Genomic DNA, 72089 nt, shown 5'->3' on the forward strand with positions numbered 1-72089 from the left:
GATCGGGAAAAGAGGAAGCTCTGGTTAAACCAGAGGAAGTATGTCGAGACAATATTGCATAGATTTAATATGTATGATATTAAACCGGTGAAGGTTCCTATTCCTGTAGGTGTAAATTTATCTGCTGAACAGTGTCCCGAGACATAAGAAGGGGAAGAGGACATGTCCCGTGTTCCTTATGCAAGTGCAGTCGGTAGCCTGATGTATGCAATGGTATGTACTAGACCAGACATTGCACATGTAGTGGGAGTATTGAGCAGGTTTATGTGAAAACCAGGAAAGGAGCATTGGACAACAATGAAGCAGGTTTTCAGGTATTTGTGTGGCACTAGTGATTATGGTTTGTGCTACCAAGGAAGACCAAGATTGGACAGAGTGTTGGATTTTCATGGCTTTGTTGATGCAATCTGGGCTAGAGATCTAGATCAGAGAAGATATACAAGTGGGTATGTGTTTAACCTATTTGGAGGTGCAGTCAGTTGGATGAGTAAGAAACAATCTGTAGTGGCACTGTCAATGACAAAGGTAGAACACATGGCAGCCACTCATGCAAGCAAGGAAGCAGTTTGGTTGCAGAGATTGTGTTCAAGGATGGGGTTAGTACAGGGAGCTATAAGGATAGATTGTGATAGCCAAAGTGCAATTTTCTTGGAAAACAACCCTGCATATCATTCAAAAACAAAGCACATTAATGTTCAGTATCACTTTGTCAGGGATATGATAGAAGACAAAAAGGTGTTGCTGGTAAAGGTGGACACTTTGAAGAATACTGCAGATGCATTGACAAAATCTATGAGCTCTGAGAAGTTTTCTTGGTGTAGAGAAACAATGGGTGTTGCAGGTTTGGATAAATTACTAAGCTCTCTTGTGGCCCCTTGTGGAAAGAAAACAACAAGTGGGAGAATGTTTGGTTGTGTTATATTCTTTCCACGACTAGCCCAGGTAATTAATCGAGGGGTTAGAGGGGGGGGGGGGGGGCGGAGCCCCCTCTTCATTGCACCGATTGTGTAGTGGGGGCATCACAGGGGATTTGAGGGGTGCAGATAACCCCACTTTATGGGGTCCGGGGCAACGCCGTGGAAAATTTTGGTTTTGGAACCTATGTTAGGTTGGGTGGACCCACCCATGGTTTCGTGCATGATTTTTGCACATGGTTTTTGGATGCAATGGTTTTCGGTCCATGGTATTGGACGCTATGGTTTTCGGTCTATGGTATTGGATGCTTCGGCATGTATAAATGTATTATAACATTGAAAGGAACATAATGAAAAATGAAGCTGGTAGTCCCGGTTTTGGGATCCAGGGGAAAATATCTGTGTATATGTGTTTTATGTGTTATGCTCTCGCATTGTTTATTTTCTGTGTTTTACAATTCGTATGCAAGTAATTTCTATACAACGTTAAAGCCTACAGCCAAACCTCATCGATTGTGATTTGCAATACAGCCGACAGGTTATGGCCCACAGCGTGGCCAAATTCTTGCTCAGCTAATGGATTTTGGAGCGAATTTGTTGGATTATGTCAGTTTTGGAGCAATTTGTGGAACAAATGGTGGGAGAACTAGGAGAAGTCATAACTTCTTCAGTTCTTATCCAAATTGGATGCAAAAAGAGGCTAGATAGCCATTTTTTAGTATTCTGAACTCATTGAGACAGGTTACAAAGGAATTTGCACATTGTAAATACACTTTTGTTGTAATTTTGAGCATAATAGAGAGGCCCAAGCATTGGAAGTTGGACCAAGGAGACGTAGACCGGGAGGGGTAAACTCCTCATCAAATATTTGTGTTGTGTGTCGTATTTTGATGTTCTTTGCTATTATTTTGTTGTTGTTCAACATATGTTTTATGTTAAATTATTTATAACATTTACATAAGAAACACTCATGGGAATTAGTTAATTAAGAAAACACGGTGAATCCTTAAGCACTTTATAAGAAAATGATAAGCATCTTGGGTTTTATTATGAATGGAGAATTAGCACAACGTTACTAGTATGCTCCATTTCAAATCAAGTTGGTATCAGATCACTGGTTTTTGTTTACTATATTTCCTTTGTGAAAGAAGGATTTAATTTTTTACAATTTTATTTCATGCTAACAAGGTTAAAACTCAAAAGAGGAGAAGGGAAGATGGTTGAAAGGCCTATAGTTGGATCAAGGGAAAGAAGAGCAAGGTTTCCAAAGTCCTCTACACCGTTATATCCTCAAGCTGTAGAAGTTCCAGTTGATTCTTCAGAGACCATGTCTCATGAAGGAGAAACTATCATGACAGAAGATGAGAAGACCTTCAGAAAGCCTTTCTTTGATATGACAGATATGGTGAAGGTCCTCTATGAAGAGAGGAATAGCATATTGCAAGGAGAAAGTTCCAAACCTCCCAAAGGAGAAGGCTCTTTAGGAGGAGGTAATGGAAAAGGAGGTAATGAGAATGGAGACAAGCCTCCACCCTCTCCACCATCTTGTTCATATTCTTCTTCACAATAATCTTCACTCTTCTACTAATAAAACCCTTACTCATACTCATCATCATTCTACAAAAGGTACCGGTAAATCACCTTTTCTAAAGCTTGATGTTAAATTTGAGTTGCCTATGTACAATGGAGAAGTTAACACAGAAAAGCTGGATAGCTGGATTCATCAGTTGGATATGTATTATAGAATTCATAACCTTCAAGAGGATGATATCAAAATTCAGTTGGCTTCATTGAGAATGGAGGGTGTAGCACTCATTTGGTGGGAATCAAGGACTCAATATGAGATCCAAAAACATGGTAAGGTCTCTATTACTTGGTCTAATTTCATTTCTGCTATAAAAAGACAATTCTACCCTTTAGCCTATATGAAAAAAGATATCATGAATTGGAAAAATTTCAGACAATTAAAAGGTCAAAATGTGCAAGAGTATACTCAAGAGTTTAGGAGAACAACTCTTATGCTAGGAGTAGACTTGTAGTCACAAGATACTTTGCTAGAATATATAGGAGGTTTGCATAGTTATCTTCAACATACCATTCTTTTGTTTAATCCCATGAACCTTTATGAGGTATGTGTTGAAGCTACACACCTCAAAGCAAGAGGGAAAAATGTAGAAGAAGAAGGTAAGAAGAAGCCATTCCAGAGTGGTGCAAAAGGAAAGACTTTCAAAGGAAAGCACAAGAAAAAATATTCTATTAATAAAGAAGGGGAGAAAACCATGTACAAGAATTGTTCCAAAGAGGGTCATGATGAAGCGCATTAATAGAAGCTTCATATTGAATTAAGACTGAAGAAATCTAACAATAAAGGGAAACATAAGACAAACATTGTTGTCCAACAATACTTGGGTTCTGACTCAGGTGATGAATCAAAGATTGCAGCCACAATCAGTAAGGGAAAAGTCGTGGAAAAAGAAAGCAAAGAGGAAGTTGTGGCAAGCACTAATTTAGTTGTTCCATATCCGAGTTATTTCCAAACACACCAAGATTGATACGTTGTTTGACAGTGGATCGTAGGAAAATTTTATTTCTACAGACTTGATCAAGAAATTGAATCTGGTAACCGTACCTCATCATAAACCGTATCCGTTGGGTTGGATAACCAAGGATGCAAATCTTGAGGTCACAAGGAAATATGTTTCCAAGTTTGCTATTATTGCCAATTTCGTTGATGAAGTCAAATTATATGTAGTGTCATTGGATACTTATGAAATTGTGTTGGGAGGCCTGTATCTCTATGACCGGAAAGTTGTTTTTCCATAGACTTGACAACAAATATCATTTGTTCAAAGAAGAAGTGGGGTATATTGTGAGAGCCCATCACAAAACGCTTAATCTATCTTTGGCAAGCGCAGGGCAAATGAAACGACTAGTTAATTCCAGCAAGAGTCTAGTGCTCCTTATGATCGAGCAGAAGAATGACAAGGAGCATGAATCCTTTGCAGATTGTGATGTGAAGTTGAAAGCTGAATTGGTTGATGTGTTCAATCAAGAAGGAGATATGTTTCAAGAACAAAAAGGATAATTCAGCACGAAATTAAGCTACAACAAGATTTTCCACTCCCAAACATCAATATGCATCGAATGTCAATTCTAGAAAGTTTAGAAATTAAGAAACAAGTCCAGGAATTATTAGATAAAGGTGTATTTTGTCCCTCTACTTTGCCATGTGGTTCGCCAATTGTTTTGGTACCCTAGAAAGATGGAACCTGGCGCATGTGTGTAGATTATCGAGCTTTGAATAAAATTACCATAAAGAATCGATACCCACTTCCCATAATAGATGATTTGCTAAATCAGTTGAAGAATGTAAAATATTTCACTAAATTAGACTTGAGAAGTGGATATCATCAAGTTAGAATAGCTTAGGAGGATATTTGTAAGACTAATTTTTAAACCAAACAGGGATTGTTTGAGTGGTTGGTTATGCCTTTCGATCTTTGCAACACTCCAACTACACTCATGAGAGTTATGAATGATGTTGTAGGATCCTTTCTTGATGAGTTTGTAATTTTATATTTAGATGATATTTTGATATTTATCAAATCAAAAGAAGAGCTTATGAAGATGTCTAAATTTTAATTCGTGGAAACTTCCTTAGTTTATTTGGGCCACATAGTTGGAGGAGGTGAGCTGAAGATTGACCCTCTAAAGTGTCGGTCATTGTGAATTGGCCAATACCCAAATCAGTCACAGAAGTAAGGAGTTTTCTAGGAGTAACGCAGTATTGGAGGAAGTTCATTGCCAATTTCTCTTCCATGGCATCTCCACTACATGCTTTGACCAGAGTGAAGGTTGTCTTCAAGTGGGAAGGCAAATAGAAAAAATCATTTGATGCTTTAAAACAAAAGATCAGTTCAGCCCCAATTTTAGCATTACTAGATCTAAAACAACCATTTGAAATACAAATAGATGCAAGTGACTACACCATGGGTGCAGTTCTTTTACAGCATGGTAAGCCCATTTCATTTCATTTGGAAATTTTTAATGGTGTTGTTATTAATTATCCTACATATGATAAAGAGATTTACGCGTTAGTGCAAAGTGTGAAGAAATGGAAGCATTACTTGATGGGTAAAGAAACCACTATTTACACCGATCGTCAACTTTTGCAATATCTGCAATCTCAAACAAAATTACAACAATCAAGGCACTTTCGTTGGATGGGATTCTTATAAAAATTCCACTTGGTAATCAAGTACAATAAAGGTATTTATAATAGAGTTGCTGATATGCTTTCTAGACTAGTTGTTAATGTAGCCATTTTACTCAAGAATAATTCTATTTTACTTTAAAGTTATGTTGAACAATACGCACATGATACTAACTTTCAAGAGGTATATTCAAAATTGAGTCAAGGATACCAAGTTGAGGAATTAGACTACCATGTACATATATGTTGTATCATTTGGGAAAAAATTGTGTTCCACAGGGAGAGAGAGTAAATGTCAAAAGGGAAATGCACACTTCTCTTATCATTGGACACTTCGGTGTAAATAAAATAGTGGAAAATATTCAGAGGTATTTTTACTGGCCTCGTATACTTGAAAGTGTGTTATGTTTTATCAGAGGTTGTTCATTGTGTGCAGTCATTAAGCCTAGTAATAGGAAAATAGGATTGTACACACCACTTCCAATGCCTTCACATACATGGGAAAGTGTTTCTATGGATTTTGTAGGAGGTCTTCCTTTATCAAGAAAAGGTCATGATTATTTTTACGTAGTTGTGGATAGGTTCAGCCAGATGTGCATATTAATGCCTTGTAAAAAAAAAATACATCTAAACAAATAGCTCAACTTTTATTTCAAAATGTATGGGTTCATTTTGGATTACCTACTTCTATTGTATGCAATCGTGATTCCCAATTTGTTGGGAATTTTTGGTCAACTTTATGGAACTTGATGGACACCAAATTCAATAAAAGTACAACCTTCCATCTGCAAACAAATGGTCAAACTAAAGTGGTTAACAAGACAGTTATTCATTTGCGAATAGGATATTGCATAAAACATCCTAAGTAGTGGGATGAACAATTTCATTATATTCAACATTCTTACAACCGAGCAAAACACTCTTCTACTCTAACTTCACCTTTTGAGGCATGTCTTGGTTATTTGCCTAAATCGCCTTTGGATTTCGTCTTTGAGAAAGACATAGTTGTAGATGGACATAGTGACATAGACAGAGCAAAGAAATTCATTGAGAAAATTTAGTTGATTCACCAAATAGTTCAAGAACAACTAGAAAAGAGTCAAGGAAAGTATAAGGCAAGGCATGACAAGAATCGTGTGGATCATAAGTTTCAATTAGGTGATGAAGTTTGGCTATACATTATCAAGGAAAGGATTCAACGTGAAGGTAAGAAGCTGAAATCAATCCTCTATGTTCGATTTAAAATTATTGAAAAGATTGGTAATAATGCTTTCAAGCTTGATTTGCCTTCATATATGCAAAGTTATTCCATTGTTAATGTTGAAAATTTGAGATTGTATGAGCCTCCTTTCATTGAATATCAAGGAGAAAGTATACAAATTCCATCAACTGAAGATTTTCTCCAGAATTTCTTGACGAGCTTTAGCAAGACACCATACTTGACAGAAGAACGAGGTCATCAAAAAGGGGAAATCTTGATTATCTTCGATTGGGTCTCAAAGGTACAAAACCATCAAATGCCAAATGGATTGAAGAGGGGAAGGTGAGGGAAAATTACCCCTCATCTGTTCAATAACTGAATATAATATTTTGGGGTCCAAAAGGCTTCTAGTGGGGAGGAGTGATTAGGTGCTCAAGTTTATGCTCAAAAATAAAAGTGCTAGAATCTTGTTAAACTCAGCTTCGGATCAAAGAGCTCGTCATTCTGAATCCAACAGTATGAAAGACACTCAAATCTGAGCTCGTATGCAAAGGTTGCAACAAGTCAATGTTTAGCTTTGACTTGTCTACATGGCAGGATTAGATGATGTCACAAAGGTCCCAAAAAATGAGGAGGCATCAAGTGGCAGGGTGCCATTGGCCCTCACATATCACATGTCATAGGTTGCAGGTGGATCGGGTTAACAATCGGCCCCCAGGTAGTGCTGACTACGATTTGTGATATCATATATTATAATCGCAAGAAAGGAGGAGTTATAGAATCGACCCCCGATATAGTCAAGGTTGTGATTTGATATATCGCAATCGCATATCACACACAGTACCCGCCGATATATATATGATATAGGGATTATCCATCAATAGCGAAATGCAATGAATTCGTATAGCGATAAGACCCCGGATGCGATACGTTTATGTGTTGTAGTTTAAAAGACGTTGGGTCCGCTGATACCTCTGATTATGTTCCCATGCCGATTACCGATTGCGATGAGCGATATACTGCCCGAATGCGAGATGTTATGAATTCCAGTTTATATCCCCGTCGGGTTCGCGATATCGCTATCACAACATTCTGTCATTTTAACAAGACCTTTAGCCCACCAAACCTTGTCGATTGCAATTTTTGATATAGCTGACAGGTTATGGCCCGTAGCGCAGCCAAATTCTTGCTCAGTTAGCAGATTTTGGAGCGAATTTGTGGGATTATGTCGATTTTTTAGCAATTTGTGGAACAAATAGCAGGAGAACTAGAAGAAGTCATAACTTCTTCATTTCTGATCCAAATTTCATCCAAAAAGAGGCTAGATAGCCATTTTTTAGTATTCTGAACTCATTGAGACAAGTTTGAAAGAGTTTGAGCATTGTAAACACACTTTTGTTGTAATTTTGAGCATAATAGAGAGGCCCAAGCATTAGAAGCTAGATTAAGGAGACGTAGCCCACGAGGGGTGAACTCCTCATCAAATCTCTGTGTTGTGTGTTATATTTTGATGTTTTTCGTTGTTATTTTGTTGTTGTTCAACATATGTTTTATGTTAAATTGTTTATAACATTTACATAAGAAACTCTCATGAGAATTAGTTAATTAAGCAAACATGATGAATCCTTAAGTACTTTATAAGAAAATGATAAGCATCTTGGATTTTATTTTGAATGGGGAATTAGCACAACATTACTAATTTTCTCCATTTCAGATAAAAAAAAGTAAAAAGATTAAAAAAATAAAAAATAAAAAACTACATTTTCAACTTATCTCCCAACAATTTTACTCAAATTTTGAGCAAGTGCACTCGTTGGATGTAAAATGTAATTTGTCATCGAAGGATTACCCATGTTTCATACTTTCGATGGACCTTCCTACACGAAAAATGAGAAACGCATGAAAAACGTTATTACAATCACATTTTTTCATGTATTTCTCATTTTTCGTGTAGCAAGATCCATTGAAAGTATGCAACATGGGTACTCCTTGGATGAGAAATTAAATTATGCATCCAACAAGTGCTCCTACTCAAAATTTGAGTAAAACCATAGGGAGATAATTTGAAAATATGAGTTGAAAAAATAGTTTTTCTTTTTCCCTCTAAAATTTGATGATGTAATCTCATCTTATTTTATTATTTCCAATATTATTTTATAATATTCTTTAGGAGGCCATTTTATACCTCAAAATTTCTCTAATGGAATGCATGTTTTTTTATATATAAAGAATGAAGAATAATAAGGATTCTAACTAAAGATGAAATAACTAGTTTAAAATAATAACAATTCCCCATGTTAAAGTGAAGATGAAAAAACCCATAGCAATGTAAGCCCTTAGCTTCTATAAACAAAGTCAGATCAAACTAGATTTGCTTATATATTGATATATCAAGAAATGTGTTCATATGCAACTACTGTTAGTTATAGCCTAAGATAAGGAGAACTACAATAACCTCTAAAGTTTAAAATGTATTTGACTAATTTACTCATGAATCAAATCATTGAATAAACCATGAAATGAGATAACACATCAGAAATAATTATACTTTAATTTTCAATTCAATTTAAAGAAAATGACATTCTTTACAATCAAAATCTTGGAATCAAATCACAAAGACTTTAATTGAAGTAATACCGAAAATCAATATCTGTCTTAGGATTAAAACCACTAAAGAATGATACAATTGATATGAACCATTAAAATTGAATTAAAAATATCCAAAGTAAATGTGAAGCTGCCTACTATATGTCCATGGAATCAAATCACTGAACAAATGTAAGCAACCTTTGAGAAAATTTCTGAGATAAAACTACAAAAAGCTTAAAGAAGACAGTATTAAAATTACCATGGAAGAAAAATTTATAATTTTATATTAATCAAATAAAATTAAAATAACATTTGCTTACAAAGAATCTCAATGGTCATTACATATGAATCATTTCCTTTCTCCTCATGGGTGCACCCTTAAACTAAAGATTGATCCCCGTTCCTATTCTGCCAATTACATATTTGTGCCCTATACTACCACTACCAACCCTCCCCCCTCTATTTTGTCTTTTATAAGCTTGGGAGAGTTTGTCTTCATTCTTTAGATTTGATTTGCCTTCATATCTTCACGATCTCAAATCTCCCATTTTTTTACCTACCATCAAAACCACAAGACATTATTAGACTATATATCATTTAGAAGATTTTTTTTAACTACAAATAAAACCAAAATATAATCTAAAACTTAAAATAAAACATAATATAAAACTTAAAACAAAACAACACAATGAATTCTAGAATTGCAACCAAAAGATAACTATATTAAAATTAAATAAAACCTAAAAAGGAAATAATCTATATTATATTATATTAAAATAAAACAAATATTAACAAATAAAAATAGTTTGTTAAAAAATAAACAAAACTATTTTAATTATATTATTAAATAAAATTATTTTATTTGAAATGAATAAAAGTTGATGAATTTCTTGTAACAAATTCTGAACCGAAAATTTAAAATAGAATCGTGTAGGTCAAAAAAATGGCTCCTGAATGACTGAGGAGATCTCCCAAACAGTGCATCAGATCGAAAAAAAATTCGTGTGTAGTCTTATTGGGTCCATTTTGAAAAAAAAACATGTTCTGGATTCTTCATATTCACCCTTTTTTAATTAGAAGCTAAGCTAGATGTTTATGTATTGTTTCAAATTTCTTTTTTTAGTTCATGGTCAATTCATGCTACAAAAACAATGAAATTTCTATTAAAAACTATACCATCACTAAAAATTCATTGAAATGAAACGATAAAACTAACATACAACTAAATCAGATGATACAAATGGTCTGGATCATCCTTCTCTGGTAGGGACGTGTTCTGTAATAGCAAAGGTTTCGTTGAACAAAATCACAAAATAGATGTATCTCATTACAATGCCAATTTCAGAAGACAATTAAATATCCATCCAATTTGTTCATTCAATTGACTGAGATTAATATAATGTGATAATAGTGGATCAGGATCGAAAATATCATGAAGAAAGGATGGTTTTGGTGTTCTAAGCATCACTCAAAGGGAAACCTGCATAAAAACTAACCAAAGTGAACAAGATAACTTGTTATAAGACCTCTTGTCTTTTGGTTTTTCAACTAAAATCCATTGCCCTCGCTTGGTGACTAGTGGCGGTAATGTCACTCTCATTAGGACCCATAATCATGGTAGTTCGGCTCGTACTAAGACCTCTTATCCCTCAATTAATTTTTGTATGTTAAAATAAACTCTGATTAATACCAACCCTTAATGGATTACTTAATAGACGGGGAGGAAATTTTTCTCCTTAAGAGGAAGGGATGGTGTAAAACATTTTAAATGACTAATATTTACTGGTAAGCCTTGCTACCTTAAAAACACATTTTTTTAAGGAAACCATCATGTCTCATCTTTTAAACAATGGTGGAAAGATTAGTACAAACATTAAGTATGGTCCAATGATAAGCTTAGGAAACCAAAAAAATTGCTTACTAGGCAATGTTGAGTGACAACATAAGAAACACATCTTCGGAATAAATATTTCCTCAAAGATAAGGTTTCATTTATGTATATATCAGAGGATGAATCGATTTCCCAATAATCGTGCCAAGGGAAACCCTCATTTAAACCATGGAAATAAGGACCAGAAAAAACCTACAAATGTGAAATCAAAGCAAAGCAAAGTAAACAAAAACATGAAAATAGGCAAAAGAAAAAAAAAAAAAACAAGTGAAAATCCAACAATGTATTAGTCAAAGTGCAAGCCAAAAATGAGTGAAAAGGATGATGGTATAGGGACAATATGAAATTTTGCAAGCTCGTATCATTTTATTCTCTTTAATATTTTATCATTTTCATAAATATTCATTTGGTTTTAAAAAAATAGACATTGTGTGATATATTTTTATGATTTTACCTTTTATTAAAGAAATCACAAAAAGAAACACTAAATACAAATGTGAAAGTATGACGTTAATCTCAAAACTAAAGAAAGACATTAAAACTAAAGAGAAGCTTTTGAATTATGATTTCACTAGATGTATTCTTGTTTGTTAACCTTGGGATAAAAATCTCATTATACATAGTGAACGAGAATACAAAAAGTGAAAGAATCATGGTTAAGCAAACTCCCCTAACAATGTCGTGATGATGGTTCATCTCCAGTTTATGTTGTTTACACCTCCAATTATTCAACTAGGAAAAATAAAAATCAAACAAAAGCTACTCTACTCCTAAATCTACCCTATGCTACTCTGAAAATCAAAAAGCTAAGTGAAATGATATTTCTAGTGTAGCCATTCAAGAAACTCCAATCCTGTAATGATAAAGAGATCTCCAATTAGTAAAAGGAATTGGAGCATAATGAAATTAGAAGTAAATAAATCATGCTTACTTGGAAAATATTCATTGAGAAACAAGGCGAGTATAATCTTACCATTTTGTGGGAACTTTTCTCAATAAGTCTTCGCAAGCCAATTTCCAATCATATCATGATAAGCGCAAACATAAAATTGTTTGAAAATTTTTAGAGATACAATAGGTCCTTAAACATGATGAATAGAATCTTGTAAAATAATTTTGTTATTATAATTAGGGTCCATTTTATAGATTACATCAAGAGAATGAGGAAGTGTGATAATTCTAAGTTGAAAAAGTGTCCCATTTTCTTAATTTTTCTCATTGAACACACATCTTTTGAAACAAACAACTTGAGATGAAGTGATATTATTACCTGATACAAAAATATTGTGATTAATATCATGATGAGAACCAATAATTAATTGATTATGATTTTCAATATCAAGTAATTGCTTACAATAAAAATAATATTCTTTTGTTAAACACAACTTAATCAATAGAAGAGATACTTTGAGACAAATTTGAATCATTAGTTAATCTCCCTATTGAAAAAGAATAAATAAGTCTCGGGGATGAAATATCATCACTAAAGGAACATAAAATTGAGATTTTAGACTTATATTTAAGAAGTTGTGTGTCATCATCTAACAAATTATCATCATAATCATCATAATGAACTTCCCTCTCCTGCAAATCATGAAAAAAATTAGACTCATCATTATGGACAAATTGATATGCAAGAGATTCATTTAGGGAAAATTTTAAGGATGGAAGTTTATATTAAAGTTTCGAAACCTTGGCGAATCTTACTAGTCCCTAATATCTAAATTTTAAAATGTTTGGTGATGATTTTATAAAACTATTTAGATTTCTAATAATATTGGCAATTTTTAAGGTAAAATAATTTTATACTATAAAAGTTGGGCAAATTATTTTTTAGGAAAATGGAAATGGGCAAATCTATTTTGTAAAAAGTATGGAATATTAGCCCACCTATGAATATTAGCCCCTAAAATTTTCCCTGGATTCATTACTATGTTGATTGTTTTCTATCTCAATTTCATGAACATGATCTAGTGAAACATCATCAAGATCATTGTGTTGATTTGCATAATTTTCCTCTTCAATTAAATCTAAACCAATTAAAATAAAAGTTTGTGGAAGAAGATTAGATGAATCATTATTGCACAAATCAAGATTAGAAAATAGATTAGAATACATGAAATAATGACTACCAGAGTACATGTGATTTTCATAAAGTGAAACATCTTTGATAGTATTATCAATTAGACTTTAGCTAATACACAAATATTCTCCTATAATAGTAGGGACTAGTTCTATATTATCATCTAAGGAATAAGCATCATAAACATGATCAGTGGTTGAATCCATATTTTCTACAAGATTAAACTTTGTTGAGATTTTCTCTTTACAATCTACCTCCAAAGAGATTCCATAAATAGTTTTCAATTGAGATTCAAAATCTAAATTAATTTTAGATTGTTTAGGATGTGGAAAATCAATTCTTGTTATAAGTGATTGTGAAGGGATTTGGGATTCACCAGTTGACACTAAAGATTCCAAAACAATACTAGTATTAACCATTGGCTCATCATATATGTTCTTTTCATTATTTTGTTTCTTACTAGAAAGACCAAAATTAAAAAACCACAAGGTTAGTTTTTGCCTAGAAGGTAAATATTTTAAATGAAACTTCCAGCAAAGCGCAAGAAATCTAGAAGAAAAATCTTGTAATGATTCACTTTCATACATAGATAAACTATTAATTTCTGAACATAATGAATCATAATCATAAACTTGATGAGCACTAAAAAATATTTCAATAAATTGGTTCCATGAATGGATAGTCTTATGTGGCAATGCTTTGAACCAATTTCTGATTCTCCCCTAAAACATAAGAGTAAACAACACGCATAACTCATCATTTCTAGAATCTCCAAAAGATTTACATTTAAACCAAAAATGATGAAGATGTACAAGAGCATAAATAGAATCATCCCCACTACTAAATCTTACCTTTGACAAATGGTTAATTGTCCTTTTGGAAATGCTCTTAGTAGGTTATCATGAACTAAAAGCCTGCTCCAAAATAGAAGTTGGGAAATAAGCCATAAGTGGATAAAAACATTTGAAAACTAAGATTGCGTGAGGACACTTATCAATCAAGTTTTTTTACAATGACACTAAAAGGAAGAAAAATAAATCTGGAATAATAGAGGCTAAGGTTTTAATGATATACTCAATTAAATTTTCCTTAGGCCCTCCTTCTAGTGCAATTCTATTGACCTGAGTTTTATACACCCTAATCAACATGGAGGAAGTGACCAGGACTGAGGCATTTCACACAACCCAAGTCGTTTGGTGTAGTCACCCCTGATGGGTTTTAGAATCTATTAGCCTTTTGCCTCTTCCTCTCATGAAAGAAAATGACAAGGGAAATTAAACAATTATCCTAAAACTATCATATATAAATGCAATAATATATAAACAATGAAATGCAAATCTAAGTAAACACTACATGTTGCTACTACAACAAATGTATATGTACATTATATACAAAGAATAAGATGGCCAGAAACTCATGTAACTAGAAAATCTATGAATACATGTTTTGTTTTATATAAAGAATGAAGAATAATAAGGATTCTAACTAAAGATGTAATAACTAGTTTAAAATGATAACAATTCCCAATGTTAAAGTGAAGATGAAAAAAACCACAACAATGCAAGCCTTCAACTTCTATAAATGAAATCAGATCAAACTAGATTTGTTTATATATTGATACATCAAGAAATGTCATCATATGCAACTACTGTTAGTTTTAGCCTAAGATAAGGAGAACTACAATAAGCTTTGAAGTTTAAAAGATATTTCATTGATCTACTCATGAATCAAATCAATCAATAAACCATGAAACGAGATAACACATCTGAAATAATTACAATTTAATTATTTATTCAATTTAAATAAAATGACATTATTTACAATCAAAATCCCATAATCAAATCACAAAGACTTTAACTGAAGTAATGCCCAAAATCAATATCTTTCTTAGGATTAAAACCACTAAAGAATGATACAATTGATATGAACCATTAAAATTAAATTAATAATATCCAAAGGAATTGTAAAATTGCCTACTATATGTCCACAAAATGAAATCATAGAACAAATGTAAGGAGTCTTCCAGAAACTTTCAGAGATAAAACTACGAAAAGCTTAAAGAAGACAACAATAAAATGACCATGGAAACAAAAGTTATAAACTTATATTAATCGAATAAAATCATAATAACTCTTGCTTACAAACAATATACACATTCATTACATATGCAACATTCCCTTTCTCCTTACAGGTGCACACCCTAAACTAAAGATTGATCCTCCTTCCTATTCTACCAATTACATATGTGTTTCCTCTACTACCACTACCAACCCTCCCCCTCTAGTTTATGTCTTTTATAAGCTTGGGAGACTTTGTATTCATTCCTTGGATTTGATTTTCCTATGTATCTCTAATAAATTCCAGAATTGCAATAGAAAGATAACTATATTAAAATTAACTAAAAACTAAAATAAAAAAAGTATATAAAAATAATATATAATATATTATATTAAAATAAAACAAATTATAACACATGAAAATAATTTTATTTAAAAACTAAACAAAACTATATTAATTCAATTATTAAAGAAAAATTGTTTTATTTAATACAAATAAAAATTATTTTATTTAAAACAAATAAAAGTTAATGAATTTCTCGTAACAAATTCTATACCGAGGATTTAAAATAGGGTCGTGTAGGTCAAACAAATGGCTCCAGAAGGACCGAGCAGATATCCCAAACGACGCATCATACTGTGAAAAATTTTATGTGTGAATTAATTGGGCCCTTTCTGAGAAAAACCCATGTTCCATATTCTATAGATTTTCCCTGGTTTGATCATAAAGCGAGCCAGAATTTCATGTATCATTTCAGAATTTGGCCTTGCATTCTTTATCAGTCCCTGCAACAAAAACAACAAAATGTCTACTAAAAACCAGACCATGACTAAAAATTCACTGATATCAAATGATAAAACTATCATACAACTGAATCAGATGAGAAAAATGGCTTGGTTCATCCTTTTTTGGTAGGGGTGGGTTCTGCAATAGCGGAGGTTTTGTTGAACAAAATGACAAAAATAGATGTATTTATTACATTACCAAATTCGGAAGAAAATCAAATATCCATCAGATTTGTTAATTTAATTGAATAAGATCATGATAATGTGATAATAGTGGATCAAGATCGAACAAATCTCATGAAGAAAGGGTGGTTTTCGTGTTCTGGGTGTCACTGAAAAATGACATGCAGAAAAATCAAGATTTTCTCCCAAACCACTCATCAATTTGAAAAAATCTCCTGAGGAAAGATAATTGGGGTCACTCTAATTAAAAACTCTGTTTCATATTTCTCATATTTGTCGCCAATCAGCCTAAAACAGCGCTGTATCAGTTCTAATTAAGTTTTTTGTTAAAAAAAAAAATCCATGTTAGGGACAAAATCCCCACATTCAACAGGTGGAAACGTTTTATGATGTTTTTATATGCCAACAATTTCATGGCTACTTGATGTGTGGTGCATCCATATTGTAGCTTGGACCTTGGTGCGCTGGGCTTTGGCTTTAGCAAAGTGGTTAGCTTTGAAGTGGACTTTGTAGTTTGATGCTATGTTGGTGAAATGGCTTTAGCAAAGTGGTTAGCTTCGAAGTGGACTTTGTAGTTTGATGCTATGTTGGTGAAATGTAGGCCAAGGCTTCTCTTAACTTTGGTGGAAAAGTGGTTAGCTTCGAAGTGGAATTTGTAGTTTGATGCTATGTTGGTGAAATGTAGGCCAAGGCTTCTCTTAACTTTGGTGGTCTGGGCTTTAGGTTTAACTTCGGTGAAATGTAGAGCGCTTTAGTTTAACTTCAGTGAAATGTAGAGCTTTAGTTTGATGCTAGTTGGTGAAAGCCTTAGGATGAAATGATGAAATGTGGGTGAGCTTTAGTTTAACTTCGGTGAAATACGTTGGTGAAAGCCTTAGGATGAAATGTGGGTGAGCTTTAGTTTAACTTCGGTGAAATGTAGAGCTTTAGTTTAACTTCGGTGAAATGTAGAGCTTTAGTTTGATGCTACATTGGTGAAAGCCTTAGGCTGAAATGTGGGTGAAAAGCCAAAGTGGTTAGCTTCGAATTTAGTTTAACTTCGATGAAATGTAGAGCTTTAGTTTGATGCTACGTTGGTGAAAGCCTTAGGTTGAAATGTGGGTGAAAAGCCAAAGTGGTTAGCTTCGAAGTGGACTTTGTAGTCTGATGCTACGTTGGTGAAATGACTTCAGTGACATGGGCCTTAGGCTGAATCTTCAGTGAAATGTAGGGCTTTATGTTTAACTTCGGTGAAATGTAGGCCTCGCCTTAAGGCTTAACTTTGGTGGCCTAGGCTTTAGGTTTAACTTCGGTGAAATGGGCCTTAGGCTGAAATGTGGATGAAAAGCCAAAGTTGTTAGCTTCGAAGTGGACTTTGACTTCGGTGAAATGGGCCTTACGCTGAAATGTGGGCGAAAAGCCAAAGTGGTTAGCTTCGAAGTGGACTTTGTTGTTTGATGCTACGTTGCTAAAATGGCTTTGGTGACATGGGCCTTATGCTAAAATGTGGGTGAAAAGCCAAAGTGGTTAGCTTCGAAGTGGACTTTGTAGTCTGATGCTACGTTGGTGAAATGTAGGCTTGGGTGAGGCTTGGGTGAAATGTAGGTCTGGCTTCGAAGTGGACTTTGTAGTTGGATGCTACGTTAACTTCAGTGGCCTGGGCTTTAGGCTTAGCATCGATGAAATGGGCCTTAGGCTGAAATGTGGGTGAAAAGCCAAAGTGGTTAGCTTCGAAGTGGACTTTGTAGTTTGATGCTACGTTGGTGAAATGTAGGCCTGGGCTTTAGGCTTAACTTCGGTGGCCCGGGTTTTAGGCTTATCTTCGGTGAAATGGGCTTTAGGCAGAAATGTGGGTGAAATGTAGGCCTAGACTTACTTCGGTGAAATACTTTGTAGTTTGATGCTATGTTGGTGAAATGTGGACCTGGGCTTTAGGCTTAATTTCGGTGTGGCCTGGGCTTTAGGCTTAATTTGGGTGAAATGTAGGCCTCGGCTTAAATGGGCTTTAGGCTGAAATGTGGGTGAAATGTAGGCCTAGAATTACTTTGGTGAAATACTTAGTAGTTTGATGCTATGTTGGTGAAATGTAGGCTTGGGCTTTAGGCTTAACTTTGGTGTGGCCTGGGCTTTAGGCTTAATTTGGGTGAAATGTAGGCTTCGGATTAAATGGGCTTTAGGCTAAAATGTGGGTGAAATGTAGGCCTAGACTTACTTCGGTAAAATACTTTGTAGTTTGATGCTATGTTGGTGAAATGTAGGCCTGGGCTTTAGGCTTAACTTCGGTGTGGCCTTGGCTTTAGGCTTAATTTGGGTGAGATGTAGGCCTTGGCTTTAGGCTTAAGTTCGGTGAAATGGGCTTTAGGCTGAAATGTGGGTGAAATGTAGGCTTAGGCTTTAGGCTGAACTTGGGGTTTGAAAATATTTTTAATGTATATTTTATATACTATAAATATATGAAATTAAAATAACTATATTATATATAAACAATATTTTATATAACTTGGGGTTGGGCTTTAGGTTTAACTTGGGTGAAATGTAGGCGTGGGCTTTAGGGTGAAATGTAGGCCTAGGCTTTAGGTTTAACTTGAGGTTTGAAAATATTTTTAATGTATATTTTATGTACTATAAATATATGAAATTAAAATAACTATATTATATATAAACTAACTTCGGTGAAATGGGCTTTAGGCTGAAATGTGGGTGAAATGTAGGCTTAGGCTTTAGGCTTAACTCGGGGTTTGAAAATATTTTTAATGTATATTTTATATACTATAAATATATGAAATTAAAATAACTATATTTTATATAAACTATATTTTATATAACTTGGGGTTGGGCTTCAGGTTTAACTTGGGTGAAATGTAGGCCTAGGCTTTAGGCTTAACTTGGGTGAAATGTGGGTCTAGGCTTAACTTGGATGAAATGTGGGTGAAATGTAGGCCTAGGCTTTAGGCTTAACTTGGGGTTTGAAAATATTCTTAATGTATATTTTATATACTATAAATATATGAAATTAAAATAGCTATATTATATATAAACTATATTTTATATAACTTGGGGTTTGAGGTTTGAAAATATTTTTAATGTACATTTTTTTTTTCACATCAATGGTTATGGATTATATTAATGAAGCGGTCTGAATACCCGATTTTTTATTACAATAGGGGTGGGCCCGATCCAAATGGAGTCGACCTTCTGATATATTATGAAGCATGTATTCCCCTTCCAACTCCTTTTGGGATCAGAAATTGAGCTTATTTCTGAGATTTTCCCGAGCTTGAATATACACACAAACTGCTTTAGAATCAAACAAAAAAACATAACAGCTGAAATGTTTAAGGAATTGGGTCCCAAGTTTCGTCCCCGTCTCTATTTATTGCCCCGACAGAGAGATGCACAGCTTTATTGGCTTCTAGATCAGCTTCTTTTTTGTTGTCTCTCAGCACATGAAAATATTTCAGATTTTGGAACAACTTCGCCACGCTTCTAATTCTTTGGATCAGCCTTGCTAATTTTAAGTCCCGGGGCGTAGAATTGGTCACCATGAGTTTTATGATTACTTCGGAGTCCCCAAAAATATTTGCTTCCTTGATTTCCAGCTTCAAGAGCCACTTGAGACCTTGGTAAAGGGCTAATACTTTAGCTTGGATGCTGGAATTGATTCCCAGACCCCAGGAAAATTGAAGGATTGATGAACCATCGATGTTTTTAATAAATCCTCCTGCTCCATCGTTGCCAGGATTTCCTTTTGCTGCTCCGTCAAAGAATAGGGAGTGCACCTTTTTCCTAGGGAGCCAGTTTTGAAAGTCTTCACTATTTTTTCCCCTTATTTGCCATTCCTCAAGAGGGACCATGCTTCTGACAGTTTGGTGAAATTGCAGGTTCAAGGAGGTCCCCCAATCAATATCTAGCTGATTAAGGTTCGAGTCGTCTTTTTGATCTCCCAGACATTCTTTTAATTGGATCTTTACCTTGGCCACAACCATCTTGGGATTGTGCTGAATGCTTCTGAAGATTCTGCTGTTGCGCTCTAACCAAATCTGCCAGCAATAGATTTTGAGCAATGATGACCAGGCCGCTTTGATCACTTTATTTTTGGGGAAGGGACCAGGGTAGTTGGATTTCCAGTTGGCGAACAGATCTGTTATAGAGGCAGGGAGCTCAAATCTAGGATTCCAATAGTCCATCAGTTCTCTCCAGACCTGTGTAGAGAAATTGCAATTGAGGACGAGGTGCGTGGCACATTCCGCAGATTCTTTGCACAAGGAGCACCTGGACGGGCCATGGAATCCACGCCTCTGGAGATTGTCCTCGGTTAGAATTTTTCTGTGGCATAGGAGCCAACAGAAAATGTCGATCTTGGGCAATGAGGGGATACCCCAGACAGCCTTCCACGGGGCCAGATCAGGAGGCACATTTGGTATTGATGCAAGGTGCACATATCCCTAGGCAACTAAATAGCCAGCCGACAGAGCGCCCTAGCCTCGCCTGTCATTTATTCGGATGTGCGAGGGTGCAGTCCCGTTTAGAAGCTCGCAGAGGTCGATGGATTCTTGGTGAAGTTCTGAAGGCAGATTTGACAGATTCCAGCCTGCCCAATGCGACCTGTTCCATAAGGATATATCCCACAGGTTATTTTTTCCAGAGGCCGTCAACCAGTCTTTCAGCGCTTTCACGTTTGGGAAAACTCCAATTGGATCGCGTTCCATGATGTAGTCGTTCTATATATTTATTTTTTTCCCATTTCCGGGAATCCAATAGGCTTTGGACTGAATCATCTGGGCAACTTTGGAGCATAGGCTAACAAAAGGCGAGGCTCCTTGAGGTAATGGCCCATCCAAACATCTCAACTGCGTGCCTTAAAGTACTTTCTCCACAGTGATGTCTGGGCCCAGCCTGGCTTGGGCGCTATTATTCTCTAGAGGAGCTTGGCTCCCATAGCTATGTTCTGCAGTAGGAGCCTCTTAAAATTGATCCCTCCCTCCATCTGAGGCATGAGGACAGTTTCCCATTTTACCAGTGGAAATCTCCTCTCGTTGTGCTTACCCCCTTTCCAAAAGAAGTTTCTGATATGTTGTTCCATTTTCTGGAGTATACCAATAGGAGCTAGAAGCACTGAGAACTAATATAGTGGGAGGCTGCTAAGGACGGCTTTAATGAAAATTGTCTTGCCCGCCATATTTAGCCAATTAAAACCCCAAGCTTGGATTTTGTTTTTAATTTTTTCTACCTGAGGAACCAATCCCTACTATAGGCTCGCTTGAGAAAAATAGGTAGTCCCAGATACTTGAACGAGGTCCATTCTGAGGAGGCAGCAAATCCTAGGCATCTGGTGATGGAATTGAGCAGAGAGGGCGAAGTGTTCCAGCAGTAAGTATGGCACTTACCCTTGTTGAGGCTGCTTCCGGACTCCATACAATACTCATCAAGTGCATCTTTAAATCTTCTGGCTGAATGAGTCGAAGCTGCCCCCAGAAGCAGTGTATCATCTGCAAATAGGGCGTGGTTTATGTTTTGGACCCCCCTCGCTATGGAGATCCCTGAAATCTCCTGATCTTGCATTTTTTTGTTTAGATAGAAGCTGAGAACGGAAGCTTGAATAACAAACAGAAGAGGAGACATGGGGCAGCCCTGCCTCAGTCCTCTTGTAGCTTTAAAGAATCAAGCAGATCTACCATTGACTAAAGGAGCGATCCATGGTTCCGAGATGCAAGCCCGGATCCAATTGATAAAAGTCACCCCAAAACCAAATTTTTCCAAAACATTCAAAAGAAAACTATGTTTAACTCGATCAAAGGCATTTGCTAAATCCAATTTGATAGCCATACCTTGTTCTTTGTGCTATTGACTTGACAGTATTGCCTCTTGAACTAGAATGAAGTTGTCCACCAAATGTCTTCCATGGATAAAGCCTCCTTGGTTCTCTGGAATGATTTTGGGAAGAATCTGCTTCAGCCTGTTAGCAATAATTTTTGTGATCAGCTTGTATCCAATGTTACAAAGTGAGATGGGGCGAAATCTATTAAAAGAATTGGCACCCTTTTCCTTGGGAATGAGAGCCAGAAAAGAGGAGTTTGTGCTTCCTCCTAGTTTCTGACAGGCTTGGGATTTTTGAACCATTTTATAGAGATCTTTTCCCCCTATGTGCCAGCAAGATTGGAGAAATCTAGTCGAAAAGACATCAGGACCTGGGGATTTATCTGGGTCCATAGCATAGAGGACGCTTTTGACTTCTTCCATTGTGACTTTTCTTTCTAGCTGATGGTTCATCTCAACAGATATTGATGTGGGAACTCCGTCCAGCAGACAGAAGTTTTGATGTGTATTCTCCTCTTCACTATACAGGCGTTTGAAATGAAGGTGGGCTGCTTGTTTAGTACTTGCAAAGTCTTTGTGAATGGTAGAGTTTTCTTTAATTTCAGTTATGGAATTGAAACCTTTTCTAGCTTCAGCTTGCTTGTGAAAAAATGAGGTATCTATGTCTCTTGCCTTAAGCCAGAGACAGCGCGATTTGATCCTCCACGTTTCCTCTTCGGCCAAGCATGCTTTATAGTAGTGTTGCTGGAGGTGTACCTCTTTATCTAGAATTCCTCTAGACATATATGCCTCTTCCATGAACAGGTGATGAGCCTCAAGCTGACTTTGAATATTTTTCTTTCAACTGCTGGATTAGCAAGAGATTTGGCCCAGCACTTTAGAGAAGATTTCAATCTTCTGAGTTTTTCTTCCCATATATAGAATGGAGATCCGCTGACTGGCTGGGACCAGCATTCTTTGACAATCTGCATGAAGTTGGGATCCTTGATCCACAAAGGACTAAACTTGAAGGGTATGGGGCCAAGGTCAATATGAGCTCGAAGATTTAGCTTAATAGGTTTATGATCAGAGGTGCTGCAAGAAAGAATATGCATGCTAGCGTCTAGACCAAGCAAAAGAAAGGAGCTATGCACAAAGAATCTATCCAGCCTTGCTGCAATATGTCCAGGACCTATTCTTTTATTGGACCATGTAAACTTACCTGAGACAGGCTTGATATCTAACAGATCCCAGTCTTTAAGGAGATCCTCTACCCATTCCCTTGCTGGATCTCGCACAATGCAACCTCCTCGCTTTTCAAAAGAGTGCAGCGTGATGTTCAGGTCACCTGCTATGATGACATTTTCTAGATTGCCCAGATTTGCTTGCTGCCTTAATGAGTCCCAGCAGATCCTCTTTTCTCCTGCATTGACCGGTACATAAACATTGAAAAGACAAAAGATTTCTTTTGTGCTTAGATGTTGCATCTTTAACATCGCCCAATGAGTATTTGATGCCTCAGACACCACTGAAAACCTGCTATCATTCCACAGTGTACCCAACCCTCCAGAGGCTCCTCAGGATGAGACAGTTGTTGCATTACTCTTTTTCCAAAGTTCTTTACTTACCTGAAGGAAATCTAATTCCTCCATCTTAGTCTCCTGGAGAAGGAGTCTATTGAGAGCCTCTGTTCTTATTAGATTTCTTATAGCCTCTTCTTTGATTTTGCTACCCATACCCCTACAGTTCCAGGAGATTATCTTCATTATTTACCTTTGCTCGGCTGGGCTCCCTTGGAGCCTTGATGCAGATTTCTTGCCATCTTCGGCTTTTTTGCTAGCAGCTTCTCCAAAGTTGGTTGACTGCCCTGTAGTTTGTCCTTGTACGTTTCGTGCTCTCTTTTCTCCCGATCCGTTTTGCGCCCTCTTGTAGATCTCCTTACAGAGGATTGGGATTCTCCTATTTCTCCTTCCTCCTCCGAATCTTCTGATTCTTGATCCTCCTCCTCGACTTCAACGGGGGTTCCTTTTGAGCTTTCTGCAACCCCCGTGTCTTTAAAGAAGGGGGGTAGGGAACCTTTGTCTGGGGACACTGGTTTTTGGACTGGAACTTCATGGGAATCCTCTGGTTGGGAACTGAGAGGATCAAACCTGTTCTCTGAGGTGATCTTGGGCTGGGTTTGCTGGATATGCTGAGCTGGGTCCTGCTGAGGGCCTTTGCCACTAGGTCCTCCCGGGTTCGGGGTCTTGGAAGGCATTTTGGATCATTTAACTTGTTTCCAGCCGACCTCCTTCCCTTGTACAGCTTCATTGACAGTGGGGCAGTGTCTGGTGAAGTGCCCATATACCTGACACTTCCAGCATTTGAAGGGCAACTGTTCATAATCTAGCTTATGCACATGCGTCCAACTTCCTACCTTGATTTTGATGGCCTCTGGGAGCCCCTCCTCCAGATCCACCTCAACGCAGATCCTGGCACAATCATATTGGTCCTTGTTGTTCGCTCGATCCATAAATTTCCCCAAGGCGTTTCCGATGTGCATCAAGGAATCCCAGTTACAGCAATGAACTGGGAGATTTGGAAGCCTAACCCACACTGGGACAGCTTTGGATACGTCTACTGCTGGATCGAAGTCAGGAGTCCATTTATTCAGATACAAACCCTGGGGGCCCATGAAATAAGGACCATTTCGGAAAATCAGGTCTTTGTTGTCTTTGGAGGTGAATTCAAAGAGGAAGAATCCTCGCCCCAGAAAGTATGAGGTCACATTTTCTTTGATCAGCGGCGACCAATTTATTTTGACCCAGCTCTCTGTGGATTTGGGGGATGGCCATAGACCCGTGAACTAGCCTATGAGGGCTCGCTTAGACAAGGATAAAGCAACCTGAATCGGAGTTTCCAGAGGGAGAGAGATCTCTGGGATATCATTGAGTTTCTTAACAAATTTCGTCACTTCCACATTTTTCTTCTTAGGGAGCCCTTCCAGAAGCCTGTTGAACGCCTCAGCTGAGGAGATCGTCGATGAAGGAGGAGAAGAAGGGGCATGGGGGGTGCCCAGCACCTCCATGGATGCAGATCCAAGCTTGTCAGAGCTCTTGGGCAAAGCAATCAGCCATGGCTAGGCCGACCGCAGAGCTGAGAAGGGCCTCGTGCGGACAGACCCTCGGTGGATGCGGGCTCACACGCAGTCAGAAGGTCGTGCAGGGAGCGGGCTCAAGAAAGGTCGAGCAGGGGCCGAGGAGCAGTGCTCAGAGCAAATTATAATCTTCCTTAATGTACATTTTATTATACACTATACATGTATGAAATTAAAATAATTATATTATATATCAACTATATTTTATATCACATGTTTAATATATGTATAAATAATTAAAAATATATATTTTAAATTTTTTTATTTTAAATACACAATATTTATAGTTTTAAATACTTATATGTTACAATCTTTTAAATATTTGTTTTATCAAGATAAGTTGAGACTCATTAAATCGAAGAAGGAAATGGTCAAGAAAGGCATCCAAAAGCAATGAAACTTGGAGAATACCAAAGAAAGTATCTAAGTTCTATTAATTAAGAAAAACCATCAAACTAAAATGTGGAAAGTGCTCAAAGTCAAATGTTCAATGAACAATGAGTAAGGATCGAAGAATAACATCACAAAATGACCAGAGCTCAGAAGGGGAAAAGTATAATAATGAGAATGAGGAGAAAAACCATCTAGTACATTAGGGCTATAATTTGATCAAAACATATGAAAGACATTGTTTATGAAGACCTTACGATATGTGATAGGCATCAAAGGGGGCTACTATAAAATCAAATATTTTGTAACGACCATTTACACTGTCCAGTTGACATGTTGTATAAAGTTGTAGCCCATTCATAAGTCATCCATAATAACTCAAAGAATGTTGATGATGTTGTTGCTAGTGAAATAAATCAATTATTAAGAGCAAATCCCTTAGATACCTCGAAGTTCATAATCTCATCAATAAAACTTGTCCATCAAGCTTATTTCCATAAAGGTCAAAATCATGATTAGAAGAAAGGAATGAAAGAATCAAACCAATACAAACCCAATCATAACGAGAAAAATAGTAAAGTTTTAGGGGGGGAGTTAATTTTTGTCGAAAATAAAGAGTAGGTTGGCCTACCAACACAACTCTAGTTGTATTGCCCTTCCTAGTATGCATTAACTAGGCTCTACCTTCTGTTGAAAGTGGTTTTCATATTTCCCATGATTCTTTTCTAAATGCTTGGAAGATTACTAGAGAAATAAAGTATATTTTCTCGAGGGGCTCTTGTATTTGTCTGTTTTGGCTTGAATGGATTTCTAGCTCACAAGTTTGTCATTGTCCAGAGCTAATTGTTGTAGTTTGCACATTTTATGGTATTTCTGTCCAGGGGTAATCTATTTTGGTTCGAACATCTAGATATTTATGCTTAATTTCGCCACTAGGCTTGCAAACTGTGGGGCTTATCTTCTTACCCCTCTTGGACTGAGTATTATTGTTGAGCATTTGTCTTGGTCTCTATTTAGTGGGGGTGGTTGGTCCAGGGTTTGTATTATTCTCTCCCTCTCTAGAGGTCAATTTGTTATAACCAGCACTCAACCTATGCTTTGGAGAGTTATTGTATTAGGCAGTGGGAAATCTTTGGCATGGAGTTGTGTGGCTTGAATTCATTGCCCGAGGTTCATATTTGGTTGTTTCTCATGCAACATCAATGCATGCGTAGCAGGCGTTAGGAGAAGGGGGTTGGTTGTGGCTCCCAAGCTTGTAATAACGCTCAGCAATAAGCCCAAGAGGCTACTGATAATTTTCATACAATCATCCTTCCTGATAACCGTAATGAAATTTGAAATATGGAGTCTCATGTGGTTTATGACAGACAAGTCTTTTCAAATCCATAGATTATGGAAGATATAGCTCTTTAGATTCCTTATGCGGGCCACAACAAGCGAAGAAGTAAGCATTGCTATGTTTCCCTAACCCTTTATTGGCAGATGAAGACCTTTGCAAGATTTTGATAGACTAGCAGGTTGGAAGATATAATATTTTTTCCAATCTGGAAGACATAAAACGACTCAATGAAACCATAGGTTCTTTATAGAGAAAATGGATGAGAGGTTGGCTCACATTTAGCTCCATTTTAAATGTGGACTTGTTTCTCATGATTTTCCAAGTTCCAATGCTCAAGATCCAGCTCTAGTGACATCTTCTGACACTTGAGACTAAATGCTTACTTTTAATTTTTGATATTATAGTAGTGATATAGATACTCTAGTTATGCTTAAACTTTTGAAACTTCATGAATTCTGGAGAAACTACTTAATTAGTAGGTGGTCAACAACATTTGGTTTCCCACTTGGCAAAATGAAATCACCTACATAATAACTCTTTGGATGATGATAATGTATGGTTGTGTATGTTTCAGCTTACTTTTTTATAGTAATACAATTAAACTATATATAGAGAGAATAGTTATCAAAGAAGTATAAGTTTTTCTTGAAACATTGAGAGTAAAACACTCAAAACTCTATGACTATCTTATTATAATAATTCATTCATCCCGATAAAGTTAATAAATTATTTCTTATAAAACATTGAGTAAGCAAAGCACTCAAATGTTTTGAAATTATTTTATTATAATAATTTGTTTATCTTAATAAGGTTAATCATTGATTTCTGAAAAAAACCATTGATTGAGCAAAACACTAAAACATTTATAAATGCTCACTAAAACATTTATAAATTATTTTGCTATAATAGTCCATCCATTTTTTATAATCATGGAATAAAGTAAATTTAAATCACTTTCCTAAAAAACATATTTACAAAATTAATTAATCAAATTAAATTAAATAATTTTAAATTGATATTTTTTAATAATTTTAGATGTGAAAAATCTAAAACATATATTGTATTAACTTATTATAACTTTAGAATTAATATTTTTAATTATTTTATTCGTTATCTTTTTAAAATACATAAAATTTGATTACAGTGATTCAGTGTATGTTTAAGCCTTCAAGTACCTTTGTTTTCTTTCCAACCATATCGGGAAAATTTCTGCAGTGTCACTAACTTGTTACAATGACAAGTCAATAAATTAACAACCTTAGAAAACCATGTCAACACGAGTCAACGAGTTTTCCACACATAAACAACTTTTCCACAATGGTCTTTGTGGAGATAATTTTTAGACGATGACAAATCAATGTTATTCAATAACTTTACAACCCCATAGGTGCTAAGTCATGACCAGTCAAGATATATTGTTTTCATGGCGATTAAATCGGGTATCATCGGGACCCACACATCCACTGAGTTGACACCAGTCAATAGGTTAGTAAGTTGTTTGCCTTTGTGACTCTCTTTGGAGACATCGGATAAAATCTTATCATGACCCTGCTCGAGAAATGCTCCCTATTTCTGGAGGTGGGCCTTTCTTTATAATCGTGTAATGGCCGGCAGAATTTTGTAGTTGCATATATATAGAGGAAAGCTAAGCCAAACTTCATCGAAATACCCAGCAACCATGGCTCGCTCAGGCTTGTTACAGTCCTTCTCATTCAAATTGCTGAGAGCTCTCCTCCTCTTCTTCACTCTCTGCCTACTTGCGCTTCAATGCAATGCCATCTCTGACGAAGGAAAAATACTGTTGCGTATAAAAGAGAGGGATTGGAGTGACAAACATAATGTTTTGAGCAACTGGAATTCGTCTGATGAAAATCCGTGTGGTTGGAAGGGAGTATTTTGTAATATTCCATTCAATGTCGTTACAAAAGTTAATCTCTCCAACACTTCCATTACGGGACGCTTGACTTCTGCTATATGCGCCCTTCAAAATCTGACGGATCTGAGACTGCCATCCAACCACTTCGAAGGTCCATTCCCCGATGGATTGTTGGCTTGCAAGCATTTGAAGACGTTGGATTTGTCATCCAACCTGTTCGGCGGAAAGTTGCCGCATCACATCCATGAATTGGGTGAGTTGCGCAATTTGTACTTGGACGATAACAATTTCTCTGGAGATATTCCTCAAGGCTTCGGCATGTTACCCAAATTGGAGAAACTGTCTCTCAATAGTAATCACTTGTCTGGATCAATTCCTGCTTTTCTTGGCAATTTGACGCACCTACTGCAGCTATGGCTGCAAAACTGCAGTCTGGAAGGAAAAATTCCTTCTTCGTTGGGTAATTTAACGGAGCTGGAGAGCTTGGATCTTTCTGAGAATCATTTGTGGGGTAATATCCCTGCCAGTTTGATGAGGTTGAGCAAGATGACACAACTCGAACTATGGAAAAACCAGCTGTCTGGACAAATACCGGACAATATTGGCCAGCTGAGCAGCATGCGTCTTTTGGACTTTTCAAGTAATAAGCTGAATGGAAGGATTCCTGAAACAATTGCAAATCTGAGTCATTTGGGTAACCTCGCTTTGTGGGAGAACAGCCTCACGGGATCTGTCCCTGCACAGATAGGAATGCTTGCTAACTTGACAGCCTTGGATCTTTCAAGTAATAAGCTTACTGGGTTGTTGCCACAGGATTTGGGCACACATTCTCTTCTTTCGCTTCTTGATGTTTCAGAAAATAATCTCAGTGGCCCTCTGCCTAGAAACCTATGCAAGGGAAGAAGTCTTTATGCGTTGGTTATATTTTCAAACAATTTCAATGGGAGTCTGGAGTCCTTAGACTCTTGCAGCAGCAGTCTGCAATTCGCCCAACTCTATCAAAATCAGCTAAGTGGTGAGGTTCCTTTGGCGTTATGGAGCTCTCAAATACTTGTACAGTTGATGATTTATACAAATAAGTTTGAAGGCCACATTCCTGTAGAGATTGGTGGAGCAAAGGAGCTGCAAAGGTTAGAGATGGCCAACAATCGGTTCAGTGGAATCATTCCGCCACATATCGGGCAGCTGAGCAATCTCGTTAACTTTAGTGCAAGCAATAACAAACTGCAGGGGCCTCTTCCTGAGGAGCTTATACGCTTGCCTTCAGTGAATAGCATCGAGCTTGACCACAATTTACTGTCTGGGGAAATTCCAAAAGGGAATATCTCGTTGGGACAGCTTACTATACTCAATCTTGCCAACAACCGGTTAAAGGGGGAAATTCCAGCATGGTTAGGCTCTGTGCCAAATTTACACACTCTGGACCTGTCAAACAATCTACTTGTTGGGGGAATTCCTCCTGAATTGGGGCAACTGAGGTTAGGCACATTCAATGTATCTGACAACCACTTGTCAGGCTCAATTCCAAGCATTTTCAAGGGTTTGGCCTATAAAGATAGTTTTCTTGGCAATCCAGACCTATGTGGTGATCCGGCTTTCAAGTATAGGTTAAGATCATGTTCTTCAAAAAACAGAGATTTACATCATTATTGGCCTATAATTTTAGTCTCAATTCTGATGCTATCCATGGCAATTATATTGCTTTTGTGTTTTATTACCAATAGTAGAGTGAGAACTTTATTTGTGGGAAAGCCAAGCAGCTCAACGTTGCGATGGGAAGTGACATATTTTCACTCTGGTGTGGAACTGAACGAGGCACACATCCTCCGGCACTTGACAAAGGAGAATGTGATTGGATCTGGAGGATCTGGAAAAGTGTACAAGGTCACTCTCCAGAACGGGCAGGAGGTGGCTGTGAAGAAGATTATGAAAAATAAAAAAGAATCCGAAGCAGAGGTTGAGATCCTGGGTTTGATCAGACATGCCAACATCTTAAAGCTCCTTTGTTCTATCTCAAATGAAGATTCGGATTTCAAGTTATTGGTATTTGAGTACATACAAAATGGAAGTCTGTTCGAGTACCTTCATGGAGGATCAGAATCCATCTCATTATTGGAGTGGCCAGTGCGACAAAAGATTATAGTTGGTGTAGCTCGTGGGCTGTTCTATTTGCATAATGATTGTAGTCCTCCAATATTGCATAGAGATGTGAAATCGAGTAATATATTGCTGGACTCGGAGTTTGGAGCCAAGATTGCCGATTTTGGTGTAGCCAAGAGAATATTACCTCATCATCATACGTTAAATTCTGGATGGGATGGTTTGACAATTTCTGGTTTCACCGGTTCTCATGGTTACATTGCTCCAGGTAAAGTATAGTGTGCTATTCCGAAAAAACAAGTTTGTTTTCTTAGATGCAATTCAAGTAATATTGATTGATCCAACAATATAAGTATTGGTATTGGTATTGATGTGCAGAGTACTGCATGGGAATGAAGGTGAACGAAAAGAGTGATGTCTACAGCTTTGGGGTGGTCATTCTGGAGCTTGTAACTGGAAAGAGAGCGACAGGCGAAATGGAATATGGAATAAGTCTTGACATCGTGGGATGGATCCGCAACCAAATAATGAGCAGAGAGCGGGAGGAGTGGGGAGTGGTTCTGCAGCAAGAGGAGGAGCAGGGAATATTGGACTGGCGAATTCTACAAGCCGAAGGTGTAGGTGAAGATGGCAGTAGTCGTTGTAGAGAGCAAATGCTGTGTATGTTGCGAGTTGGGTTAATGTGTACAAGCAGCTTACCAAATCGGCGGCCATCCATGAGACAAGTGCTAGAGATGTTGCAGTCCATATGAAATGTTGCAGTCCATATGAAGATGTCATGAGAGCTTGACACAACAACTGTAGGTTTTTTATCTTTTACTTTTCCTACAAAGTTCTTTTTTTCTTCCATAGAAATCAGGTCTAGAGTAGTTTTCCAACCTACATAGCCTTATCCAGAATTAGATCAGAATTATATTTTTTTTTCCTTCCAAAGAAATCAGGTTTATACTAGTTTTCCAACATATAGTCTTATCATAGTCTTATCTGGAATCAGAACTTTTTTTTCTTCCAAAAAAAATTAGATTTGTAATAATTTTTAGATACAAGACATGTGGGGATGAAATGTCCATACATAACTACTGGACCACATTCTTGGAACTTGTTGATACTTTCAAGATATTGGTTGGGTTGGCTTTTGAGAATAAAAACTTATCTCTGGGCGGCCAGTCATATTTGTTATGGAAGCTGGAGCTCATTATCAAGATTTTGATATTTCGATTCCGACTAGAGACTTCACCTCTAGCAGTTGTAATACTCTCCCAAGACATCTTTTAATTTTACTAGGGATATCATTGCTTAAAATTGTGAATGGGTTTTTATGAAGTAAGATATTATTGCTTAAAACTATGAATGGGTTTTTGTGAAGCAAGATGGATCTTCTTAAAATTGCAGTGTGTGGATTAGATAAAATATTACCCTGTCCACTACGGAAAAAAAGACAAAGAGCCGCCTGTCTATCTTAAATCTATCTATCTCCACTAGTTATCTATTTCATGCATGTTATGTATAAATATCAAGGCCATGGTGTTATGTATAAATATATTAGCACAGCCACTTAATTTGTGACCCATGGACTTCGATAGGCACTAAGAGAGCCGATTGGTATTATAAAAATGCATAACTGGAGAAACTTATTGGCATGCACAGGCTTGTCGAAGCGAATGATAACAAAGTACAATGTTAACACAAATGATACAAAGGATATGATATCTGATGCCTTAGCTGGAGAAGGGAATGTCAGCCACAATGGGAAACCGAGAATGTTAGTATGAAAGTTTGAAGTATCGGAAATTGTAATTAAGTTTGAAGGGAATGTCAGCCACAATGGGAAACCGAGAATGTTAGTATGAAAGTTTGAAGTATGGGAAATTGTAATTAAGTTTGAAGTATGGGAAATTGTAATTATTTCAGTAGGTAAGAGTTTGTTAAATTTGGAGATGGAGTTAATTGAGTTAAATTGATTGAGTTTTAGTTCTTATATTTTGGGAAAAGTCCAATTTAGAGTGTGTGTATGTCAAGTTATTTTGGGGAGTCTTTAGTTGAAAAAGATTTAAATGCTCCTCATCTGAATCACTATAAAAATCAAATTTGTGTGATTAAGAAAAGAGAAACCGCTCTTATGGTTTGTGTGTGTTAATTTTTGTGTTTCTAAACGAGCTATAGTGAAAGTAAATTCCTTTATGGCTGCCTCCAATGAGAGTGCATATTCACTGCGATATTGCACAAGGACAACCTTGTTTTGAGTTATAGTTCATAATTCTTTTGAAAGTTAGTTATGTATGAAGGATGTTTTTTATGTTATTTGTTATTTCATATTTATTATTGATTTTATAAAATCTAAAATCAAGTAAATATGAAAAAGAAATAAATGTGAAAAAATAAATATGTTTAATAGTAATAAATATAAAACTAAAGTGTTTTTACATTGGGAAAATTTATCATAATTCAGTTGTCAAATTAGCAGTAAGGACAATTACTATGTCTTGTTATCGGCAAATGCAGGCTGACCTGTCATCTTTATTCAAAAAAAACCACAAAACCACCAGTTTATAAAAGCAAGTTTTCACTTTTGCTAAATACCTCTAAATCTTAAATCGTTAATATGTTAAACTCTTAACCAAACATAAACATATTTAAGAATACTGAAGATCCAAAATATAAAACTTCATATAATTTATTATTTGATATTATTATTTTAATTTTGTATAAGTATATTTGAAAAATAAATAAAAAATTATAATTTTATTTTAATTTATATGATGGAGAAAATAATTATATGTAAAAAAATAAACACGTTTAATAATCATAAACATCTGAATTTAAATATTTAAAAAGATTAATATTAAAAATTCCCTATGTGGAGTGAGAAAGACAAGAATATGGCAACATCATATCTTTAATTCCAGATCACAAGATTATGTAATTACAATCACTTATCCATTATTAATACTGCTCCTCATGTATGTTATCCTTCATTGGGTATAACAAAAAGTATACCTCTATGGTTTGAATTTGCTTCATCTTTACTACAATGACTTTAAATTATTACTACATATCATTTCTCTTCATAATCTTTTATAAATTTTAAACTCCCACAACGTATTATAAATTTTACACTCCCACAATGTCTTATGTTATGATTATATTTAATTTTAATGCTCTCCTCGCCCGTTTCATCTCAGATTCATTACTACCAGTCACGAAGCACTTTTAGTCGTCCAATCTGCACTCGGTCAAGTCAAGTGTAGTGTGGACCCCTTTGTTAGCGTCTAGTCAACATCAGTTTGATGGTTCGTTGAAACTGTTTGTTGTAATCATTTTTCATGGAAAAGTTTCCACACCTTTTTCTCACAAACGCGTCAGTGAACAGCAACGAGTAATGACTTATTCTTTATCAATTTTTTCTACAACGAGTAATGACTTATTCTTTATCAATTTTTTCTACATTTGTTGAGGGGAGAATTTTACAGTGCACGAAATTACAAATAAAAAAATGAATCTTTCTCAACTCATATTAAATCTGTATTTAAGATCTTTCCTACATTCCCATCCATAAAAATTATGAATACAATTCCCATTTCCTAATTCATTTACATGGATTAGATTCCTTTTATGTAAAGGGCATCACTTTGCTACTTACTTTCCTATTTATATTTGGAAACTCAGATTACAACTAAATTCAGATTAAAAATAATAAAACTTTGCTACTTACTTTCCTATTTATTGGATATTTGGAAACTCAGATTACCACTAAATTCAGATTAAAAATAATGAATATGACTTCTGTATTTTATCCACATAAACATCTTCTTCACAAATTAAATAACTCAGATATCTTTACAATAGAATATCGTTTAACCTTTCCATTGCTTGATTCTCTGATCTATGGTTTTTTAAAATACTAAATACATTTCATTTCATTTATAATCTCCTTTTTCATCCCTAGAAAATTTTGAGAATTTTGATGGTTCAGTGAAAATTCAGCAAGAATCTTGGATTTGCCAAAATTCTCGGTATAAGAGTTTAGTTTTCTCGATGAAAAACTTCTGGGCACAAAAATAGGTTTCAACCGGAATCTTGGATTTGCCAAAATTCTCTCTTATCAATAAAAAAAAAAAAATATTATGAAAAACTTTTGGGCTAAAAAGTAAGTTTCAACCAAAAAAAATTTTGGATTTGCCAAAATTCTCTGCTGTAATATTTTTTTTCCAATTAAAAAGCTTTGGGTGAAAACAAAAAAAAATAATCTTGGATTTGCTAAAATACTCTGTGATAATATTTTTTTCAATTAAAAAGCTTTGGGCCAAAAAATAGGTTTATATAGAGACAAGGAATTACTTCAATGTGTTTGTTAAGTGTGAAGCCAAATTCAAGCAGGATTCTAGATCCTTCTACATCAGATCTTTTTAGATCTCTAGGATTCTAAATCTTTCTACACCGCCATTAGTTTCTCGATCATTCTAGATTTCCATTTGAATCACATACAAGATTCTAAATCCTATAAATTTGTAATTTCTCTAGCCAAAGCAAGTAAGCAAGCCAGGACCCAAGCCTGTTATGTAATGCAGAGTGATATCTGTTCTCTAGTGATTGTTTTATCTATTTTGTTGTTTCTGAGTGAGTAATCTTGTTGTTTCTCCATTTGTATGTCTCTGTGAATTTTCTTTGATATTGCAGTCTAAGTCTCTGAGTATAAATCCCTTGCGTGTTATGTATCCTCTCGTCTGACAACTGGTATCAGAGCTATAAATCCGCTGCGTGTTATGTGCCCTCTCATCTAACAACTGGTATCAGAGCTAGGGTCGAATATCCACTGTGCAAGCTGTTTAGTCCCATTGCCTTGCTCTGGCAGCATTTGTTAAAACGGTGGTTGTTACCTTTGGATTTGTTGAAGGATATGTCCAGGAAATAGCTGAAGAACGTTGGAACTAAAAGACAGTTGGTGCAAGAAAAACAAGGTCGTGGATCTATGTTGAAACCTGTTGCTGGGGTTTGAAATGTGGAGATCCGTGGAGATTGGAGTTGAAACGTGGTGTTCTTAAGTTTTTTTTTTACATCAAGCTTGCACATATACTTGAAGTTTTTTCTCAAACCAACATATGTATGTGTGAAATGTGAAAAGGTTAAAACATTATATATGTTTTTATATTTATTATGAAACATATATAATTATATGTTGGAATTTTGAAAAGTATATTTTAAAAAGTAGCAGGAATTTTGAAAAGGGTATTTTAAAAGAAGGAAGGTCATTATTACTAAATTTTAAAGAGTAATAATTAGAGTTTTTATTTTTAAGTGGAGTTTTTTGTGTTTTGGGGCTTGAATTTGATTGAAAATGGAGACAACAGTTACAGATATGGAGAAGTTGAGCGGGGCTAATTTTTCTCTATGGAAATCACAGATGGAGGATATATTGATTTTAAAGGATGAGTGTTTGTCGATTGAAGGAACAACAAAGAAACCTTCATCGATGACAAATGAAGAGTGGAATAAGCTAGATAGAAAGACAATTGCAACAATCCGCCAATATTTAGCAAAGAATGTTTATTTCAATGTGTCTGGAGAAAATACGGTAGAAGGATTATGGAAGAAGCTCCATGATCTATATGAGAAGAACACGGCATCAAACAAAGTGTTTTTGATGAAGAAGCTTTATAATCTCAAAATGAAGGAGGGTGCTTTAGTTGTTGAACACTTGAATGCATTTAATATTATTACTAATTAGTTTGCCTATGTTAAAATCATTTTAGATGATGAAATTAGAGCCATATTGCTGATGTGTTCTATGCCAGACAGTTGGGAAAATTTAATTGTAGCTATGAGCACTTCAGCAACTACAGGGACCCTGAAGTTTGATGATGTCAATAGCAGTTTAATGAATGAGGAGCTGCGACGTAAGTCAATTGCGGAAAACTAGGGAGGAGAGGCTCTAGCTCTAGCTAATCGTGGTAGGAGAATGTATCAAGGCCAACAAGGGCGATCAAGATTGAGAAGCTGATCGAAATCAAGGAGAGGCAAAATCATCTGCTTTCATTGTGGCAAACGCGGGCACATGAAGAAAGAATGTCGATTCTGGAAGAAAGGACAAAAGGATCAGAGACCGTCCAGTACAAATCACAAGTTATCCAGAACAAATGAAGGTGAGACTACTATTGTAGCCATAGATGGTGATGTGTTGTTTACTGTTTTAGTAGAGGATGCATGTGTATATACATCTAGCAGTAGCTTTGATTGGATCCTTGACTCTGGGGCATCTCACCATGTAACCTCGTGCAAAGATAGTTTTGTTTCATATAATCCTAGTGATTATGGTAGAGTGCATTTGGGGAATAATCATTTTTACAACATTGTTGGAGTGGGAGATGTTGAGATCAAGATGAAAGATGGATAAGATATATTGTTGAAACAGGTCAGGCATGTACTAGAAATGCGCATGAGTTTGATCTCTATGGGACGACTGGATGATGAAGGCTATTCGACAAGCTTTGGAAAAGGAGGCTGGAAAATTAGCAAATGTGCATTGGTCGTAGCCAAAGGACCCAAGACAGGAACATTATACACATTGAAGACACTGATAGGAAAATTAGATTTGGCTGTTGTCACAAAAGAAGGAAATTCAACAGATCTGTGGCATAAGCGTTTGGGTCACATGAGCGAGAAGGGCTTAAAAATCCTTGTTGGTAAAAATTTATTGCCAGGTTTGAAATCCTACAATCTTGATATTTTTATATGGTAGTCAAAGAAGGGTTTCATTCCTTAGAGGTGGCCATGACAGAAAGAAAAATGTGTTAGAATTGGTACACTCAGATGTGTTTGGGCCTATTAACATCAAATCATTAGGAGGAGCATCATATTTTGTAACATTTATAGATGATGCATCCAGGAAGGTTTGGGCATATCCCATGAAAAATAAAAGTGAAGTGTTGGAATATTTCAAAAATTCCATGTTGCTGTTGAAAGAGAGACTAACAAATTGTTGAAGTGTTTAAGAACATATAATGGTGGAGAATATTGCTCAAATGCATTTAAGGAATATTGCAACAGGTTTGGCATAAAGCATGAGAAGACTGTGCCTAGTACTCCTCAACAGAATGGTGTCGCAGAAAGGATGAATCACACCATTATGGGAAAGGTGTGAAGTAAATTGTCCAATTCCGGTTTGGAGAAGAATTTTTGGGCTGAAGCAGTCAGGACCGCTTGCTACCTCATAAATAGATCTCCAACTACAGCCATGGATGGCAGTATCCCTGAAGAAGTTTGGACTGGTACGAATTTGAATTTTTCTCACTTGAAAATCTTTGTATGTGAAGCATTTGTACATATTCCCAAAGATAATAAAACTAAGCTAGATGATAAATCTATGAAATGCATTTTTTTGGGATATGCGGATGAAGTTTTTGGTTATCATCTATGAGATCCAGTCAAACATAAAATTATTAGAAGCAGGCATGTTATATTTAATGAGTCAGAAATGTTCAAGAGGACTATAGGTGAGTTGAGGGTCAAAAAGGTTATTGACAGGTTTGAAAAGCAGCAGGAAAACATACCACCAATACAAGAAAATGAACAACAAATTCAGGAGCATGAATAACAACAAGTGGAAAATGATGAACAACAAGAAGAAGGAATCTTGCAGGAACCTTTACAGGAGATTCAACCTAATAATGCACCACCACAATTGGTTCGCAGATATTCTAGGCCTCATAAGCCTTCACAAAGGTATCCTCCTTCAAACTATATTTTGTTGACTGATGAAGGTGAACCTAATTGTCTTCAAGAAGCTTGTAAAGTCAAGCACAATAAAGAATGGAAGAAGAATTGAACTCTTTGCAGGAAAATAAAACTTGGAAGTTGGTAAATCTCCCAAAAGGTAGAAAGGCTCTACAAAACGAATGGGTGTACAGGATTAAGCATGAAGGTGATGAAAAGAAGGATAGGTATAAAGCAAGGCTGGTGGTGAAAGGTTTTGACAAAAAATAAGGTATTGACTCACTGAAATTTTCTCACCTGTTGTTAAAATGTCATCCATTAGAGTCATTCTTGGTCTAGTTGCTGCTTTAGACCTAGAATGTGAACAGTTAGTGTAAAAATTGCATTCCTTCATAGTGAATTGGAGGAAGAAATTTATATGGAGAAGCCAGAAGGCTTCACAGAAAAAGGCAAAGAAGGCATTGTTTGTAGGTTGAAGAAGATTCTCTATGGGTTGAAATAGGCACCTCGACAATGGTACAAGAAATTTGATTCATTCATGTTGGAACATGGTTTTCAGAGGTTGGAAGCTGACCATTGTGTCTATATCAAGCGGTATGATCAAGGAAAGTATATCATATTATTGTTATATGTGGATGACATGTAGATTGTTGGGCATGATAAGAATAAGATCAATAGGTTGAAGAAATATTTGGGTAGCAAATTTGCAATGAAGGATTTGGGACCAGCACAACAGATATTGGGCATGCAGATTATGCATGACAAGAAAAACAAAAGGTTGTGGCTGTCACAAGAAAAACATATCAAGAAGGTGCTTGATAGGTTTAATATGAAGGATGCCAAGCTAGTTGGTACACCCCTTGTAGCCCACTTCAAGATGAGTACTAAATTATGTCCTAATGATGACAAGGAGAAAGAAGAAATGAGCAAGATTCCTTATGCTTCAGCAGTTGGCAGTTTGATGTATGCCATGGTATGCACATGACTAGACATTGAATATTCAGTGGGAGTAGTGAGTAGGTTCGTTGCCAATCTAGGCAAACTACATTAGCAAGCAGTAAAATGGATTTTGAGGTATCTCAATGGTACTAGTCATTATTGTTTATGTTTTGGTCATGACGAGACTGTGCTTAAAGGATTTATAGATGCAGATATGGCTAGAGATATGGATACTAGAAAGTCCACTACATGTTATTTGTATACATTTGTAGGTGCAACATTATCTTGGGTGTCAAGGCTACAAAGAATAGTATCCCTCTCTACAATAGAAGTAGAGTACATAGCTGCAACAGAAGCTTGTAAAGAGATGTTGTGGATGCAGCGATTCCTAAGAGAGATAGGAATAAAGCAGGACAAGTATGTGTCATATTGTGATAGTCAAAGTGCCATTCACTTGGCGAAAAACCTAGCATTTCATTCAAAACCCAAGCACATTGACTTAAGGTACCATTGGATCTAGCATGTGTTGGAGGAAGAACAGTTATCCTTTGAAAAGATCCATATAGATAGGAACCCTGCTGATATGCTCACTAAGATTCTACCATGAAATAAACATGAGTTATGTAGAGGCGTGGTAGGACTCAGTGTGACTTGATGACTCTTATTTGTCTTCAAGTGGGAGAATGTTAAGTGTGAAGCCAAATTCACGCAGGATTCTAGATCCTTCTAGATCTCCAGGATTGTAGATCTTTCTACACTGCCATTAGTTTCTAGATCATTCCTGATCTCCATCTGAATCACATACAGGATTCTAGATCCTTCTTCTGCCTCTATAAATTTGTAATTTCTCTGGCCAAAGCAAGTAAGCAAGCCAAGGACCAAGCCTATTATGTAATGCAAAGTGATTTATGTTCTCCAGTGATTGTTTTATCTATTCCACTGTTTCTGACTGAGTAATCTTGTTGTTTCTCCATTTGTCTGTCTCTATGAATTATTCTCTGCTATTGCTGTCTATGTATCTGAGTATAATCCGTTGTGTGTTGTGTATGCTCTGGTCTAACGCTGTCATCACATTTTCAAATAGAACTATCAACTTTATATTTTGAATTCGACTGTGGTTCATCTCATCTCAGTGCAACTTACTATAACTGTTGTTCAGAGAGTTTCCGATCATATTTGGTTTCATATTACCATCAATTTTAATTATATATATATATATATATATATATATATACCATTTTTTCATGTCATTGTAATAATAAATAATATATAATATATGATTTTAATAGGTTATTACAAAATAAAATTTGAATTAATTATATTTAAAATATTATTAAAAATTTAGCTTCAAATTTTATTATAAAAATAAGAACTATATCTTATTATAAAAAAATTACATTTTAAGAAATTTCTAGTTTATATTTTCTAACCCTAATGCAATCATATTAGTAAATGTGGTTGATATAGGTTCACTAGTGTTATTTTCATACACGGACTAACTAACATGTAAAAGGTGGAAAGTGAAGCCAATTGGTGTATATCAACAACATTTACTAATGTGGTTGTGCTAGTTGATGGCTAGCATGTGCAAGGTGGATTTGTTGACCATGGTTGATAATGGTTGAAGAAGAGTGATGAGTTTGATCATGGTTGACGAGGTTGACCAAGGTTGAAGATGGTTGACATTGACTTTGACCATGGAGAACCATGAATGTAACAATGTATTAATGTTACATTGATTTAAAAATGTTACAATAATTTTCACCATTGTTACATTGCTACATTAATGTTATAAAAATGGTTGCATTAATGGCTGAAGTGGGTTGACAAGGTTGACCATGGTTGAACATGGCCCATTGTTGGTCAAGGTAGTCCATGGTTGACCTATGTTGACCATGATTGATAATGATTACCATGCTTTACAAGGGTTTACGAGGAAAGATTATTGTTTACCTTGATTTACCATGGCAGTCCATGGTTGACCTATGTTGACCATAATTGATAATGATTACCATGCTTTACAAGCATTTACGAAGAAAGATTATTGTTCACCTTGATTTACCATGGTTGATGATTAGGGGAAATTTAAGAAACCCACCAAATTTATATGTATAATAAATGGGTTAATCCCCATGTTATATAAAAAAATGTATAGGGTATTTTTTCATTGATATAATATACAGATATAATTTTTTGGCGAATCTTTCACTGAATTAGAAAATTTATTGTTTACCTTGATTTACCATGGTTGATGATCAAGGGAAATTTTAAGAAACCCACCAAATTTATATGTATAATAAATGGGCGAATCTCCATGTTATATAGAAAAATGTATAGGCTATTTTTTCATTGATATAATATACATATATAATTTTTTGGCAAATATTTCACTGAATTAGAAAATTTTGTTAAATCTTGGTGATTTTATCACTAGGTTATAATCTTCAAAAAAATTAGAAAGCATTGTAAAATATTCGTGATTACTTGATAAGGTATAAAAATATATATAATAATAAGAATATTATTTAGTTAAATTATAATATACTAATTTTCCATGTTTTGGAAAATAAAAATCATGAGTAATGTTGCTCTAGGTTCTTTTTTTTTTTGACAAGATCGGCTGCTATATATTGATTGAAAAAGGGAATAAGGCATGAAGCCATACATAGATTGCTTCGAGAGCATTACAAATCCAAGGAGAAAGGATGAGGTTCCTGTCCTTGAATTGATTTCTATAACTTCTAGCTAAAAAACATCTATTGCTACTATAAATTCGGACATACTGGTGGCACCAAAACTTGCATTTACAGCACATAGTTAATCAATGTCAATACGACTGATCTTTCTCGCTGTGGAATCCTCTGGGTTCTGGTCTGCTTCCATTGGCTTTGCACTTGAGGATGTTGATTTATCTTTCTGCTTTGCTTCCATGATTTCCCTTAAGATTGCCAGCGATTCCTCAGCGTGAATGGATCTATTGCTGAGTCCGTTGAACTGCTCATGAAGTGAATGAACTCGGTGGAGAAACAGGTTCATTTCTGTGCGGTATTTGCTGTGTAAAATTCTGAACTGCTCGTCAAATTTGGCTTCCAGGCTCCGGATCTGTTCAGCGTGCCTGGCTTCCATGTTCCGAACTTGATCTTCCAATACCCTTTGTTGAGCTCTGACCTCTTCGAATTCGGCCTGAAGATCGCAGCAATGAAAGCATTGCTCAGGACGTTCCATCACTACTTGGGCTTGGATTCTCTAAGGGGCGGTTTCACTGTGGTGGGCTGCTAACTCCTCTTTGCTGCGGGAGAAGAATAAGAAGGGCCGGATGATGATGCGCAGGGTTGAAGGAGGAGTACTGAAGGTTAGGGAGAATAAACAAAAGGGGGTCGTGCTAACAGCTCTCACTTTCTGAGTGAGAGAAGGGAAATAAAAGAGAGTCTGGATGATAGCGCACAAACTTGAAGGGGAAATACTGGAGATTAGAGAGAATGAACCAGAGAGGGGCGTACTAAAGGGGCAAGTTTGAAAGATGGAGGACGGCCCGCAGAGGTGAAGTAAATAAAACAGAGATTGTTGAAAGAATGGAGCAGTAGTTCTCGCCTTCCCACTGAAACTATTCCTGAAAAGCACCACGATAAAGATTAGAGAAGAGATAATCAAAGCAAGGAATGGCGATACCAGAGATTGATTTCGTCTTCGACTCTGGACAAGTGCGCCTCCTTCATTCCAGCGAAGCTGCTCTTGCTCATAGCAATGTATGACAAGTCTTTGCTTTCCTCTGCCCGTATTTATGGAACGGAACCAACCATGGCCTGAATGCATTGCAGAAGTCGGATCCTCTGTATTATTAAGATATTTTCCTAAATCTCTAAGTCGATTTGCTGGAGCAGTGCAATCGTTCTTCCGTCCTTCGCTGAGGTGATTGTTTTTTCTCGGGATGTCAGTTATTCTTTGAATCAAGGCCTGAATGAGACTGTTTATGCGCTTCATACTCTCTGTCAAGTGTCCTGGGACTGTTGTAACCATGCCCGTCACACGCTTGCTGGATCTGCGTGCCTGGGCAATGTCAGGGTCGGCCTGCTTCATGGCAGAGGCTGGAAAAAATCTCTGTGATTGTGCCTCAATGCACCTTCCGGATGTCCAACTGCGTTATTCGCATGTTTATCCGCTTCCCCATTGAGCGTGCGAAGGATATGGCAGAATCTGATTTTTTCAAAGTGTTTGGTGAGGAGATTGATGCGTTGGATATGTTGCTGAAGATTACTGTTTGGAGATCTCCGGTGATGGTTCATAAGGCCAATGACTATGGAGGAGTCTCCTAAAACAAGAGCTTTTCTAATCCCCATGCTTTTTAATTGCAACAACCCTTGATACAGTGCTAGAGCCTCTGCATTATTATTTGTTTTTTCCCCCAAATTCCATTCGTAGTTGCAGATTTCTTCTCCTAATTCATCAATGATAACACCTCCTGCGCCTGCTGGTCCTGGGTTGGACTTTGAGGCGCCATCAAAGTATAAAATTGGGCAGTTGTTACTCTGGATCCACCTCTTGTAATCCTGGGTTGGTAGTCTAATTTCCCAATCCCTGGTCTGGTGTTGATGCTGTCTGTCAGTTCTCTGAATACTCTGTTGATGACCTGAACGACCTAGAATATGCTTGATCATGAGCCTCTCCTCAACTGAATAATCTGTTGCTTTAATTGTTCCTGAGTATTTGGCTGCCATCGTCTCCTGCGCCAAGAGGTGAGCATTGTTGCATGTCTTCCAAACATTGCCCTCTTTGTTTTGAAAGATTTTCTTGTTTCTTGTGAGCCAGATTTTCCAAAGAAGGTTGTGAGGTATGATATCCCAAGTTCTTTTGACTATCTTGCTCCTTTTATCTTTCCAAGGGCAATTCCTTCTCCAATCTTGGATTGTCTCTGCAATGTTTTGCTGAGGTTGCCATGTTATATTGCCCAAGTTGGACATGATGGTCCAACATTTCTTCGCGAAGATGCAATCAAGGAATAGATGGTGGATGGTTTCCTCCTCAGAGCAACAATTAGGGCAGATTGAAGGTCCATGTATCCCTCTCTTTCTTAGGTTTTCCGAAGTGAGGATTCTACCCTTTAACAACAACCAGATGAAGAATTTGACCTTGGGGATGGCCTCAGATTTCCATATTATTCTCCATTGATTCCAGACGGGAGTCTGGTAAGTGTTGTTGCAAATGAATTGATAGCCAGATTTGATGGTATAGCTTGAGCCCGTGGGGTCCCATCTAAACCCATCTGCTGCTCCTTTTTTAATGGGGGCTCTGTTCTGAAGATTTTTATGGAGGGCTTGATAGCTTGATTCCAAGTGTGGGGGAATAACTGGAAAGTCCCAGCTAGTCCAAGCTCCAGTATCAACATCCCATTTTGAAATTTGGTCCAGCCTCTGAATGCCTTTGCTGTTAAGATAGAGGATGAAGGGAATGGCTTCTTCAACAGTATTTAGAGGTTGGAAACCCATAATTTTATCAGTGGCATAATTTATACTGCTCCCTTCCCCCGGAATCTTTGAGGTGTTTTGAATGAGAGTGGGGATTGCTTTCTTACAGAGGTGCCAGATTTTGGTAGAATCTCTATTGGGAATATCAGTTTCAAGGAGTCTTTGTCTATTGTCAGAGAGATATTTGCATTCAATGACCTGTTTCCACCAGGCTTTTGGTTCATTAATTAGCCTCCAAGCCATTTTAATCCCAAATGCGAGATTTAGAATTTTAGGAGCTCTGATTCCCAACCCACCTCTATCTGGAGATTGAATTACAGTTTTCCAATTGACCAAATTGAATCTATTTTTTTCTTTTTTCCCTCCTTGCCATAAAAAATTGCGGAGGGCGGTTTCCAACTTATAGTGAAAAGAAGCAGGAGCTTGATAAAGTGTGAATCGGTATAAAGGTAAGGAGGAGATACCTGATTTGAGCAAAATTAATCTGCCAGCTGGGTTAAGCCATTGAGTTCCCCATTGCTGAACCTTCCTTTTGACTTTGTCTATTATTTCATTCCAGGTGGTGGCTTTTAGAGAGCCCATGGTGACCGGCATCCCAAGGTAGGTAAAGTGGTCCCAGGTTGCTTTGAAGGCAACTCCAAAGATGTTAGCAATACTGTGGGCTGTTTGATTGGAGATGTTCCATCCATAGATGCAACTTTTTTGGAAGTTGACTTCTCCTCCTGAGCACGCCATAAATTGATCGAGGAGGATTTTGAAGCGCCTTGCTATAGTAGTGGATGCCCCACCAATAAGCAGAGTGTCGTCAGCAAATTGAGAGTGATTGATATTTTTCACTCCGTTTCCAAACTTGATACCAGAGATGAGACCAGCTCTTCTGTTGTGTTCAAGGGTGCTGCTAAAGGATTCAGCCATCAAGATGAAAAGATAGGGGGAAAGAGGGCAACCTTGCCTTAGCCCTCTTGAGGATTGAAAAGCATCGCAGGGGCGGCCGTTTATGAGAGGCGAGATCCAGGGGCCAGAGATACAAGCGGCAATGGTGCTGATGAAGGCAAAATTAAATCCCATTTTCCTCAAGACAGCGAACAAGAAGGAGTGTCTTACTCGATCGAATGCGTTAGCTAAATCTAGCTTAAGAACGAAGCCTTTCTCCTGCCTAGATGTGCTGGAGTGGATAACTTCTTGAACCAAGGTGATGGTATCATGAATTTGCCTGTTGGTCATGAAGCCTCCTTGATTTTCAGATATAAGGGAAGGGAGAAGTGGCTGGAGCCTGGCTGCTATAATTTTTGCAAAGATCTTGTAAGAAGTGTTACACAAAGAAATAGGTCTAAATCTGGAGAAAGAAGTGGGGCGGTTTTCCTTAGGAATGAGGGCGAGAAAAGTTGAATTTGTGAAGCCCCCCATTTTCTTTTTCCTTTGGATTCCTTTCATCATTTTAACAAGATCTTTTTTTATCAAGTGCCAATGGTCCCTGTAAAAATTTATTGGGAAACCGTCTCGACTAGGGGACTTGTCTGGTTGTAAAGTCCAGATGGCTTTTCTGATCTCCTCCTCTGTAATTTCACTGTTTAACCTGTCATTCTCCTCAACAGAGATTTTTTCCGGAAGATGCTTAAGGAAGGCCGAATAGTCAGCGTCTCCTTGATTTTCTGTGAGGAGACAATTGTAATGGAGGAAGGCAGCTCTTTTTATAGATTCTTGGTCATTATGCTGGCTGCCTTGACTATCAGTAATAGTAGTAACATTGTTCCTTGTTTTTTTTGCTGTGGCCTGCTTATGAAAGTATGCCGTATTTTTATCACCTTCCTTTAACCATAATTCTCTTGACTTGATCCTCCATTTGATCTCTTCCGCTCTCTTTATTTGAATTAGCTGTCCCTGAACCTCCCATTCCTTACTTTTCAGCTGATGAGTGAATCCATGGTCCTCTATTTGTTTGTAGATCTCTTCCAAATCCTGCTGTATTTTTTTCCTTATTTTTTCTGGCTCTTGATAGCTGGCTTTTGCCCAATCCTTGAGTGCCTTCCTTATGTTTCGAAGTTTTGTTTCCCAAATATGATTTGGGGAACCTTCAACATGTTGCTTCCAAGTTTCTTCTATGATAGCCTCGGCCTCAGCGCTGTCTCTCCACAAGGGATTGTACCTGAACGGAATTGGTCCCAAATGAGCATGGGAGTCCAGCGTTAAGAGAATGGGGAAGTGATCTGAGGCTGTGGCACTGAGAATTTTGGTGTGGCCTGCGGCAAAGGAGGAGAGAAGGGAAACATTGACCAATATTCTGTCCAACCTTTCCATAATGTTGCCTGGCCCCAATCTTCTGTTGTTCCAAGTATATTTCCTATTTTTTGGAATGATATCCGTCAGTTCATGTTCAGCCATTATCATTTCCAGCTGTCTTCTGGAGGGGTCGGGGGTGAAGGTGCCCCCCCTTTTCTCATTCGCATGAAGAATTAAATTGAAGTCTCCAGCAAGAATAACATTTGGGTTCTGCTCCTTGTCTATTTCTTCCTTCAATTCCTTCCAACATTGTTCCTTTTCCCAGTAATGGTTGGGGATATAGACATTATAAATGATTAAGTCACAGCTCTCTTCCTTGTTGGTAAGGTTGGTCCTAACCCAGTTTTGATTGAGGACAAAGGAATTGCAGTCCCAGTACTGCTTATTCCACATGGTTGTGATTCCTCCAGAGGCTCCTCTGGAGTTGCTACTGGCCCCTGAGAAATTTTTTTGGGCTTCTATAATTATTTGCATTTCGTTCTGACTTTGCTTGGTTTCCTGTATCAGAACAATTTCAGGGCTTTCTGTTTGAAGAAGATCTCATAGGGCAGCTGATTTGGAGGGGTGCCCCATACCCCTGCTGTTCCAAGATAAAAGCTTCATCATGAGGCGTTCGAGCGAGGAGGTGCTCGCCTCTCATGTTCTTTACCTGCTGTTTCTTTCTCTTGTGAACCTGTAATGAAAGATTCCATAGGAGTTTGGATCCCTAGGGCTATGTCCTTTTGCGTGCTTTCTTCCCGATGCTGCTTGGCTGACTTTCTGCCTGGTCCAGGTTTCTTGTGGATATCACCGGAGGAGCCAAAGTCTTTGGAGGAACTTCTGGTGGTTCTGAGGGGGGGAGGATCAATGACGGGCTGAGAGGGGGTCGAAGAAATCAAGGGGGGCTCAATCAGATTCGAAGATGGCTGATCAGTCAGAGGATCATCAGAGGATAAAATAAGGAAAGGGTTGGAAGAGGAGGGGAAGGAAGAGTCAAGGGAAGGTCCAGGAGGGTTAAAAGATGGAGAGGTGGGGCGAGGAGAGGAGGGTCCCGGTTGTTCAGGAGGTGGATCTTGTTTTGCCTGAGGTGCTGCTTTCTTTTTTTTCACAGTTTCCCACTGATCTCCTTGATCTTCAGAGTCAAGATTAGTATTTTTAGAGCATCTATTGGCAAAATGGCCGTATTCATGACATACCTTACATTTGAATGGAATTTGCTCGTAGTCCAGCTGCTGTATGTAGCTCCAGTCATCCACCTTCAGCTTGATGGCTTCTGGAAGGCCTTTCCCAAGGTCCACTTCTACGCAAATCCTTGCACACGCTTGCATGTTATCTTTAGGCTCGCTTCTGTCGATGTACTTGCCGACTGCATTCCCTATTGCTTTTACCGAGTCATCTCCCCAGCAGTGCAGGGGGAGATGGGGAAGACGGACCCAAACCGGAACCGCATTCGGAATATCGAGTTCAGGGTCGAAATCAGGGGTCCATTTATTCAGATATAACCCTCGAGAGTCCATAAAATAGGGCCCGTTTCTAAATATCAGATCCTTATCTGCTTTGGTTTCAAAATGGAAGGTATAATAGCCTTTGCCGCAGAATCGAATCGAAATCTTTCCTTGAGTTTTATCAGACCAGTTCCTTTCCACCCATCTCTGGACTGTCTTTGGTGAGGGCCATAAGCCTGTGAACTGCCCAATGAGCCCTTTTTCTGCTAGAGATAAAGCTGCCATTCGTGGAAGAGAAGGAGGTAACTGAACTTCTTGGAGTGTATCAAGTTTCTTAACAAATTTGGATGTTGCTGGCTTCGGACGGACAGGGGGCAGAGATTTTACCAAATCAGAGAAAGCTTTCTCTGCATCCCCAGAAGATGGATCAGAATGGGCCATGGCGGAGGCCAGGCCCCAAAACAGGCCTCGCGGCCCAGGCCAAGGCGAAGCTGCTGCTGCTGCGATTCTCCAAACCCTCGCTCCAGCTCCGCGCGCGCTCCAGTCCCCGGGAACCTCAGGCTATGAGCTCTAGGTTCTTATTATCCACTATTGCAAATCATTTTGCATGCTTTTATCATGTTTTACCACAAAGTTCTTATCACACCCCAAGGAGAAACTAGTTGGAAAGGCACCCCCAAAGGCTTGTGCTTTTGAACTAAAGAAATTAGAAATTATTTTGCTCAAACTTGTTCCTGATGCATCTAGATAACTCAATCATATTTAATGTAATTCATATTCTGTAGGCTTCACATGAAAATTGGGTCTATGAATAGCTATATCAAAATCATGAATATTTACATCAAATTATTTTGTTTTCTCATACATCGCTTTTCTAAAAGGTAGATACTTTTCCAATTCCTCAAGTTCAAATAAACCAACAACTTTAAAATATGGTGCTTCCTCATCATATGCAGGTTTTTCACCTAATTTTTGGATCGTAATTGTTGTAGTAGTTGTTGCACTTTATTATACAGTTGACAACTTTAATAATGTTGAATTGGTAAACGATTATTTGAAATCACACAAAATGAAAAAGGAAAATGAATGGAAGATAAATATGTATTGAAACATAATTTCCTACACGATGAAAAAAGAAAGAACATAATAACACAAAATCATTAAAATACTACACTTGGTGAGTTAAAAAATATAACACAAATATAAACAATAGTCTTTGTATGTTCATTAATTCAAAAAATATGTCACAAACCAATCATCATCAAGGGGTTTTCACTTCAAGAATGTTAGTGCACTAAATAGTCTATTGTTCTCATCTAATAACATATGATGTTTTTTTGTATTGGAATCAAAGTATAATTGCATTAGATGAATGTCAGTCTCATGATAATAAGACTCCTATGATGAACACACAGGATCCTAGTGCATAGAGCATTTTTCTCTTCAGTTAACTATGTAGATCTCATTTTCCTTCCTTAACAAATAATAAGTGTTTTCAAAGAAAATATAAAATAAACATAGTATATTATAAAAGGCGAAAATTATTTTGTGGCACCACAAAGTGAAAGGAAAAAAAAAACTTTCCTTAAATAATCATATATATAAAGAAAACAATTTATCTTTTATGGCTCAAATTTTTGGTAATGTCTACATTATTTTTTATATGATTTAAAGATCTTTTCCATTCCTTGGAAGCCATTTTATCTTTCATGGTTAACTCCTTTCCATTACATTTATATTCTCTTTTCATTACTAAATTCACTTCATATTTTATTTCTCTCTTTTTCCTTGATGATGGTTGGAGTGTCCACTAGAATATTGGGCATTTCAAATATTGACACACAATTTATTCCAGAAAAAATATCAACAATGGTTGAAAATGTTGATGATGAAGGATAAAGATGATAGGATGCTTGTCAATAGGTTGATTAAGGGACCATGTGAGTTTCCACGAGACATCAACTGATCAAGTAACATTAGAAATGCTAAAGGAAACTATCCAAGTATGAAAATTAATCATGCCAACATATATGACTTCAAATGATTGGAGTAAGGATTCCTTTAGGCATACTTTATATATTCATTTATTTGTTTATGATGGAATGCATGTATGATAATGATACCTAGGTGGGATATAATGAAGGAAGAAGATTTCGTATAGCAAGATTGTTATAATACTTTTGATTCAACCATGAATTAGTATCTCATGATTGAGTCACATGACAATGAGTGAATGGGTAACATAATCATGTTATGAATTTGTATAACACATGAAAGTGAATGCCAATAGAGCTAATGCGTGAGACCACATTGTTGATGGATATGGAAGGATATAATATTGTGCAAGAGTCCAATTGTCTCCCTGCTTATATTGGTGTTGTATAATTTAACCTTCTTGAAAATAGTGACGAGAACTTATAGAGGAGAGGGTTCCTAAGGTAATATAGAGTAGAGAAGGGAAGTTCCTTGTAGTATTCCTAAGGTATAGATGGGAGGTGACTAGATGATGCGATGAGGTGTTGGTTGGAATTTCCAACTCACGATGGTGAAATACATGGTATAGAAATGTAGTATTTTGATATCAAGCGACAAAGATAGATTGAGTAGATGTGATCATGAGTATTGGCACATTGCTTTATTGGAATAAATACTTAGTTTCATCTTGTAATGGTAGGTATGTCAAGTAACCCATGTACATTGAATCATAGTTCCATTTCATTGAGTATGATTAAAAACTAAAAATGATTGAGTTATTAGTTTGTTAATATTATTTTGAGAACACCTCATGGATGGTAGTAAATATTGAAAGAATAATTATATGCATAGATACTCACTTTTATTTAGTTGATTGAAAATTTTAGGCTATAGGTAGAATGGTCTCAATGATGAAAATGGGTGTAATTCTATAACAAAGATTAGGTGCTACAACACATAAGAGTGAAACACTATGAGAAGGATTCTCATACTTATAAAATATGATTTTGTTTATGAATTAGACTTGGAATTTATAAGTTGTATTATTATGAATATATCTATGGTAATTGTATGTGTATGATACATGGTAGATGATGGCTATTGAAGATGGAAACCCTTGAAGAAATTTCATTTTTATGACAAAGGAACCCTGTGATTGCCACATGTTATATACTACTAGTGGATGTCTAGAAGTAAGTTAGTGCTCCCATTACACTAGAAATCCATGACAAGATGGATGACCTAAGGAATTGTTTAGTAGAGAAGTGACATCTAAGCCTAGAAAGTGAGTGTATCAAGGAGGAGGAAACTTAAAAGCTCATGTGGGATGGTGGCTAGAATCTTGTGGGTAAGTTAGAAAGGATAATGAAATTAATTATTTCCTATGGAAGCCATTATATGGGATAAATGCATATCCATAGAGATAAGTATTAAATAAAAAATACATGCATATATTTGAATAGATGCTTACATCATGGAATTGAGAAATCTTGTGCATAAGATAAGTGTTTCTTGATAATTTCTATAATATGTATGCTTACTTGATTACTAATGTAGGCATATGTTGGAATGTTGAAGTTCGGTGGTATACCAAGATAGTGAATAAGATGGCATGACAAATACAACTGAAGAATGAGGAAAAGAAGTGTTGTTAATGAGGAGAATATTTATGGTTGTGTTATTTAAAGGGGGATATGATATAATGTCCTAGTATTGAATCACATTGATTAACTATACTTAATTATGATTAAATGTTCAATTTTGTTTAGCATGTATATTTTAATTACCATGCTTTATTTACACCACGAGGAAGAAATTTTATGGTACATTGAATAATGTAAGTATTATCTTTCTTGAATTTAATAAAATAATAGAGCTACCTGAGATAGGAGCACATAAAAAAGGGGTTATGATAGCAGGAGATGGTAAGGTTGAGACAGTACTATTGGGTTATACATGCTGAATAATCCTTAGTTTTCCATTTTTCCAAACTTTACTTTGTTTCCTTCATCACCATGTTCCTTAATAAAAATCTAGAAACCTTAACTACCAATCATGGAATGCATGTGGTGGTTGTGGAGATGTACACCTTCCATAATTACGAAATCAAGGCGATAAGTACCTTCATCATGGGAATTGTGAGAGGAGTGGTAAAACCTAGATTTTCTCACATTTTCTTTGAAAAAAATCATGTCCCCACAATAAGCAGGAAAATGAGGTCTCATGGGGTGTTGGGGACGAGGTTATTTTTTTATTCATTCATTCATCATTATACCCCCCACACATGTGGTTGATGGGGAGGGAACAAAATCATGATTGGATGTAGGAAATTGACTATAGAGAGGCAATGATTCATTTATTATTATAGGCATGTATGTAAATAGTTGTAGGGAAGAAGGAATGATCCATTATTGTTCATTATTGGACTAAGACAAACAACATAGTACAATACAGTGATAAACTAAATGGCATAATTAATTTTGGTTCTAAGGTGAATGGTGGAGGCCATTTCACATTCACATGAATGGTGTGTGACCATTATGAACTCATGCAAATAATATTGAAGAGAGATGCATGGGGCTAGACATAATAGAGAAGGAAAATCATATGGAAGAGAAGTACGTTATATGAGAGAAAGAATATAGGGGGAGGTAAATTCATTCTCTCTTGGTTGATGCTAACATCCATGAAAGTAGTTTTAGAGGTATTGATTCATACTAGGAGGCTGATCAAGGAATGATAGAGACCATTTTGAATTCATGTGATGAGAACTACAGAAATATGTATAGATTATGAAAATAGATAAGGAAGATAATCAAATGGTTAGAAACTAATTCCTTGGAAAAGAAGCGAATTCTAGAGAGGGAGAACATAGAGAGATTAAAAAATTGGGTTGGAAAGGGATCTAGGAAAGATATCAAGCTATGTGATGGAGAAGCCATGGATAGAATCTAAGGAGGAAATCATAGTGTGGGTTGAATGACCAAGCAAGGAAGCCTTTAAAACTTGAAAAAGGTCAAGAACTAAGTAAATGTTGTTGGAGTTAATGGATAGTATCTAGATCCTCTATGCACCCATAGAGGGAGAGCTCAGAGACTTTTGAGGAAATATTGAGTAGATAAGGAAGGTATTCTCCTTTTCCTATGTAAGGAAAGAATTGTGTCACCAAAATAGTTGTGTTGTTCCAAGAAAAAAAATTAGTGTTGAGACAATGGGATAGGTAATTTTTTGTCCTAAGATAGAATTTTTTCCATAAGAATGTTCTAAATTTCCGTAGTGGTATCATAGCCTCAATTGGGGTGGCCTAGTATAAAAAGAATAAGCGCAATAGAGTGTATGGTTCGGCGAAACATTTATCTACCTAAGTTAATTTTGGTCTTCAACTTTCAAATAGATAAGTTTTTCATATAGTTCGTTTATTCAATTCAAGATTAATACAATGCACTTTGCTGGAATATTTAGTATTTGAATGTTGAATGTTGAATATTGTTATAGGTTTACTATTTCTTCATAATGGGAAATCAATGTTATATGTGCCAATGTAATTCTTGTAAATGGAATTTTATATGATGGTACAACATTTTTAAGAAGTATCATTATCTCTATTTATTTTTTGATGTGAGTGTGTCAGCAAACACCCATAACATTATGGCTTGTGATGAACATGCTATGTGAATACCATTAGGGAATAACGAACTGTAGATGGACCATATGCTTTCTTTGCTAATGTTATGAATGAAACTAGAGGTATGTATTCTTCCTAGTCTACTTAATCATACTCATTTACCCTGTAATATTTTTTTATTAAAATAAGAACTCACTTGTTATGCACCAAACTAGAGGTAAAAAAAATAGACATTTTCAATAATTTTTTTGATTAAAATTAATGTAACAAAAATTTAGATATAAAATATAATTGTGTAATGGAAAATTCCAAAAGACAGTTCCTCTATAATGTAGGGTTTTGAAAACCCAACTATCTGTTGGAAATAATACTGAGAGGGGGGGTGAATCAGTATTATCAAGTTCTTTTAACAAATCTTCCTTATTTACACTTTGAATTATTTTTGCATATCAGTACCATAAAATAATGAGCATGAACAAGAAAAACAGATAGTCACACCAAAGAACACCAGATATAAGGTGGAAACCCAATGTGGGTGAAAACCACCTGCTGCAATATGTCTCTATCTTCTTTCAAATTAGAAACTCCTTTTACAATGATTTTGCACTGGTGCAGTCCTTTACCAGTACGCAGGCTGCAACCTGCAGAGAGCTACAACTCTCTCTTGTTTTCCAGTCTCTCCTGGAAGGGAGCTACAACCCCCTACTTCTTTTCTTACAAGGACCACTTTTCATAAATTTTCAAACTGGATCCATAAACATCAAATGATCATCAAGTACATGTAAATTACACAGTCAACTGCAGTAACCAGATCAACAATAACAAAACTAAACCCAGAACACCTTATCAACAGAAAAATTCAGTCAACAGAAGATCTTAAGACAGATACGCAGTTTTTCTTTCTCTAGCCTGCGTCGCTACGCACTTCACCTTCTGCTTCCCTGCGTATACCCGCAGAGAGCCTTCTGCTGCACCGCGTGCCCACGCACTGCTTCTTCAATCGTGCTGCGTACTGTTGCAGTAGGTACGCACCCAGAGACACTATCGCGCCGCGTACTGTCACTGTAGCCACACATTCATAGACACTATCGCGCCGCGTACCTTTACTGTGCATATGCACCTGAAACTCTGTCGCGCTGCGTACCCACGCAGTTCTCCTTCTTCTGCTCTGCGTACCCACACAGCTCTCCTGTTTCTCCTCTACGTACCCACGCACTTGCACCGTTAATCACTTGCGTACTTCTGATTAGGGCCGAATTGGCAGTTCACCAGTGTGCCACAGTTAGTCAGATGCCCATATCTGATCATGCGCTCGAGAGATCACCCTTCTCAGATTCGCTTTCAACTTCACTTTCATATAGATCAAGCTTTTAAACAATAACCCAATATTTTAGATCTTAAGATATTCAACTTGCAAAAGATACATAGCCAAATGATCTCCTTTGCTTTATATAGGCAAGCTCCTCCTAAAATCATGGATCAATACCATAGATAACCAATACAAGGGGCCCAAAAACATGGGGCTCAGTAATAATAATAATATAAAACAATACCATGGGCCAAAACCATAGAATCAAGAGCGGCGGGCTAAATACCACGGGCCAAACATAGGAAACCCCACGTGAACGCGCTTCTCTGCCTTGAAGTAAGTGAAACTGGGGGTACGCACCCTCTGAACGGGTGACCTGCTTGGGTGGCCGCAGTTCCTTCACGGTGTACCTGCGTGTACGCATCTTCTGTACTATTCTCCTGCGTACTTCTTAATTTTCAACATTTTGAGAGCCTGATAAGAGCATTGCCACTTGAGGGTGTTGCCATCAAGTACAACATCTGTAACATAGAGCCATACCAGAATCATAATGCCAACAATCTCCCCCTTTGGACTTGATGGCAACCTCAAAAACTTCAGCTTCATTCTCCCCCTTTGACATCAAGGGCAAAGGGTTATGCTCCCCCTAAGAACATGCTCCCCCTGAATATGAACCAGATCTGCAAAGAAGAACCATAATCCACCAAACACCATAAATGACCATGAAAGAGATAGAGACACATTGCAGCTATAATCAGACCAGCATCCATGATCTCCTTCTGTACATCCTCCATAATGCCAACAATGCATTATATGCTCCCCCTGAACCTATGCCATTCAATCTTCAACCAATCCGCAACCCAGCACATATACCCCAGAAGAACCATGCGTACAACCATCAATCAGAAGAGTTTCAACAATAAGATGATGCATCAACAACCCCCAGCTTTTGCCTGAGGTATTCAAAAGTCTCCATGGGTAATGGTTTGGTGAGTATATCAGCAACTTGTTCCTTAGAAGGAACACATTCCAACTTGACCTTCTGTTCAAGCACTTGTTCCCGGAGAAAATGATACTTGATTGGTATCTGCTTGGTTTTTGAATGCATGACATGATTCTTTGAGATGCTGATTGCACTTGTGTTATCACATAAGATGGGGATAGGTGGTGTACACATGATTTGAAAATCCTGCAAAGTCTGCATCATCCAAAGGAGTTGAGTGCAGCAAGATGCAACAGCAACATATTCCGCTTCGGCTGTAGACAAGGCAATCGAACTCTGTTTCTTGCTGAACCAAGATACTAGTCTGGAACCCATAAAGAACACACCACCACTTGTGCTTTTCCTGTCATCCACGCTTCCAGCCCAATCTGAATCTGTATAAGCATGAAGTGTGAGATCTGTATCTCTAGGATACCATAAGCCATAATTTTGAGTCCCTTGAAGATATTTGAAAATTCTCTTCACTGCCTGAAGATGAGTCTCCTTCGGATTTGCCTGAAATCTTCCAACTATTCCAACTGCATGCATGATGTCAGGTCGGGTACCTGTCAGATAAAGTAAACTTCTAATCATAGATCTGTAGGTTGGTTGATGTATTGCTGCAGATTCATCGTTTGCACTGAGGCTACATCCTGTGACCATGGGTATACATACTAGTTTTGCATCTTCCATGCCATATTTCTTCAAAATCTATTTGAGATACTTGGTTTGAGACAAAAAGATCCCTCCTTCTTTTTGTTGGATTTGCAAACCAAGAAAATATGTCAGTTCTCCCAGCAAGGACATTTCGAATTATTTCTGCATCACCAAGGCAAAGCTTTGACTCAAAGCTTCTTCATTGTTGCCAAAGATAATGTCATCTACATACACAACAAGTATTAGCAATTTGTCATTTTCAACTTTTATATAAAGATTGCTATCTGCTGATCCTTTTGAAAAACCTTGTTGATGAAGATATTTGTCCAAACGATAGTACCAAGCCCTTGGAGCTTGTTTGAGACCATAGAGAGCCTTTTTCAATCTGCATACAAGATTTGGATCATTTCCAAGAATGAACCCATCTGGCTGCTCAATGTATACTTTTTCTTCCAAGTCTCGATTCAGAAAGGCTGATTTCACGTCCATTTGAAATACTTTAAAGTTTTTCTTTATCACCTGTCATATGCTTCGAGCATCCACTGTCAATGTACCATAGATTTTCCTGTCCTTCTGCATAAAATGCTATCCCACATCTTTCTGTTTGTGGTTCCTTTATTCTCCATGTTTTGGTGCTTGAGTCTTGTTCCTTTGTCTGCTGAAACCTGCTCCTGCATTCAGAATCTTTATGACCAAAGTTATTGCAAATAGAACATTCAACTTCATTTTCAAGAGCCGAAAAGTTGTTATAGGTCCTTTTTGTAATCCTGGTCATACTTCTTTGTTTTTGAGCTTCTCTAGTCATGATTGTTTTATATGCAACACATTGAGCTGCTTTGTGACCAAAGTTATGGCAGGAGAAACATTGTCCATTGAAGAAACTTCAGCGGTTATCAAATCTACCGGCCAAGTGATTGTAATTTCTATTGTCATCCGTTCTTGAACCAAATTGAGAAGATTTTACCTGTGGCTGGTTGTAGCTTTTGTTCACCCTTAAGACGGATTGCCCCTGATAGTCTCTGTTTGCAATTCGTCCCTGCTTTACCTGATGGTCTCCATTGTGCTTTTTCTCATTTCTTTTTGCTGCATCAAGATAACTTTTTGAGGTGGATGCTTGAGAAGTTTCTCCATTATAGCCCACACCTGTCTTGTTTAGTGGAGAACGTTGTACATTGATAATCTCATCCAGAGTTTCAGATCCTTTGACAAACTTAAGATTAATAGCTTTTGTTCTCTCAATCTCTTTTCTAAGAGCAACAAATTCACCTTCTAATTTTTCAAGATGTTTTTCCTTTTCATCAATTTGAAATTATAGAGTATCAATGATCATATTCTTTTCTTCTATACATCTCTTGAGTCTAGTAATTTCTTCGTAAAGGCTATCCACATCTATAGCATCCATATAATCATCATCTTCAAATGCCATTAACAGTTTATAGTCATTACCTCGTTCATCTTCATCACTATTTGATAGACCATCACTATCTTCATGAGTGTAGTAGCTTTTTTTATTTGCACTCTGTTTCTTGTTCCATCTAGCAGGTTCCTTTCCTTTATCCTTATAAGGACATTTTGCAGCATAATGACCTACTCTTCCACAAGCAAAGCATTTAAAAGGTAACTTACCTCTGAACCTTCCAGAACCCCTTTGAAGATTTCTGACAAAATTTGATTCTTCTTCTTCTTCTTCTGGCACGTGACTTGCTTCATAATACTCTCCTTTGCCTGAAGCCTTGAAAGAATCTTCTCTTCTGTCTGATGGACCTCCCTTTCTCATTTCATAAGCAGTTAGAATTCCGTGTAGCTGAGACATGGTAAGAATTCGTAGATTTTCCTTTTCTTCTATTGCAGACACTTTAGATTCAAACTTGGGGGATAATGATCTTAGAACTTTTTCAACCACAATAGCCTCTTTTATTTCTTCACCCAAGTTTTTCATGCAATTAACAATCTCATCTACCCGAAGAAAATAGTTAGCCACACTTTCATCATTATACATCCTGAGATTCTCATACTGAATCCTGAGGGTTTGAAGTTTAGCACGCTTTACCTGTTCATCTCCTTCGTAGCTCAAGAAAATCTTGTCCCATATTTCTTTTGCGGATTTATATTGCATAACCTTTACGAATTCTGTTTGAGATAAGCATCCCAGCAAAGTATTGACTGCTTTAGCATTTGTTTCATATTTCTTCTTTTCGGCCGTATCTATAGGAGTAGCTGAAGGAAAAGTGTAGCCTGTATCTATGATATCCCAAACTTCTGTACCAAGAGATTGAAGATAGGCAGTAACTCTTACCTTCCAATAATTGAAGTTTGTCCCATCAAAGATTGGTGGCCTGATTGATGCTTCCCTCTCGTAGTTGCTCATGATGAATGATCTTCCTTCAAGCGATCAAGCTTCTCCGAAGGACCTGCTCTGATACCAATTGTTGGAAATAATACTGAGAGGGGGGGTGAATCAGTATTATCAAGTTCTTTTAACAAATCTTCCTTATTTACACTTTGAATTATTTTTTCATATCAGTACCATAAAATAATGAGCATGAACAAGAAAAACAGATAGTCACACCAAAGAACACCAGATATAAGGTGGAAACCCAATGTGGGTGAAAACCACCTGCTGCAATATGTCTCTATCTTCTTTCAAATTAGAAACTCCTTTTACAATGATTTTGTACTGGTGTAGTCCTTTACCAGTACGCAGGCTGCAACCTGCAGAGAGCTACAACTCTCTCTTGTTTTCCAGTCTCTCCTGGAAGGGAGCTACAACCCCCTACTTCTTTTCTTACAAGGACCACTTTTCATAAATTTTCAAACTGGATCCATAAACATCAAATGATCATCAAGTACATGTAAATTACACAATCAACTGCAGTAACCAGATCAACAATAACAGAACTAAACCCAGAACACCTTATCAACAGAAAAATTCAGTCAACAGAAGATCTTAAGACAGATACGCAGTTTTTCTTTCTCTGGCCTACGTCGCTACGCACTTCACCTTCTGCTTCCCTGCATATACCCACAGAGAGCCTTCTGTTGCAACGCGTGCCCACGCACTGCTTCTTCAATCGCGTTGCGTACTGTTGCAGTAGGTACGCACCCAGAGACACTATCGCGCCGTGTACTGTCACTGTAGCCACGCATTCATAGACACTATCGCGCCACGTACCTTTACTGTGCGTACGCACCTAAACCTCTGTCGCGCTGCATACCCAAGCAGTTCTCCTTATTTTGCTCTGCATACCCACGCAGCTCTCCTGTTTCTCCTCTACGTACCCACGCACTTGCACCGTTAATCACCTGCGTACTTCTGATTAGGGCCGAATTGGCAGTTCACCAGTGTGCCACAGTTAGTCAGATGCCCAGATCTGATCATGCGCTCGAGAGATCACCCTTCTCAGATTCGCTTTCAACTTCACTTTCATATAGATCAAGCTTTTAAACAATAACCCAATATTTCAGATCTTAAGATATTCAACTTGCAAAAGATACATAGCCAAATGATCTCCTTTGATTTATATAGGCAAGCTCCTCCTAAAATCATGGATCAATACCATAGATAACCAATACAAAGGGCCCAAAAACATGGGGCTCAATAATAATAATAATATAAAACAATACCATGGGCCAAAACCATAGAATCAAGAGCGGCGGGCTAAATACCACAAGCCAAACATAGGAAACCCCACGTGAACGCGCTTCTCTGCCTTGAAGTAAGTGAAACTGGGGGTACGCACCCTCTAAACGGGTGACCTGCGTGGGTGGCCGCAGTTCCTTCACGGTGTACCTGCGTGTACGCATCTTCTGTACTATTCTCCTGCGTACTTCTTAATTTTCAACATTTTGAGAGCCTGATAAGAGCATTGCCACTTGAGGGTGTTGCCATCAAGTACAACATCTGTAACATAGAGCCATACCAGAATCATAATGCCAATACTATCCATGAAAATTTTGCTTTCTTCAAGTGCTTCTTGAGCATCTTAGATAAAAATGCGTATATATAATGCCTAAAATTCTTATTGAGAGTCATCATGGTCATTTTTTTGTTTGCATGTATGTTTTCATCTGTGGGATATGAAGATCAACTCTTTAATTAGAAACTTAAGTGCAGTACTTGGAACAAACGAAAACATTGTACACACATGATCCAATTAGTGTACACGTACATGTTTGTGTTGGTTTAGATTGGATTTCGATCTTGGAGAGAGAGTATATAGGATTTTTTCGGGGGAGCAAGACAATCTTGTAGCTCCAAGGAAAACCTCTTTTACAGTGACAATTTCGACTAAAACATTTACACACAATGACCTGGAAACCTGATATATATATATATATATATATAGAGAGAGAGAGAGAGAGAGAGAGAGAGAGAGAGAGAGAGAGATTGTAATTTTTTATTGTTTAAATTATATATTTTTAGTGTAAAAATGAGTCAATGTCTTCAAAAATTACTTGAGAACTTGGATTGTGTAAATTACATAGCTTAAACTTGAAATTCTAACACATCTTTGCTTGATATCAAACAAAATTGACCAAAAAATATTCTTTAAAAATGGCCACAATGAGACTACTTAAAATGTTTTAGCTATAATTTTTATTTTTTTTTATTTTTTTATTTCAATTGCTTATATAATAAATATATAGTTTTTTAATCATATATAATATATATACATTTAAATATTTTTCTTGAAATGTTTTATCTATGGAATATATTTTCCACATTAAAATTAATTTACTGTTATTAATATATGTTTTAATACATTTAAATATTAATTAACCCTCCATATTAAAATATTTTATTGATTAGTTACATTGAATATTTATTAATTATATATTTTAAAATGTTGTATTTTGATTTTATGTTAATAATTAAATAATATACATATCTCCTGGGACATTTTTACTTTTAATTACTCATCTTACATCATTGAAATATTTGATTGTGGAATGAGAGATGATTTTTGGGCATGTGGTATTGATTAGCCATGGTATTGTAACAAATCCTATTTACAAGTCAATAATGTCCATGGTAAAATGCGGGTGAATATCCATGGTTAAGGTACTCAAATATTAGAAAATATAAGAATTATACAATTTGTTGTACTCAAAAGTATAACACTTATTATTTTTTTTTATTATTAATTATTTTATTTCTCTATAAATTGGTATAAGACTATGATAGCTCATATGGACATTGAAATATTTTATTTATGGTTGATGATAAGATTATAACACGTATATTCTTTCTTTTTTATAACCCACATTTTTTATTTACAATGAAAAATTGACTAAAAAATTTAAACAAAACAGATTTAATCCCTCTAGAATCCTAATATATATATATATATATATATATATATATATATATATATATATATATATATATATATATATATATATATATAAACACACACACACACACACACACCATGTGTAACTTTTCATTGTTTAAATTATATTTTTGAATGAATAAAATGGATTCAATGTCTTCAAAATTTACAGTGAAAAAATGACTAAAACATTTGCATAGAACATATTTAATCCCTCCAGAAACCTAATAGATTTGTAACTATTGACCATAGTTGATGTTACGTTAATGTTAATGCTAACTTTAGATACATGTTACAAAAGTAGTTAAATTAATGATCTAAGTGGGTTGATGGGATTGATCATGGTTGACGAAGTTGACCATGGTTAAAGAATGTCGACCTTGGTTGACCTCAGTTGAACATGGTTGACAATGATTACCATGGTTGAACTCAATTGGACATAATTAAAAATTATTACCATGGTTGACCACAATTTACCATGAGTGACAATGATTAATATGGTTGACCTTAGTCACCATGGTTGACCTTTGATTACTTGGGGTTAAGGGGAAGATTATGGTTGACCTTATTTTACCATGGATGATAAGGTTGATCAAGGATGAGGATGAAGAGTGTTGATTATTGATGAAAATGATTGGTTGATTTTGACCATGGTCAACCATAAATATAATAATGTATTTACATTACATTAATATAGCAATGTTAAATTAGTGTTGTTAGCTATTACATTATAGCATTAATGTCAACCATGGTAAACCATTGTCAAACATGGTAGACCATTTTCAACCATGGTTGACGCTGATTGATGTTATATTAATGTTACACAAATGGCTGACTATAGTTGACCATAGTAGACCATGTTCAACCATATTCATTAAAGTGGTTGGAGCATATTTGACCTCAATTGATGAGGGCTTTCCAAGTTATCTATGGTGTATGATGGTTGACTATCTCTAACTAAGGTTGATTTTGATTGAATTTGGTTGGCTCTGGTCAGCACATGGTTGAGTAAGGTTGTTTAAGGTTGACCTTTGTTAACTATGAATGGCCATGTTTGACAATGGCTGAAGAGGAGAAATCATGGTTGAAGATGACTAACCATGGTTGACAAGGTTGATGAGGACTCACCATGATTGACCAAGAGTTTATGAGGATTGATCATAGCTGATCATGGTAGGTCATTGGGGACAATGATTGACAATGATCAATTATGGGTAACTATGGTTGACCATTAATGATCATATTAACCATGGTTGACCATTTTTTATATAGTTGACTACATTTGAACTTCTTGTCCATGTTAGACCATTGTTAGCTTATTCAACTATAGATAAGCTTATAAGAACATGGATTACTATGGTCGAGTACTGTTGACTATGGGTGAACATGGTTGACCATGGCTGGAAATGTTTACCAATAGAGGAATATGGTTGACCAAGTTGAATATTCTTAATAAAGTGGTTGATCGTGGATGTCCATTGATGATCATGGTGGTCATGGTTGATTATGGTGACCATGTTTCACCATACTTTTATATGGTTTTTCCATGGTTGACCATACTTTTCTATGATAGACATGTTGACAATGGTTAACCATGTTCAACCATAGAGACCTTGGTTGATCATGTTCAACGATTCTAACCATGTCTAAACATGGTTGGCCATTAGGAGTGGGTAGAGCATGGGTTGTTCTAGGTTGACTATGGTTGACCAGATATGACATGGTTGATCATGGTTGACCCAAGTTGTCCATGTTTGACTATGGCTAACTAAGTTGGTGTATGGGTGATAATAAATGACAATGTTTGACCATGTTGGAAATGTTTGACCATGTTAGAGTATGTTAGCCATGGATTACCATGGAGACCATGGTTAAAAATAGTCATGTTGACTTAACCATAGTTGAATATGGTTGCATTTTGAGAGATATATTAAAAATTAAATATTGAAAACACTTAAATATTAAACGCGCCATAAACCTTATCAAACTTAAATATTAATAATATTAATATTTTTATTAATAATTTTTAAAATTAAATCTTATTATGAAACCTTATTAAACATAATATGATATTAATAAGACCTTATTAATAAACCTTAATGTTAATGTTATTAACCAACGTAGATCCATCTTAACTCTGGATCTATCAAGCATCAAGAGGGATCAAATCTCTCAAAGTGAAAACCTCTTTTTTGAGTGAAAAACTTGAGGAAAGGTTTGCACCTCGAGAGATTTGATCTGTCACAACACTTGATCGATCAGAAGTTAAGATTGATCTAGATTGGTTTTAGTTGTATGTGGCTAAAGAAAATCTAACGAACATATGATTAATTTTATCAATAATATCTAAATTTATCTAATATTAATATAATCATTTTAAATATGCTAAATATGTCTAAGATTAATCTAGTCATTTTAATTTTAAATTTTCTTACTTACCTCAATTTGTTGAGATGATAAATATTGTTAATAAATTTAATGAATAAAAATGATGAAATAAAAATTTCGAATGTAAAGTGACAAAATAATAGTGTTGAATGATAGAAAATGTGAATAATAAGAATATAGTCAATTACAAATAGCCTTCATTGTGATTAATATCAAACTAATTTCTTCTATTATTCTTATTGTCACCCTTGTTACTTTTGTCATATTTTCATATGGATTATATAAAAAGGACGGGTCAAATCGTAAAGAATTTAAATCTTTAGCTCGAGCTAGTAGTAAACATCATACCTTGTCTCTCTTTCTCTCCAATATTAATAGGTTGAATTACTATATCACAAAAATCAATGTACATTGTTAATAATTTTTTGTGGTTACACTGAAATCAATGCATAATGTTAATCCAATCACTTTACCATCATACATCCAATTACATCAAATCACAAATCAACATTGACATTGAAATCAATGCATATAATGCAAGCAATCAAATAGGATTATAAATCACCATCTACACTGAAATCAATGAATCTAGTGTAAGAAATCTTCTTCCCTCTCTCCCCCATCCACCTATATATATATATATATATATATATATATATATATATATATCCTTCTTTGTCTCTGTATCTCATGCCCCCAAACACACATGCTCTCTTACTCCATATCTATCAATCTCTTTGTCCCTCCCTCCCTCTCTCCAACTCTCTCTTCTTCCCTATCTTCACTTTCCATCTATATCTCTATATCCCTTGTCTCCTTATATCACCCCCAAAACACACACTATCTTTCTCCAATCTATCAATCTATCCCTCCCTCCTCCTCCATATCTCTCTCTCTCTCTCTCTTCCCCTTCCCTCCCTTTCCCCCACTTCTATCTCTCTTCCCTCCTATTGTCCTCTCTCCCTATTTCTCCATCTTCCTTATCACTCCCTCTCTCTCTCTCCACTTTTCTCTCTCTATTTCATTCTTCTTATCTCCCTCCCTCTCTCCACTCTCTCACATCCTCTCTCTCTCTTCCTTCCTCTCTCTCCCACCTCTCTCCCTCTCTCTCTCTCTCTCTCTCTCTCTTCACCTTCCAAATATGTTGATGTCTCCCTCCCTCTCTCCTCTCTTCTTCTGTCCCCCATTCTCTCCATCTCTCCCTCCTTGTCTCTTTATCTCACCCCCATACATACACACTCTTTCTCTGTCTCTCCCTTGTCACTCCCTCTCTCTCTACAGTTCTCACTCTCTATGTATTTCTCATTGCCTCCCTCTCTCTCCCTCCAACTCCATCTCCCTTTTCCTCCCTCTCTCCTATTCTCTCTCAAGTCTTATGTCTCTCTTCATTCCTCCTATCCCCTCTCCTTTAGTTTATTTCCATCTCTCATTTCCCACTCCCCCTATCTCTCCACCTCTATCACTCTATGTCTTTGTTCTTCCCTCCCATATATATCTAGAGTTAATATATATCATGATATATTAATTATATTATAATATAACAAATTTAATATTAATCCAAAGTTATTAAATATATTAATATGAATATTAGATTTATTAAATATAATAATATTAATATATTAATATGGATATTAGATTTAATAATAATAATAATATTAATCTTTTAATATTAATATTAGGGTTAATAATACTTTTTGCATGGTATTAATAATAATTTGGCCCATGGTATTTGGCTCATAGGGTTCACCTAATTAAAACTTCGTTTTTTAGTGTTAGTAACCATAAAGAGGTTTATAGAGTAAATAAATAAAACCTTATAAAAATAGGCTTTATTTATTTACCATACCTCTTGTTTATTTATATTTTATTTATTTATCACATCTTTTTTATTTAGCATGGTATTTGGCCCATAGGCTTCACCTAAATAAAATCTCCTTTTTGGATTTTCTTGAATCTAATGAGGTTTATGGAGTAAATATAAAAATAGGTTTTATTTGTTTATCATACCTCTAGTTTATTTATATTTTTATTTGTTTACCATACCTCTCGTTTATTTATATTTTTATTTATTTACCATACCTCTGGTTTATTTATATTTTTATTTATTTACCATATCCCTTTTTTGAGTGTCATAAACCTCTTTATATTTTAAATTTTTATTGTGTTTATACATAATAATAATTAGATGGATTTTTAAATAGGGCCAACATTAAATAAAAAATGTTAAATGTTAAATGTTAAACATTATGTTTATGTTTACATGTTTACTAGGATGTAGAGCACCACTCAGCGCAATAAACCTGATTAATATTATTAAACAATTTTAAAGCTTAATTATGACTCAGTAAGGTTGACTATGATTTATTATGGTCAACCATGGTTAACTATAGTCGAACATGATTGACTAAGGTTGAATGAGGATGACTATAGGTAAACAAAGTTGAATATCCTTGATTGTGGTTGACTAAATTTGACCATCGTTGATATTTAAACATTTATTATAAAAGTTAATGACAAAGGTTGACTATGTATGATTATGTTATCACATTGTAACATTATTATTTGTTCATTACAGTGGGGTATCATTTTTCTATTTGTTACATTGTGATGTTGATTTGAATTCATCACATTGTTATGTTGATTTTTTGTTTGTCACTTGCGACATAGATTTTTTTTTTGTCATATTGCTACAATGGTTACTTTATTTTTTATATTACGACATTGAGTTTTGTTGATCACAATGTGATGTGATTTTTTTGCTCAAAATGTGTAATGTAAATCTTATTATGAAACTTATTACATATAATATCATTATTAAACAATTTTAAACATTGATTATGACTAAGTGATATTGACTATGGTTGACCAAGGTTGACAATGGTCAACTATCATTGACTAAATTTAACTATGCTTGACTATTTAAACATTGACCATAAAGGTTAACTACAAAGGTTGACTATGGAATCACACTATAACATTCTTATTTGCTTGTGACATTGTGAAGTATATTTTTTGTTTGTCATATTGTGATGTTGATTTTTTTATTCAACATATTACGATGTTGAGTTTTTTTCATCACAATGCAACATGATATTTTGGCTCGACACATGTGGTGTCAAAAAGTTTCAATAATTGCAATGTAAATCTTATTATGAAACCTACTAAATGTAATATTGTATTAATAAAACCTTATTGAACCTTATTAATATTAATATTATTAAATAATTTTAAACTTTGATTATGGTTGACTATGGTTGATCAAGGTTGAATATGGTCAACCACAGTTGACTATAGTTGAATATCATTAACTATGGTTTACTAAATTTGACCATAGTTGAGTATTTAAACATTGACCATAAGGGTTGACTATGTCATCATGTTGTAACATTGTTATTTGTTCCTAACACCGCGTCGTATATTTTTTGTTTCTCATATTGTGACATTGATTTGTTTATTCATCATATTGCGACGTTGAGTTTTGTTCATCACAATGTGACACAATGTTTTTTATCGACACATGTGATGTCAATTTTTGTTCATCACATTGTGATGCCAAATTTTATGCATTAGATTGTGATGTTGACTTTTGTTCAATACATTGCAATGTTGATATTGATTTTTCATATTCTGGTGTCAATTTTTAAACATGGTTGTCTATGGTGAACTGTGATCTATTATGATGAACATTGTTGACACATTATATCATCATAATTTAATATGATGTTTCTTGGTGTATATAAACCACATTTCCTAATGTGGTTGTGTCATGACCATTGTTAACCATGGTCAACCATAGTATTGTTACATTAATGTTGACCATGGTTGACCATTGTTGATGTTACATTAATGTCAATGGTAGTGTTACATTAATGTTACAAAAATGGTTACATCAATGGTTGAAGTGGGTTGATGGGGTTAACCACAATTGAAGAGGGTTGACCATATTAGTTAAGGTACACCATGGATAACCTCTGTTAAACATGTTTGAAAATGAATATCATGGTTGACTGATTTTAACCATGGTCAACCATAAATAGCAATTATTTATGTTACATTAATCGAAAAATGTAACATTAATGTTGATAATTGTTACATTTTTACATTAATGTTGACCATTCTTCACCATTGTTAACCATGGTTTACCATAGTTAATTTTATGTTAATGTTGCATTAATGTTATAAAAATAGTTTCATTAATGGTAGAGGAGGGTCGAAAATATTTTTTTGTATGTTGTGCTAGTAAAATATGCATGGCCAATGTGACCACAGTTGACTATGATCACCTATGCTTTATTGTGAGTGAACATAGTTATCAGTTTATAACTACACATCACTATCGCTAATCATTTTTTATATTTCTATATTAATACCAATATTAATAATAATGTTAATATTAATATTATTAATATTAATACTAACATCAATATGAATACTTATTCTATAGATTACTATATATGTTTTAAGATTTAATGGAGATGTGCAAGTGGACCGGTACTAAATTCAAAAGATTAGTACATCAATATGAATACTTGTTGTATAGATTAATATGTATGTTTTAAGATTTAATGGAGATATGCAAGTGGACTGTTACAGGTCTATTTGGGCACATCACTCCCAACATTCAGATCAGTACTATTAGGGCTCATCAAAGCCTAATTCAGTTGCTACATGCCCTAGACAAGTCATCACATTAAATCCCATCATTCCTGAGAGTTTCCTGGCCTAAAGATATCTTGAAATGACTCCTTAAGGGACCAGTGCAGCCCTGGTAAGGGGTAATGTGTTACAAAGCACTTAGGCCCATTCAAGCCTTCTCTATAGAGCACCTAGGCCCACTTTGACCTGCGTTGGACGAGATTGAGCGAAATCTTCATAGGGTTCTGGGAATATTCCTACATTCTAGACCATTCTAGAAGATTCCCACCTTTTATCCTCTCCTATGAGCTTGAAATTGGATAGGGAATGAATCAAGTAACCTCCTATCCTATCATCCCTTCCTCCATGGAAACTAACTCCCAAATTGGAAAGCCATTCAATTGCCAATTTAGGACAAAACCACCTCTATTTCCCTATAAATTGAGCACACATCATAGTGATCAGGGGCTGGACTTTGAAGAATTGTAAGGATATGCTATTGGTTTGAGGTTTGAGATCATAAGCAAGTATTTTTATGCTGCCGGAGTGTTGTTCTTTTGGTGTGATGAAGGATGGAACTCAAGCTGGATGGGTGACATGGGATAAGACTTCTTTGGTTGTAACTCTTCCTTCTACTTAATAAACATGTTTACACCTTTTCCCACATTCTTGTCTTTATGTATGATGATTATATGTGTAAATGATTTCGATTCCATTTACTTATAGTAGATAGATCTCTTGTTTTGATTGGTTTTTGTCCTCTGTTTATTATTGCAGGTACTGATTGACTAAATTCAATTCGAGAAGGAGCGATAGAAGCTTTTCGAAGGAGACAAAGGGAAGCAAAAGATAACATGTAGGTCCCTTGTCTTATTTCTCTTCTATAGGAAAAGGTTAAACTCTTTAATTTTGTTGTTCTAAGTGTAGCTACCCACTTAGGAAAGTTGTGTTTATCTATAGATGCAAAATTCCATATAACAAATTGGTGACTCCAGTGCGGAACGATCATCATTCCAGATAGTTTATCTCTATCCTAGTACACCCTAGTAGACTTTACTTGCATCCATTGATCTTATTTCAACCTTTTTGATGTGTTTTTTGGTAAAAAATTGTGCTTGAATGTCCCTTGAATGGCCTCTCTGGCACCAGCGTAGGTTTGGTATGGACACAATGTGTTGAAGAGCACCCTTGGCTTGATGACAGTGCTCTAAATTGCACTGTCTCCCATTCAGAGTTGTGTTGATCCTCCTTAGGTCAAAATTCCTACCTATGGTTTGGCTTTTTCCAAATTTCCTTCTGTTTTTGCTTGCTAAAAGATCAATGGTTGTTGTGTCTCTGAAATCAATTTGTGTTTCCTTTCCTAACCCTACTTTGGGCTTCATTGTTTAATGTTTCTTAAGTGATTTATTTGTCATTATCAGTTCATTGTCAAATTTAGCTTATAATTGATTAGTCCTTTCTGAAAAGGAAGTGTCGTAAAGTCTTCATTTCTTTGAAAAAAGATCTGTCGTAAAGTCTTCGTTTCTTGTGAAAAGTATTAATTGATTGTATGTGAATCTATTTCCTTTTTGTTCATCTAAACACTAAATGGATTGAAAAGAAAAACTTGCATTACCCATATTGTAGTTTGTGAATGCTTGATAGGAATAGCTAGGGAAATTGCATTAGGTGTGCTCTTTTCTCTTTGTCGGAGATCTGGTTGCTCTATCCCTTACTAGCTATGGTTTTGATTGTTAATTGAATGAAAGAATGTTTCTCATGTTAGTTGCATTCTAGGAATTGCAAACATACATCGAAGATCAACGTAAAAGTTATCTCAATTAACCTAATGGAGCATCGTAACTTAATGCATAACATTTATAGGTCTAGGCTAGAGATGTGTTCCAACGTCATTAAACATAGTAGCTATCACTAATGGTCTATGGTACACTCTGAGTGTGATACCTCATTCCACATACATAAGTATATCGTAGCTCATCCATGTACTTTCAGGTATATAGGGCAGTGTTATAGTACAGAAAGTATAAAGGAATGCTCTCACTATGTGGTTTCCCATTAGATAGCGCTAACACAGATTGGGCCTCCATGTACTTTCGAGTATATTTGGGAGGACTACATTAGGTTTCTATCCATCCATATGCAACCAAGTCGGCCGCCTTATACACTGTGATATATCGAAAACAACATTCGGGGAGATTGCATGCATGCATGTTAAGTCCTTGGTTTACTGAGGTAGTATATTACAGTTAACATTTACTTGGTAATCCTTTTGCCTAGATTATCCCTATTTTGTTTTGTTATGTTACTTTATTAAAATAAAATTAATTGACCATGGAAAACATCCTCCATGTCACTACTTAGTTGATCTTAGGTTGAGACATATGGAAACAACTCCGGAGTCCACCGATCAAGGAATTCCTTTTGATGGAAATCCTAGTCCTTTTCCTCCTTTCAGAAATATTAGTGCTCCATATATGGCTACATTGTCCCTTTGGAGACTTACCATCACCTTTCCAATATGGTTTTTCTTAACCTCCTTGGCCCCGCAACTGAATATTCCTACAATTAGACAAAATCAACCTCCAGTTGATCCTAAAGTTGACCCTTTACCTTCTTCGTATGTTGTTTCTTCTTCCCCTTCTTCCTCTTCGCCTGGTGAAAGTATTAACACTAGTAACCAGATGGATAAGAAGAAGAAGGAATGGGAGAAGAATAAGAAGAAGAAAATTCAGCAGGTGAGCAACCAAGCAACCATTGCTTCGAATGCAACTTTTGATGAGAAACCATCTGATAAACCTTGCAAACTTCGATATCCTTGAAAAATTTGTACAGGAGACC

At 36.1% G+C, this 72089-nt stretch overlaps 1 protein-coding gene across 1 annotated transcript; it reads left to right on the plus strand.

The window, feature by feature from the left end:
• Nucleotides 1–28115: 28115 nt before the first annotated feature.
• Nucleotides 28116–31831, plus strand: LOC149143533 (uncharacterized). Its single transcript, XM_089447847.1, has 2 exons — nucleotides 28116–30801; nucleotides 30912–31831. Exons 1-2 carry the CDS (start codon nucleotides 28236–28238, stop codon nucleotides 31283–31285), a joined length of 2940 nt encoding a protein of 979 aa, XP_089303973.1. The 5' UTR covers nucleotides 28116–28235; the 3' UTR covers nucleotides 31286–31831.
• Nucleotides 31832–72089: the final 40258 nt, after the last annotated feature.

Source organism: Pinus tabuliformis, chromosome X (genome assembly GCF_031772625.1).
Source record: "Pinus tabuliformis cultivar Carrire ecotype Pingquan chromosome X, CPIR1, whole genome shotgun sequence".
NCBI lineage: Eukaryota > Viridiplantae > Streptophyta > Pinopsida > Pinales > Pinaceae > Pinus > Pinus tabuliformis.

Bases quoted from the DNA above. Each gene is read 5' to 3' on its own strand.
- LOC149143533 (XM_089447847.1), top strand. From the start codon at position 28,236: ATGGCTCGCTCAGGCTTGTTACAGTCCTTCTCATTCAAATTGCTGAGA. The intron at 30,802-30,911 runs GTAAAGTATAGT...ATTGATGTGCAG, and splicing joins TCATGGTTACATTGCTCCAG to AGTACTGCATGGGAATGAAG.